The sequence below is a fragment of the Triticum urartu genome, chromosome 7A, assembly GCF_056163025.1.
Source record: "Triticum urartu cultivar PI428250 chromosome 7A, HENAU_Tu73, whole genome shotgun sequence".
NCBI classification, from domain to species: Eukaryota; Viridiplantae; Streptophyta; class Magnoliopsida; order Poales; family Poaceae; genus Triticum; species Triticum urartu.
This window is the reverse complement of record NC_141879.1, coordinates 722,235,327-722,306,446: the sequence shown is the minus strand read 5'-3', so window position 1 is coordinate 722,306,446 and position 71,120 is coordinate 722,235,327. Positions and strand designations below refer to the sequence as shown.

The 71,120-nt window shown below is 45.0% G+C and overlaps 4 protein-coding genes across 16 annotated transcripts; 2 read left to right on the top strand and 2 right to left on the bottom strand.

Moving 5' to 3' along the window:
- Positions 1-28,461: 28,461 nt before the first annotated feature.
- LOC125520469 (putative disease resistance protein RGA1) lies at positions 28,462-35,438 on the top strand. 11 transcript variants are annotated; one of them, XR_015610305.1, is made up of 5 exons: positions 28,462-28,741; positions 28,815-33,119; positions 33,581-34,327; positions 34,563-34,712; positions 35,096-35,438. XR_015610305.1 is itself a non-coding variant. In XM_087534617.1 (3 exons), the coding sequence occupies exons 1-2, from the start codon at positions 29,128-29,130 to the stop codon at positions 31,004-31,006; spliced, it is 1,500 nt and encodes a 499-aa protein (XP_087390743.1). In that variant the 5' UTR covers positions 28,462-29,127; the 3' UTR covers positions 31,007-31,021; positions 31,274-31,451. The 11 variants fall into 11 exon arrangements, 3 of the variants coding, with proteins under 3 accessions (XP_087390743.1, XP_048541360.2, XP_087390742.1); XR_015610309.1 differs by having other exon boundaries at positions 28,462-33,119; positions 33,581-33,649; positions 34,261-34,327; XR_015610311.1 differs by having other exon boundaries at positions 28,462-33,119; positions 33,581-33,649; positions 34,261-34,327; positions 34,532-34,712.
- LOC125520470 (disease resistance protein RGA2) lies at positions 35,415-41,738 on the bottom strand. Of its 3 annotated transcripts, none has more exons than XM_087534615.1 (5): positions 41,372-41,738; positions 37,194-41,180; positions 36,880-37,002; positions 36,691-36,787; positions 35,415-35,716 (listed from the first exon to the last, which is right to left on the bottom strand). In XM_087534615.1, exons 1-3 carry the CDS (start codon positions 41,724-41,726, stop codon positions 36,935-36,937), a joined length of 4,410 nt encoding a protein of 1,469 aa, XP_087390741.1. In that variant the 5' UTR covers positions 41,727-41,738; the 3' UTR covers positions 35,415-35,716; positions 36,691-36,787; positions 36,880-36,934. The 3 variants fall into 3 exon arrangements, with proteins under 3 accessions (XP_087390741.1, XP_087390740.1, XP_087390739.1); XM_087534614.1 differs by having other exon boundaries at positions 35,415-35,711; XM_087534613.1 differs by lacking the exon at positions 35,415-35,716 and having other exon boundaries at positions 36,409-36,787.
- A 6,598-nt stretch (positions 41,739-48,336) lies between these two features.
- On the bottom strand, positions 48,337-58,052 carry LOC147962242 (uncharacterized). The gene is made up of 4 exons (XM_087534108.1): positions 56,666-58,052; positions 50,476-50,684; positions 48,476-48,868; positions 48,337-48,366 (listed from the first exon to the last, which is right to left on the bottom strand). Exons 1-4 carry the CDS (start codon positions 58,050-58,052, stop codon positions 48,337-48,339), a joined length of 2,019 nt encoding a protein of 672 aa, XP_087390234.1.
- A 3,451-nt stretch (positions 58,053-61,503) lies between these two features.
- LOC147962241 (uncharacterized) lies at positions 61,504-63,239 on the top strand. Its single transcript, XM_087536592.1, has 3 exons — positions 61,504-61,583; positions 61,673-62,375; positions 62,472-63,239. Exons 1-3 carry the CDS (start codon positions 61,504-61,506, stop codon positions 63,237-63,239), a joined length of 1,551 nt encoding a protein of 516 aa, XP_087392718.1.
- The last annotated feature ends 7,881 nt before the right edge of the window (positions 63,240-71,120 follow it).

The window sequence follows — 71,120 nt, the reverse complement described above, 5'->3', positions numbered from 1 at the left end:
GCGCTCGTCCTCCGCTCGAACGAGGATGGGGCAGAAACAACGCAGGGACATGGCGACGGCTGGGCTCCGGCGACGACGAGGCAGAGCAGCGGCGAGGCGAGGTGGGGACCGGCCGGATCCGGCGGTGTTCGAGACTTGGGCTACGACGACGAGGCCGACGGCGGGCACCAGCGGCGGCGCCTTGCTGCGAGGGGGAGAGGAGAGCTGGTGAGGAGAAGGAGCAGAGAGGAATCGAGGGCCGGGCGGCGGCATTGATGACCTGGGGCGGCGGCGGTCGACGACTCCGACGACGGCCGCAGGCAGGCGGACTCGCCGGCGCGGCGGGGAAGAGCAGCGCTCCGGCTCCCTCCCGATCCAGGTGGGATCGAGGAGGAACAGCCTTGGCGGCTGCGAGCGAAGGGGCTCTGGCCCGGGCGGGCCTCGATTGGGCCAGGCGGGCCGTGGGGCTGGTGGAGGCGCTGGGCGTGACGTGGTAGCGCCTGATTGGCTGCGCGCGTTGCCGGCGGCGGGCTGGCCGATGGGGCGCGACAAGTGGCGGCGATGGAGAGGGTGGCTGCGGAAAAACGAGAAGGAGGGGCTAGGGTTTCAAAAATGGAAGGGTAGGGTGTCCATTTATAGGCAGGGGGCTAGGAGAGGGGGGTTTTAACCCGTTTCGGAGCCGTTCGATCGCAATCGGACGTTCCGGAGCGGAGGGGGTTAGGTAGATGTGCTAGAAGGGCTGTGTAGAGGGCCATGGACTGAGAGGAGAGAAAAGATCTGCAGCCTGACATGGGTTTCCGAAGACCGAAAACGTCCGACGAAAATACCGGCAACGGTGCCGCTATAGTTAATCGTTGGGCCGTCAAACGAACTCCGATTGCGATGAAACTTGGCAGGCGGTCTACCTACACCATAACCAGACCGCACGCCAATTCTCATCCCAATCCGAGAACATTTTCCGGCCACTTATAAAATACTATCTTGGACATGTCGCGGGCGCGTGCAAGTGTGGTTTGGCTCAGAACGGACAATGGAGAGAACTCGGAGAACCCGGACGAATGCAAGTTTTTGAAAAACATGATGATGCTATGCAAATGATGACATGACGAAATGCAACACGCAAGCAAATGACATGGCAACGCAGCGACTAACTAGAAGTCACCTGGCACATCGGTCTCGGGGCGTTACATCACCGAAAGGTCTTCAGGATGAGTCATCTCTCTTGATTCGGTGGTGACTTCAGGGGTGAGATACAAATTATGGACGAGGCTTGACGCAGAGGGATGGTTGTGCAGTGGCGATGGTCGCACCGCGTGTAGCTACTGAAAAGTCGCAGCAACAACAAATGAGTGATTTTGATGGTGGTGTTACTCGAGCACCTGGTCTCGAGCTTCGGGACGAAAGGCTAGGTCAAACCCGAGTGGTTATACCTGGCAATGGCGATGCTTTTTCTTACGCCGTTAGCTTGGTGAAGGCATTGCTCGAATATGCTCGGACTGATTCTTCAAGGTAAAACCCTAGATTCTGACCTTGTGGTTAGATCCGGTGACGGCGACACTTGATTGTTGCTCCCTCCTTTCCTGAAGGCGTTGATTTTGAAGAATCCCATCGTCCATGTGGTGTAATGAAATAATTGGTACGGATATTGTTGGGGATATTACTGCTGGGTGTAAACCGGCCTATCTGGGCTGGGTCAACTTCATCAGTAGTTTCAGAGTGATAAAGCCCAAGAAGGCAGATGAGGGCCTAAGGCCCGTAGCCGGTTCAAGACTTGTAGCTGTAAACCGGGAATTGTATATAAGCTTGTATTATAAGTTAGGAATAAGGAGAGACTAACCCGGATACGAATATCGACCGGTGTTGGGACTCTGTAAACCGACGGGTGTCACCCGTGTATATAAGGGGACGACCCGGCGGCGGTTTAAGGACAAGAGACAACAACTCGAGACATAGGCGAAGCTTGTTTGCTCCCTAGTCATCAAAACCCCATCAATTCCATCACAACTAGACGTAGGCTTTTACCTTCATCGAAGGGGCCGAACTAGTATAAACTCTCTTGCGTCCTTGTGTCCGCTTTAACCCCTTCAAGCTAAGCCGTCGCGATGGCTCCACGACTAAGTCCTTTCTCTAGGACGTCTGCCGTGACAAAACCACGATAGTTGGCGCCCACCGTGGGGCTATCGCACGATGGTTTCCGGTTCTTGGAGGGCCGCTTTGAAGGACTCGAGGGCTACGCTGTAGGACGGATGACTAAGAGTCGTCGCGGCAAGCTCTACATCGACGACGCGGGCTGGGGCCCCGAGGCCGGCTCAATTGAGTACGGGTACCGGGTCCCCTTTGGTGGCATTCACGTTTTCATTGGCAAGATCGGTGAACCGGGCCCTTAGCCAGACATCTGCACCGACCTCGTCGAGACGGCTCAGCGTGTGCGATCCGCCCGGGTTAAACCGGCCACGAAGCGTGCCTTCGTGGGAGTCATCCATGGAGGAAGTTATGAGGATGGATCGGAATCTCGCGGCGATACTGTCGTTTATTCTGATGATGAGTCATCGACCGGAGAAACCGAATCTCTTTATCAGCTACAAGACGGTCGGATTGGGGGCTGTTCCGATGGCGACAGTATTCCGGACCCCTCTGATCTGCCCAACCGGGTTGGAATATTCATGGCCGGAACACAAGCAGCACTTCATTCTTCAACAGCTGCGGCAATAATCTTTGGTTCAGTAGCGGCGATGGCTGCCGGGGCAGGAGGCCCTGTGCGCCCGCCGGCTCAGGTTCTATCAGAGCTATTTGATGCGTTGGCTGTGCTTATGGCGGAAGTTAATCCGCCGGATCAGGACGTTCACAACGCGGAGGTTGCAAAGGTAAAGGAACAGATCACCCAGGCCAAGGCGGATCTGGCGGCTGAGGACACCAGGATGGCCACAGAGCGGGCTGCTTTAGACGCACAAGCCTATAGGCTTATGTTGGACCAGAGCGCGTCGCATGAAGTCATGAGGAGGAAGCACCGATCCCGTTTACCTCCGGTTTTCGAGGCCAGAAACCTTTTCAACACTCCAGGACCAAGAACCAGCAATCCGCTGGAGGGAAACCGGACAGAAGCCCCTGGGACCGGTGCACCGGTTCAGCCTCGTTAGATGGACCCGCCTCGTCAAAACACCGTTATACCTCAGGCTGCTTTAACACCTCCGGGTCACTACTCCAACCCAATGGACAATCTTGTTGTCGCTGCTGCACGGCTGGAGGCCATTCCAATTGAAGGTGACTCGCCGCAGGCAGTAGAGACGCGACGGGTCAAGGAACTTCTGAGGACAGCTTTGGCCCAACAGGAAGCGTACTCGTACAGCCGCGACCGGATCCACTCGACCCCCCGTCCAAGCCGGAGCTATAGCAGACATATGGATGAACCGGCAGTGTCGAGTAATGAACGACGTGGAGCACCCCGTGACAACAACCCGGCAGGTGGTGCTGATAACGCTCGGGGAGTAGTGGACCAGGCCCGCGCGCGCAGGGAGGCCGAGTTAGCCGCACAGCATTAGGCTCGGCAGCTCACGCCGGTTCGTCCAACCACCTTGACTGAACCTGGTGTTACTTCTAGTTCTTTGCGGGTGCCTTGCCTTATCCCCGCTTTACGCAACGTGCGCCTGCCCAAGGATTTCAAAGGCCCACGCAAGGTACCAAATTACACGGCGGATCAACCTCCAGAGACATGGGTGGAGAGATATGAGATGGCCATGGAAATTCTTGATGTGGATGACGCGGCGTGTGCGAAATACTTCACCATGATGCTTGAAGGAACAGCCCATACTTGGTTAAAAAGCTTGCCGGCCAATTCTATCAGTTCATGGGCCCAGTTACGAGCCCGGTTTATCAGCAATTTCAAGGATACCTGTAAACAGCCTATGTCGATAGTGGACTTAGCTGCATGCGTCCAGGAGGAAGGAGAATCAACGACTCATTGGGTGCGTCGGGTTTCACAAGTGTTGCACTCCTCAGACCGCATCAACGCTGACACTGTAGTATTAACCCTAGAAGGTAACTGCCGGTTTGGGCCCCTGAAGCTGAAGTTGGGACGGATGAAGCTTCATTGCATCGACATGGGGACCCTCATGGCCGCTTTGGTGAAATATGCTGATTCTGATAGTACCAAGGATCCCGAATCTGATGATGACAAGGCAGGGAAAGGGAAGAAGAACAGCAGCTCCAAAGGTCAGCAGCATCACCGGGCAGGCAATGGTGGTGGAGGCAAGCATAAAGCGGATGGTAACATGGACTTTATGGCTAATACCAACGCACAGGACAATGGCCAGCGACGCAAGGGTAGACCGAAAAATCGTAATGGAGCACCCAACCCTAACCCAAACCGCCTAAACTATCTGCTAAGCCAGCCCTGTCCAAGACATGGGACGAAGGAGGCTCCAGCAAACCACCTTTGGAAGGATTGCTTTATTATGCAGGAGTTCAAGAATTCTAATAATTTCCGGTATGATCATGAATCTGGCGGTGGCTCAGGATCCGGGCCGGGTTACGGCGGAGGAAGTTCCGGTTCAGGATTCAATGGTAATCCGGGCGGACATAATGGTCAAAATAGTCAGAACAACCAGGGTGGTTACAACCAACAGCAGCAACAGTCAGGTTACCAGAGCAACCCAAAGCAGTTGAGTAATGGGCAGTACCATGTCTTCACCACTAGCTTGGACAAGCGAGACCGGAAGGTTCAGAGGTGGGCGGTCAACTCTGTTGAACCGGCCATACCCCGTTATCTACGTTGGTCTGAACAGCCAATCATATGGAGCAGAGAAGATCACCCTCCCCAGGTCGATAATCCAGGTCAGTTGGCTCTGGTGGTGGCGCCTCAGGTGGGAGGTTACAAGTTCACCAAGGTGCTCATGGATGGAGGGAGCAGCATTAACATCCTGTACTATGAGACCTTCCGTCGTATGGGATTAACAGATAAGAATCTCAAACCGTCTAATACAGTATTCCACGGTGTAGTACCTGGCAGATCAGCATATCCCGTTGGTAAGATAGCTCTGGAAGTGGCCTTTGGGGATGATCATGATTCCAGGTCGGAGACATTGACGTTTGAAGTGGTGAAAATCCAAAGTCCATATCATGCCCTGTTTGGGCGACCGGCCTACGCCAAGTTTATGGCTCGGCCCTGTTATGTGTATTTGCAGCTCAAGATGCCGGGTCACAAGGGGACAATAACGGTTCACGGAAGCCGCAAAATCTCTTTGGAGTGTGAGGAAGGAGATGCGGCCTATGCAGAGTCGGTCTGTGCCACCGAGGAGTTGAAGTATTATGAAGACAATGTTGATCCGGCGGACATGACTCCGTTGAAGAAGCCAACTACGGAGCATGATCCGGCCCTGAAGTTCAAATCGGCAGCAGAAACTAAGCTTGTTGACTTCGTACCCGGCGATTCGTCCAAACAGTTCAGCATCAGTGCCAACTTGGATCCGAAATAGGAAAGCGCGCTCATCGAGTTCATCCGTGAGAATCGGGACATTTTTTCATGGAAGCCCTCTGACATGCCAGGTGTACCGAGGGAACTCGCTGAGCACACACTTAATGTGGATCCTAAATATAAACCGGTGAAACAGTTCCTCCACCGGTTTAACGAAGAAAGACGCAAGGCGATTGGAGAAGAGGTAGCCAGGCTCTTAGCAGCTGGCTTTATTGTTGAATTTTTTCACCCTGAGTGGCTTGCCAATCCAGTGTTGGTCCTCAAGAAAAACGGCACCTGGCGCATGTGTGTGGATTACACAGATCTTAATAAAGCTTGTCCAGCGGATCCTTTTTCCCTCCCCCGTATTGATCAAATTATTGATGCTACGGCGGGTTGTGAGCGTTTAAGTTTTTTGGATGCATATTCTGGCTATCATCAGATCAAAATGGCAGTTAAGGACCAGGAGAAGACGGCATTTATAACTCCCTTTGGATCCTTCTGCTATGTGTCTATGCCCTTCAGGCTCAAGAGTGCCCAGGCAACTTATCAACGGTGTGTACAAAATTGTCTTCACAAGCAAATCGGCCGTAATGTACATGCTTACGTGGATGATATCGTGGTTAAGTCTAGGGAGAAGGAGACTTTGGTTGATGATTTGAAGGAAACCTTTGATAACCTGAGGACATACAAGATGATGCTTAATCCGGACAAGTGTCTTTGGTGTACCGGCGGGCAAGCTCTTGGGTTTTTTGGTGTCCAACAGGGGAATTGAGGCTAATCCAGAGAAGATCACGGCCATCACCTCCCTGGCTAAACCAAAGTGTATCAATGATGTTCAACGACTGGCCAGCCGGATTGCAGCATTAAGCTGGTTTATCAGTCGTCTTGGTGAGAAGGCAATCCCTTTGTATCAGATGTTGAAAAAGACAGATCAGTTTGTCTAGAGTTCCGCCGCTGATGCAGCGTTTGAGGACTTAAAGCGGCAATTGGCCAATCCGCCGGTGCTCGCCGCTCCCATTGACAAGGAGCCGTTGCTGCTATATGTTGCTGCCAATGCTCGGGCGGTCAGCGTGGCTATTGTGGTGGAGCGAAAAGAGGCAGGTAAGGAGCATCCGGTTCAACGACCGGTCTATTATATCAGCGAGGTACTAATCGAGTCCAAGCAAAGGTATCCGCATTGGCAGAAGCTAGTATATGGAGTTTTTATGGCAAGCTGGAAGCTTAAACAATACTTCCAAGGGCACCCAATTATGGTGGTCAGTTCTGCTCCTTTGGGAGATATCATCCAGAACCGGGAGGCAACTGGCCGGATTGCAAAATGGGCTATAGAGCTGGGGCTGTACGGTTTGAAGTATGTGCCTCGGATAGCGGTTAAGTCTCAAGCACTTGTTGATTTCATCAATGATTGGACGGAAATGCAAGCACCTGAAGAAAAGTCGGATCATACGTATTGGACCATCCATTTTGACGGCTCCAGGCAATTGGAAGGCTCGGGGGCTGGAGTCATATTAACTTCCCCATGAGGTGATAAGTTTTGTTATGTTCTCCGCTTAATGTTCCCTTGTACTAACAATGCAGCTGAGTATGAAGCCTTGCTCCATGGTCTCCGGATGGCTAAGGAGATTAATCTAAGTCGAGTTAAGTGCTTCGGTGACTCGGACCTTGTGGCTCAGCAGGTGTCTGGCACTTGGGACTCCAAGGACCCACTCATGGCAGCATATCATCGTGAGGTGGATATTGTTGCAGGTTATTTCAAAGGCTATCAAGTGGACCACGTGGACCGGCGGAAAAATGAATCGGCGGACGCTTTAAGCCGGCTGGGCTCTCAGCGCAAACCGGTCCCGCCCAATGTTTTTCTGGATATACTGCACAACCCGTCGGTCAGGATCCCTGGTGAAGAGGATTTGGCTATTCCTGATCCGGAGGCTCAATTGGTGGCAGCTCTTCATGTTATTCCGGATTGGACGCTTCCTTATCTGGCGTACAAGAACCGGGGCGAGTTGCGAGAGGATGAGATTCTGGCCCGGCAGATAATCCGGCGATCCAAGTCCATGGCTATCATCAACGGCGAGTTGCATCATTGCAGTGTATCAAGAGCTTTTCAACGCTGCGTGTCTCCTGAAGAAGGCCGCGAAATTTTGCGTGAGATCCATGAAGGAGATTGTGGTCACCACGCCGGTTCAAAGTCTCTGGTGGCTAAAGCGTTTCGCCATGGTTTCTATTGGTTAACTGCTCATGCTAATGCGGAGGATCTGGTTAGATGATGTGATGGTTGCCAAAGGTTTTCAAGACGTGCTCATGTACTGGCTCAAGAATTGAGAATGATTCCAATTACTTGGCCGTTTGCGACTTGGGGGCTGGATATGGTTGGGCCTTTCAAAAGGTCCAAAGATAAGAAGACCCACCTCCTGGTGGCGGTTGACAAGTTTACAAAGTGGGTGGAGGCAGAACCTGTTAGCAAGTGTGATGCGGCCACGGCGGTTCAGTTCATCAAAAAGGTGATTTTCCGATTTGGCTTTCCGCACAGTATCATTACAGATAATGGTACCAATTTGTCCAAAGGTGCCATGAAGGAGTTCTGCGAACGGGAGCACATCCGGCTCGACGTTTCATCAGTGGCACACCCATAGTCCAATGGTCAAGCAGAAAGAGCTAATCAAGAGATCTTGAGAGGCATCAAGCCTCGGCTCATGGTTCCTTTGCAGAGAACGTCGGGTTGTTGGGTAGATGAATTACCATCTGTGTTATGGAGCATCAATACAACACCCAACAGATCAACAGGATACACACCATTCTTCATGGTTTATGGAGCGGAGGCAGTTCTCCCTAGTGATATCCGTCATGATTCACCTCGTGTGACGGCTTATATTGAAGCGGACAACGAGACGGCACGGCAAAATGCTTTGGACCGGTTGGATGAAGAGCGTGACCTCGCAGCCGCCCGGTCGGCGATTTACCAGCAGGATCTTCGTCGTTATCACAGTCGCCGAGTCAAAACCAGAACCTTTCAGGAAGGAGATTTGGTGCTTCGGCTCATCCAAGATCAGACTGATATGCATAAGCTATCCCCACCTTGGGAGGGGCCTTTCGTGGTTAGCAAGAATCTGCACAACGGGTCGTACTATCTGATCGATATTCGAGAGCATAAAGACTCACGCACATCAGAGGAGGAGACCAACAGGCCGTGGAACATAGCTCATCTTCGGCCTTACTATACCTGAGCCATTGGCTATACTTATGTACATATTACGATAATGTATATATTATGATTAAATATAATAAACCGGAACCTCAGCTAAAGCGGGGTATCTGTTCTTTACATCATGTGAGGTTACACGGAGTTGCTCTAAAGCAGCCTCCGGTTTACCCCTTGAGTTCGCTTTTTAAAAAAAGCATCATGTTATATCACTTGGGGGTTTGGTCGTGTCCGAACCAATACCATACCTCTTGATAGGCGAGAGCCACCAGATCACTTGGGGACTTGGTCATGTCTGAACCGGTCATGCCTCTTGATCGGCCCAAGGCCACAGAATCACTTGGGGGCTTGGTCGAACCCGAACCATGACCATGCCATTTGGTCGGCATAAATGCCACGGTTTCATTTGGGGACCTGGCTGACTAGAACCATAGTTACACCTAACGGGAGCTTGGTCGTGTTTGGCCATGGTAACGCCATTTGATTAGCTCAAATAAACCTTTTTTGCAAACGGTTTTGTCATTGCTTTTGCTTTACACTTTTCTTTGAAGGGGGTTTTTTTGCTTTTTATTGCGTTTTTTAAACCGACAAAGTTTTTTAACCAATCAATTGACGGAACACAATTCACGTCAATCCGGAGACTATTTGCCCGGTTTGATCCTTGTTGTTAACATCCTCTTATGGAGTAACACGGTGTTTATTATAACCTGGCACGGTTTACCTGGTAAACCAGCGTCATATATATACAGGAGCTGTTATCTCCTCCAACAGTATGGGTTTGCAAAACTCCGCTTCAAGTTTGGCCAAGCCAACTTCATGCTCAATGATGGCAGGTATTATGTATCGCAAAAATTTGGTTATATACTTAAGAATTTTTTTTGGATGTTTTGACTTCATATATGCAGACATCATATTCCGTCGGACGGTACAACCGCGGTGGCACTTGAAGAGTTTTTTATTGCAGAAAGTGCTTTGGAAAGTTCATCACCACAGGAAGAACAAATTATGCACGAAGGCATATCAAACATCAAAAGTAACAGCTAATCTATTACAAGGCAACACGGTGCCCATAATAATATGATTGTTTTTCGCAAAGGAAAGGCAGTTTCAAAACCGGCTTCCGGTTCAAGCTTGGTCACCAGCCTTGCCTGATGGTTGTGGGTCATCATGCGCCGCTTCAGCCTCCGTTTCTCTACCCAGTGGCTGGAAATCAACAGTTGTCCAGTCGATTCCCATTAATGCTTGAAAAACAGCTTCATCATGGATCAGCAATGACGGATCAATATCGGGAGCGTATGTGTGCTTACGGATTGGAGGGATAAGATTTTCCGATTCATGAATTGGGGCAGCTATTCGCTTGTTCTGATTATCATATTGAGCTTGATAACGAGACAAGTCTGCTTCTTCAGCCAGTTGACAAGCTAGCGGACGCACCTCCCGGTTTATAGCTCGCTGATCCGCTTCACTAAATTCTGACCCGTCTTCTTTCAACCTGGGATAGCCCTGAGCCGCTTCAATAGGATCAAAATCCAGCACCCAGGCCTTTGCCCGCATTAAGGCATTGATCGCACCGGTTCGAGCAGCAGATTTCTTCAGCTCTTCAACCCGGGCAGGAAGCACCGACAGTTTCATCAGGGTATCTTGAATCAAAGTGGGCGCCGGTTTGTTGTGAGATGCGGTACAGATGATCCGCTGTGCACCAGTATACAGCTGTTCGACCAACGTGTAGACGGCTTTCAATTTTTTCCGCACATCTGACCCCAAGTGACCAGTGCGTGTCCCTGAAATATCATAAGGGTTAAACCGGCTGTTCTGTAAGAAGGCCGAGTCAATTCAGAAGTCGAACTGGCTTACCAAAGATAGCAGTGGTCATAGTATGCACGTGTCGTTTTATACTGGTCAGTTCATCCGCCACTAGTTTTAGTGCAGCCTCGGCATCCTCTGCTCGTTTGATTAAAGTGGACTTTTCAGTGGCCCAATCTGCCTGTTTCTTCTTGAAGCTCTCCTTAAGCTGCTCCATGGCGCTTAAAGCGCTGACTAATTCCTCTTTTGCTTTGGAGGTTTCAGCTTGTTGGGTTTTCAGGTTTTCTTGGAGGTCGGCGATTTGGTTTTCTTTCGTCTTCAGCTCAGCCTGCATGCAGACAGTTATATGCTTCAACAAAACGGTACAAGGATTGAAGTATCAACCACATAACAAGTTATGCACTCGGCACTTGGGGGCTAATGCATATTCGATCTTTATCTTTCAATTGCTTACAAAGTCCCAAGATCAATACAAGTATTCAACTTGGCACTTGGGGGCTAATGGATATTTGCTCGTATATATTCTGATGCGACAATTTCAATTACTTAAAGTACCGGTTTAACTACGCTAAGTTGAACCGGCCCTTGGGGGCTACGAGAGTCAGCAAGAATGGAAGCATACAAGCAGGAAGGAGCATATGGAAGTTACCTCATATTTATCTTTCATCATATTAACCAGACCGGCTTCATAGTCGCGACTGGTATACAACTGGTTCAGATAGCCGGAATGGATATCTTGGGCGTTCAGAGCAGCGTAAGTCGTCAGATCAGCGTTCCACTTGCCTTTGCCAAAGGCAGCAAATTCTTCCTTGGCAAAATGTTTGGACAAAGTGACAGGGTTGCTTGGCTCAGTATGGCCAGTACCGGTAATGACAACCTCATCATCCTTGGTACCGCCGGTTTGCACTAGAGCTGTTGGCTTGTCAGTAGGTTTTGCTGCACCGGTGGAGCTTTCAATCCGGATGGAGCCTGTGGGCTGATTGACAGGACCTGAGGCATTAGTAGGTCTCTCTTCAGCAATAAGATCGTCGTCTTGCTGCAGCGGATCGTTGGGTATATCCTCAGGAATAACCGTTCAAGATCGGGAGTCTTGCCTGGCTCAAGAACGGCATCTTCTTCGGCCGCTTTATCCAGGCGGGTCTTCTTGCTTGGCCTAGGTTTGGCCCTGAGAAGAATAACAAAATCAAATACAGCATATGTTCTAAGGCGATGTACTGCAAATATCACAATAAGTATAGCTTACCCAAGCACCGTTTTGAGCGGTGGCAGCTGAGTAGCCGATGACTCGCCAGAAGATGAGTGGGAAGTAACCTGGTAATCGGAGTCAGACGGATTAAGAGGTTGACGAAAGCAGCCCGCTTTAGGACAAGCATTGACAAGCAAATTAGAGACCTCTAAATGGCGTTTCCGAACCGGACTGTTCGATAAACCGGCGGAGGTAACTACCTGGCCGCTGTGCCGGGTTGTGCGACGAGCTTCGTGTTGTTGGGTCTTCATAAGAAATTTAGGATCCAAATAAGCAAGAGGATGAGAAAATTTAACTTTCCGGTTTGCCTGATGGATTTTTTGTGAATACAAAGGTTCTGAATCGGAAGAGAGAATAATTACCTCTACAGCATCCGCGTGGCTGGCTTCGGCATCATCCTGACAAATATCATCATCAATAAGACGCATGAAATATAAACCAAGTGAGTCAAGCTCTACCTCAAGGTCCGGATTATCCACATCATCATCAGGGGCCGGATTAGAAGATGTCGTGGTTCTTTTCCTGTGGGTAGTCTTCTTCACAGCTTTAGTCTTTTGCCGAGTTGCTATTTCCGGTTTGTCTGGTTTTTCTGGTTTCTCTTGCGGCAGTTTTTTGCTCCAAAACGGATCATTGCCCTGATTACATAGACACTGATATTAAACAATGACCAGACATATCAATAACAGATTCAGCAAAAAGAAAAATCAAAGTCTTACAGCTGGCGGTTTGTTGGTGGCACAGAACGGAAGCAAGCCGGTTCTAGCGCAGAGGTGTTCCGGTTCATTCAGCATCTTATTCACAGCCTCTGTGATTTCTTCATCGGAGAGCTGGATTTTTGAATGTCGCAGTGGGTCATCAACACTGTCAGTATACTCGCACATCAAACCGGAGCGCTGACTAAGGGGCAGTATGCTCCATGATATCCAGCAGCGAGCGAGATCAACCCCTGTTAAACCGTTGGCCATAAAGGCTCTGAGCTTTGACAGTTGGGGAGCATATTTGCTTCTCTCCTGGGCAGTCAATCTTTGAGGAAAAGGGTGTGTATTGATGAGCTGCTCCAGACGAAAGCCAGGCAAGGGATTCTCACCAGCAGGGGAGGTGTCTTTGCAGTAGAACCATGTCTGATTCCACTCTTTGGGGTGGCTGTGCAGCTTGGCGTGAGGGTATGTGACCTCTTTCCTTTTCTGAATCGCCACGCCACCCAACTCCGTATTAGAGCCATCAGTAAACTCAGTACGGCGGTTTAGATGGAAAAGGTCTCTGAACAATTCCACTGTGGGCTCCTCTTGAAAGAACACCTCACATAGCACTTGGAAGTGACACATATTTGTAACAGAGTTGGGGCCAGTGTCTTGTGGATGGAGTTGGAAATCGGCTAAAACATCCCGGTAAAATTTAGAACCAGGCGGCTTAAAGCTCCGGGCTAAGTGATCTACGAAAACAACAACCTCTCCTTCTCGAGGTGTGGGAGGGCATTCTTTGCCAGGAGCCCTCCAATGGATGGTATCTTTGCTGCCTAAAGCGCCAATTAGGACTAAATCGTCCAGTTGAGCCTCTGTGATGCGAGAAGGAACCCAATTGCACTCATATACTTGCTTGTCCATGATGGAATCTACAAGATAGAAGATCCCGGTTCAAAAATGCATTTAATCAAGGTGCGTTGGTATGTGTACTGTTAAACCGGAGACAGAACTATCTGAACCGGAGTTTCATGAAGCAACCAACATCTGGCGGTTCAACAAGGGGACTAATGGCATATACCGGTTTGAAAAAAATTCTATAAGGTTAAACCGCCTGATCTAAGCATTGAAAAGCTGAGGTTGCGGATGGACAAGTACGCAGAAATAGGTTTCACAAGATTTCTTTACAGCATTGGATCTGAAGAAAGTTCAGAAAAGAGATAAATACTTAGAGGTTCAAAAGGAGCAGTACCGAACCTATGAGAAAAACGTTCATATAGATCTATGGTTTTGGGAGGCATAAGTGAAGGCGAAGGTCAAACAACTGTCATTGCACAGAATAAAGATTTGCGGATTCATCTAAAGATCTATCGGGTGAGCAAGAAGCAGACGATGAATACTGAAGAACTGTGAAACCCTAAAACAGATCTGCGGGGGAAAGGATAGAAGGTTTACCGGAGCTGCGGAAGACGCGGAAGGTTGCCGCGATGCTCTGGTGCGCCCAGGTTGATGCAGCGGCCAAGGTTGAGGCAGAGGTCGACGGTGGCGGCGGAGCTCTGAAGTCGGGCGATGCGAGGAAGACGAAGCAGAAGGGGAAGAAGAGAAAAAGGAAATGACCCTTCGGTCCTATTTATAAGGCAAAGGGCATGTGTCAGGCATGGCGATTAAGGGGCTACGGAACGGAGCTGTCGCCTCGATTTCCGCATATCTATTAAACAAAGAAGCATAATGGATATCTTCGTTACGACAGGTGACGTCACTCCGGTTTACAGCAATCCGAGAAGATGACATCATGGCGGTTCACCAATTTGTGAGAAGATGTTGAAGATGAAGCTTTGGATAAAGGATTGACATGAACCTGTTCAAATCAATCTGGGGCCTAATGTTGGGGATATTACTACTGGGTGTAAACCGGCCTATCTGGGTCGGGTCAACTTCATCAGTAGTTTCAGAGTGATAAAGCCCAAGAAGGCAGATGAGGGCCTAAGGCCCATAGCCGGTTCAAGACTTGTAGCTATAAACCGGGAATTGTATATAAGCTTGTATTATAAGTTAGGAATAAGGAGAGACCAACCCGGATACGAATATCGACCGGTGTTGGGACTCTGTAAACCGACGGGTGTCACCCGTGTATATAAGGGGACGACCCGACGGCGGTTTAAGGACAAGAGACAACAACTCGAGACATAGGCGAAGCTTGTTTGCTCCCTAGTCATCGAAACCCCATCAATTCCATCACAACTAGACGTAGGCTTTTACCTTCATCGAAGGGGCCGAACTAGTATAAACTCTCTTGCGTCCTTGTGTCCGCTTTAACCCCTTCAAGCTAACCCGTCGCGATGGCTCCACGACTAAGTCCTTTCTCTAGGACATCTGCCGTGACAAAACCACGACAGATATGATCATTGTTGTAGTTTGCTGATCACAAATCTAAACACTTTGAAGCTTTTTTTTCGCTTGCGCTTAGTTTTGGTCTTATATGACTTTGTTAATTGCTGGCGTTTTTCGCGTGTGTGAGTTGATGTTGGCTATGCGCATCCTAGCTGTGCAGAAGCCTGGTGTGTGCTCACTATGTTATGTATCTTCTTGATGCTACATTTTAAGCCAATACGATTCACCCATTATCAGAAAAAGGAGCCCCCTGTGCTAATGCAAGATCAAACAAGCTATGTGTAACGAAGTCAAGCCGGCTTCGACAGTAGGGCGGTAGTGGCGGCGCACCACCGACTCATCTGGTGCCAGAAGACGATCGACTCTTCAAGGTTATATACAAATGCGATCTCTCATTTTCAGTATATAGAATACTCCCTCCGTCTGGTGAAGAGTGTACATCTAGAGATTTTAAGACAAACTATGGAGTTAAGTAAAAAAATGCATTGGAAAGGTGCAAGCCACTATCTCTTTTATCTTTAATTACCCAACCCCCAATGAGCTAAGTGCATGTAGAAATTAAAAAGACCATGTGTAGATTGATATTGATCTTGATTACCGTGTGATGAGGGAGAAATATTTTGTTTCTACTTTAAAGTGCATTGGGAAGATAGAAGTACACTTTTTTATGGACAAATTTTGAAGCTAGATGTACACTCTTCACCGGACGGAGAGAGTACACATTAGAGAATGTGCACGAAATGCAACAAAAAAATATTAAATTGTGACTATGAGATGCAGGTTAACATCACACTACATGTACCGCAGAATACAAAATTCAGGGTGCACAACACAGGTTAACATCAAAGACCATGAAGTGCAGGTTACCATTACATATACACATAATCACAAAACTAATTAACACCTTGAGAGAATTCCAACTTAATATAACAGATTTCAGAATGATTCGGATCACGTAATGAAAGGAAGTTTGTTTTCAGAATAATTGGAATCACGGATCTTTCTTGTTCAATCTTTGACATCTTCTGAAGGATTGGAAGTACATATGTTCCTTGTTTCTTCCTTGTTGAGAATTAGCATACACACATGGCCTACTGCAGCGGAAACAAAGTAATCTTAGCACCCCTTCAAAGATCGTTGCTTAGCACGGAAGAAAAATATGCAACAACACATATGCAAGAAATAACTCTGGCAACATAGTAGACGCTCCTCAAACGATGTCTGGACAGCAGCAGAACATCAACACACATATGACACCAGATTTTTTAACTTGGAAAACCCTCCAAATTGGGGTAAAAATTACGGGCCGAAGCCACCTAAATCTTCTTCCACTATTATCAAATATGGGATATAAAAAGTTCTTGACAACATTGTTTAAATTCGTGGAGGTCGGCTCGAGGTCTCTTGCCTCCTCCTCTCTTTTGACAGGCTATTGCCTCCTTGTTAATGTAATTCCGTGGGGTTCCTCCCTCTTGGACCAGTTTCTTAGATTAATGGTGTGTGGGATTCACTTCACAAGCAGCGGTGATAGCAGGTACCAACACCGCGATAAGGAGTTGATGAAACATGGCAACAATCTAGAGGAGGAAAACGATCGTGAATTAGGGGGCACCACGTTTGGGAGGAAAGGACATGATTGGCCCATAGGTTGGGCAAACAGAGACCACCTCAGGGCCTGAGCAGAGAAGGGTCCCATATTCTGAATTATAGAAACAACCATGATTGGCCGATAGGTCGGACATAATGTTTTCAACTTATTGTTGAGCTCAACTTGGAAGACATATTTGTCAATTGTTCAATTTACACTCCAGAAGTTTCCACAAATATGTTTACCTAATAATGAACTACAAGCCACTATTAAGATTTTTTTTTCACATCTTAGAGGTCTCTATCATGATATTTAAAGATATTAAAATATATACAAGCATATGTATACACACAAATAAATGAGTATACGATATATATTTGTCAGACATCTTATAGATCTCTCAGTGATACTTAAAGATATTATAATATATATGAGCACATGTATACACACACAAATATATGAGTATAGATCATATAATTTATACAATCATAAAAAATTAACTTAAAGAGAAACAATTACACATAGAACATGCAATTGAAATTTAGCATATCCGGGTTTTCTAGTACATTACAGTTGTATGACATAGAATTATGAGTATAGATTAAATAATTTATACAATCATCAAAAATTAACTCAAAGAGAAAAAAATACTCATAGAACATACAATTCAAATTTAGCAGATCCAGGTTTCCTAGTACGATACAGTTGTATGACATAGAATTGTATAGTTAATATTTAGTACTTTTTTACATGGTTAAACTTCGCAAGTAAATCAATAGATAATTGTACTTGTTAAGGTTATAATATGGTAAAAATAAGTTTTAAAAAGTATAAAATTTTAATATAATTTTTTTTATTTTAATTTATTCTAAACCATAAATTTATTTGGTTTGGCTTTAAGAGAGTAAGAAAGCAGCAAATCAACCCCAAGTGACACCACAAATAGGAGCGGAGGATTGGAAGAGAGAGGAAGTGGTGGAGGCACCCCGACCGATCTGAGGTGGAAACAACATGAAAAATGAGACGATCAGATAGGGTAATTGTCGCTGATGCCTCCAATATATTAGGCGATCAGATAGGGAGACGTGTGGCTGGGCTATGCCTAACTCGGCAACAACTCACAATCTGACGTCTCGCATTTGTAGCGCGTCTATTGATTACTTGTAATCCTATATCCTATATACCTAAGAGTATATTTATCTAAGCATGCAGGCTATCCACCTCAGTAAAGCTGGCAACTCAGCAAAAGAAGAACTAATCCATGTGCCATGTCATCCATTTTCCTGCAGCCGCCGGCATAATGGAGGAACCATCATCACTTGATCCTATCACTAGTAGAAAACAGGGCTTTGGTCCAGGCCGGGTCAGCCCATTAGTCCTGGTTCAGTCTAGAACCGGGACCAATGTGGGCATTGGTCCCGGTTCGTGAGCCCAGGGGGTCGGCCGGGCCACGTGGGCCATTGGTCCCGGTTCGTCTGGACCTTTTGGTCCCGGTTGGTGGGACGAACCGGGACCAATGGGCCTCGCTCCTGGCCCACCACCATTGGTCCCGGTTGGTGGCTTGAACCGGGACCAAAGGCTCCCCTTTAGTCTCGGTTCATGCCACCAACCGGGACCAATGAGGTGCCTATATATACCCCCTCGCGCAAGAGCAGAGCACAGTGCTCTGTTTTTTCTGGCCGAGGGGGAGAGGGCTTTGTGGTGCTCTAGCTCACCTCCTATGCACATGAGGTGTTCGATGGAATGCCCGAGCCACACTACTTAAGCTTTCTCCTCTCAAAGCTCGACCTCCAAGCTCCATTTTCCTCGAGATTTGTCTAGATTTAGCGGTCCGTCACGCCCCGTCCCCGTCTTCACCGCCGTCGATCACCCGCGCCGATCTCATCACTGACACCACCATGGTGAGCCTCTTGTTCTTATCTTCTTTCTGAAAGGAAAAATATTCGTACTTGTATGTTTAGATAGATACTTGTATCATTTTCTTACATTTATTATTGCATCTTATATAGTGCGATGGTTTTGGTATCCACCCCCGTCGGCCCTCGTCCTGTCTATGATTCGGATGTGGTATGTATATTATCTTTATAACTATTGGTTCATTTATTGTTTATGAAAATTATGCCGACCAACGTAACATAGATTTTATTTATCTAGGATGTATGTGAATCGGAAATGCCAACCGACCCTATTGTCGAGAGGTTAAATTTAGTTGAAGAAGAAAACAATTTGTTGAAGGAAAAAATAAAAAAAATTGAGGAGGAGAAGATGATATTGGAGTTGCATGTTGTGGATGTCGTCGATGATCACAAGATCAAGATGGATGCAATGCGCTTGAAGATTAGAAAGATTAGAAAATATGCCATTCATACCAAGGCTTGGTATCATTATGCCGTTGGATCAATTGTTACCTTGGTTGCGATTATGATCGCATTTGTTTTCGCATTGAAATGTTTTACATAGTTTCAATGTATGATTTAATTAATTAGATGCTCTGGAGAGCTATATGTTGTTAGATGAGAACTATGTATGCACTTTGGTTTTAATGTGATGATGAACTTCTATTAATTTGGACACTTAATTATATATAATGCACGCAGATGAACCGGCAATGGATGTACGGTGACAGACACACCCGCGAGTACATTAAGGGCGTGCATGAGTTTCTCGATGCGGCTGAGGCAAACAAGCAGAATGGTTTTATGTGTTGTCCATGCACTGAATGTGGGAATACGAGGTCTTACTCTAACCGGAAAACTCTTCACTCCCACCTGCTTCACAAGGGTTTCATGCCACACTATAATGTTTGGACGAGGCACGGAGAAATAGGGGTTATGATGGAAGACGGCGAAGAAGAAGAGTATGATGACAACTATGTGCCCCCTGAATACGGTGATGCTGCAATGGGGGGAGCTGGTGAAGATCAAGAGGAACCAGACGATGTGCCCAATGATGCTGCCATGGGTGAAGCTGCTGAAGATCAAGAGGAACCAGACGATGTGCCCGATGATGACGATGGTGAAGATCAAGAGGAACCAGACTATGTGAAGGACATGTCTACCAAACCGAGAAAAAGAAAAGATAAGGAAGCGAATACATCATACGATGAGCCAAAGCGCCACATAGTTCTTTCAGGAAAAAGGGACATCCTGGGAGTGGACGGCAAGACAGACATGTCTGAAGATTATGAAAAGTTTCATGAAATTCCTCCCTTCAATGTCAAGGCTGACCCAAGCATCCTGATAAATAATGAAGATTATCCATGGTTACGGCGCAATAAGCAAACGACACAAGCGAAGAAAAAGTGAAGACGTTCTCCCGCAACTATTATGATGATACCATGCCAAATTTGTAACAGACGAACATGCTACCATTGTCCGTTTTGTACATGCACATGCTATGTGGGTGAAATTATGATACCATCCCAACTTTCAACTTTTTCAGAGTTCATTTGAAATGCTTTCATGTCTTATGGTTCAAGGTTTTATGTGTTGAGGCAAATGGATCAATATGTCAGGAGGCGGGGTACAGGTAGACCCACAGTACGGTATGACAACAGTGGATCTAAACAATCTTGGGTACACAGACGAACCATTCGTCCTAGCCAATGATGTGGCGCAGTTATTGTCCGAAACTTTGATACTTCGAAAGTGATTGTCCATTCTGTACACGAAGTGCATCAAGTTTTTGTCGTAACCCTCTCTACTTTTTGGAACATGCTATGTGGGTGAAATGATGATACCATGCCAACTTTCAACCTTTTCGGAGTTCATTTTTAAATGCTTTCCAATTTCAGTCATTTAGCTCAAAGAATGAATTAATAGCAAACAGAATGAACTACAAAACTTTTATGAAAATAAAAACAATCAATTAAAATATTATGTTATGATCAACTAAAATAAAACTATAATATTCTTCAATAGCAAAAAGAATATAATTTTTGTGACCTAAAATCAAACTATAAGTATTTAATTGTAAGTATAAATAAAAAATAAATAGCAAAAAAGAAAAAAAATTCTATTTTTATAGTAAAGTTATTCATAAACTAGTGATTCACACAAATTTTAAAAAATACAAATTTAAACTATTCAAAATTTTAAAACTAATGGCACTAACAGAAAGTTTATAATTTTTGTGACCTAAAATCAAAAAGAAATCACTAAAAAACTATAAGTATTTAGTTGTAAGTATAAATAAAAAATAAATAAATAAAAATTCTATTTTTATAGTAAAGTTATTCATAAACTAGTGATTCACACAAATTTTTAAAAATTCAAATTTAAACTATTCAAAATTTAAAACTAATGGCACTAACAGAAAGTTTATAATTTTTGTGACCTAAAAGAAAAAAGAAATCACTAAAAAACTGTAAGTATTTAGTTTTAAGTAGAAATAAAAAAATAAAAAACCAAAAAAATTTAGAAATAAAAAAGAAAAAACCAAAAAATGCCACCTACTGGGCCTCCACGGCCTGAATACGACTAGAAACCCTCCATGGGCCAGGATTCAGGCCCGCAAAAGGCCCAATAGGCCCACAGGCAGTAGCAAGTTTAGGCCCGAAAGCCTGCATTAGAGAGGAGCTCGAATGGGGAGGCACACCGGTGCTTATAAACAAGTGCCGGCGCCCTTCAGCTAGCGATGTGGGACTAAACTTTTGGGCGCGGGGCAGCACAAGGCCATTGGTCCCGGTTGGTGGCACCAACCGGGACTAAAGGGGGCATTGGTCATGGTTCGTGGCACCAACCGGGACCAATGCCCACCTTTAGTCCCGGTTGGTGCCACCAACCGGGACCAAAGGCCGCCGCTTCCCGCCCTTTGGGCTGCTGAAAATTGGCCTTTGGTCCCGGTTCGTGGCACAAACCGGGACTAAAGGGAGCATTAGTCCCGGGTCGTAGCACGAACCGGGACCATTGCTCTGGCTATATAAGCCAACACTTGTGAAATTTTGGCCAACCGCTCCCATTCGCCCCGACGCCCCCAGGCCGTTCGTCGTCGTCGTCGCCGCCCCGAGCCCGTCGTCGCCCGCTCCCCGTCGCCGTCGCCCCGCGCCCGCCGCCCCTGCCGGCCCCGACACCATCGCCGTCGCCGCGCGCGCCGCCCCTGCCCCGACCCCGTCGCCATCGCCGTCGCCGCGCGCGCCACCCGTTCCCCGACCCCGTCGTCGTCGCCGCGCGCGCCGCCCCTTCCCCGACCCCATCGCCGTCGCCGCGCGCGCCGCCCCTTCCCCGACCCCGTCGCCGTCGCCGCGCGCGCCGCCCCTTCCCCAACCCCGTCGCCGTCGCCCCGACCACACGCCGCCACCTTCGGTCCGGCCGCCGGCGCCCTTTATCACTGATTTTAGGTTGATGATATGATGATGTTGATGATATGATGATTTTTTTTCTGTTGATGATATGATGATGTTTTTTTTCTATTGATGATATGATGATGTTTTTTTTTCTGTTGATGATATGATGATGTTTTTTTTCATATATGCATTTTTTCATATATGTATTAATTTTTTTAAGTTGTTAGTGGATATCGATTTTAGGTTAGTGCATTTTATCACTGATTTTAGGTTAGTTGATCGATTTAGTGCATTTTATGTTTGTTGCATTTTAGGTTAGTGCATTTTATGTTAGTGGAGAGGAAAAAGTAAAATAAGGAAAAGGAAAATAAGTAGAGAAAGAAGGAGAAGAAGAAGGAGAAGACGAGGAGAGGAAGAAGAGGAAGAAGAAGAAAAAAAGAGGAGAAGAAGAAGGAATAGAGGAGCTTCTTCTCCTTTTTTTTCTCCTCTTTTTTTTCTTCTTCTTCTTAATTTTTATCGGGAACGAGGGTATCGAGGATCGCCGAGGGGTCGAGGGTCGGGAACTAGGGTAGAGGGTCGAGGGTCGTTAAGGGGTCAAGGGTCGAGGGTTTCAGGGTCGAGGGTTCGAGGGTTCTATAGGATCGAGGGTCGAGGGTTCCAGGGTCGTCTAGGGGTCGAGGTTCCAGGGTTCGAGGGGTCAAGGATCTCCGAGGGGTCGAGAGAGGTTTCCTAGTGTCAAAGTATTGAAGAAATCCATGCCTTCATCATTAGCCGGAAGTAACCAGGGCATGTTGGTACGAAGTTCTGCAAAGTTGTTCTGGAATGAGTCCCGGATAGAATAATCCGCCTTTTGGTACGAATTCAGCAAAGGCCTTCCAAATAGCGATATTCGGAAGGCTCTTTCTGAACTTTCTACCAAAAAGTGAATTATCCTATCTGGGACTTCATTCCAGAACAACTTTGAAGAGCTTCGTACCATCATGCACATGTTACTTTCGCCTAATGATGAAGACATGGTTTTGTTGAATCCTTTGACACTAGGCAACCTCCCGACCCCTCGGCGATCCTCTCGAACATGAGAGGAAGAAGAGGATAAAAAACGAAGAGGAAGAAGAAAAAAAAGAGGAGAAGAAAGAATAGAGGAGTTCTTCTCCTCTATTCTTTCTTCTCCTCTTTTTTTCTTCTTCTTCCTATTTTTTTATCGGGAACGAGGGTCATCGAGGGACATAGATGTAGTGTTGTCGTTGTCGATATATACCCCCTCCCGATAGCTTACTATGATTAGGTAGCTAGTTCTACGTTTGGCACTAATATATCCATCTGTCATGTTTGAATAATAATTGCCATGTTGTAAATATTTGTAGAAACTATGGACACCGCCCTAGACGAAGCAAAAGAAGCGTTGTTGAGGGACATAATCGCAGAAGGAAGTGATGCCATCTCGTTTTTTTCTCAACGAAACCGATGGTATGGAAGGAGAGGGTGAACAAGCTGGCTACAGTGACCTAATGCCGGTGCAAGAAGAAGAACATGAGGACGGCTCCGGTGACCCAATGCCGGTGCAAGAAGGAGACCGTGATGACGGCTCCGGTGACCGAACCGAGTCCGGCCAGGTATATATATTAGTTAAGCCTATGCTGACTAGCTGATTGATGCATTCATTGTTTTGGTATGTACACATATTAATTAAGTCTTTGTTCTTTTTTCTAGCCCTCCGGATCGAGCACAACTTCGGTAAAGAGACGAGGCCCGAAGAAAAAGTTGAGCTCGGATGAAAAGTTTGAGATCATAGCAATCGCGCCCGACGGCCAACCTATTGAACCCCTCCGGACAAAGAGCACATTTGTTGCTCAGTGCGGGGTACTGGTTAGGGACAAGATCCCGATAAGCATCCAGCAATGGTTTAAGCCGGCTACAGAAGACCCTTAGGTGTCTTATGTCAATGATATGCAGAAAAATGATCTTTGGACTGAGCTGAAGTCAAATTTCACCCTACCGCCAGAGGATAATCCAGAGAACCCAGTTAAAGAGAAATTAATCAAGTCTTTTGCTCTGAAGAGGATGGCAGAACTATTCAGGAGGTGGAAGAAAGAGCTGAATAAGTTTGTCGAAAATAATGAGACACCAGAATTCAAGGGCAGATATGAGAAGATCAGAGATCACTGGCCCGCATTTGTGGCCCACAAGACATCGGAAAAGAGTAAGAAGATGTCGGCGACAAACAAGCAAAATGCTGCAAAGAAGAAGCTTCACCATCGCACGGGGTCAGGTGGCTACCTCGTAGCCCGGCCTAAGTGGTCCAAGACTGAGAATGATCTGGTTCATAAAGGGATCAAACCAGAGACAATTAACTGGCCAGACCGTTGTCGGACTTGGTTCTTCGGGGCTGGCGGAACCTTGGACCCTATAACAAGGAAGTGCATTTGGACGAACGATCAAATGGACATACCAGTCAGTAAGCTTAAGCAGTATATCAAAGCAGCGCAGGAAGGGACGTTCTTTCCAGACAGAGAGAATGACGAGCTCACAATGGCCCTCGGGAATCCTGAGCACCCTGGACGGACACGAGGCATGCCAGGATCCATTCCGTGGAAGGTTGGGTTTCCGGACGCAGGCGGTTACAAATCCCATGAGAGGAGGAAAAAAGTGCAGCAGACCCAAATGCAGGCGCTACAAGCAAGGGTAGACGCGATAGAGGAACGAGAAGCAAATCGCAGCAAACGTACTACCGAAGCCTCCCGCGAAGCTACCCCGCCATCTCAGCGCAGAAGGAGTGTGGCTTCCACCGAGCTGCTTCAGCCGGAGCATGCCTTGACGGCTCCTGCCAGCTATCCCGTGGATGCTATCACGGAGTCTCAAAATTGCCACCTTATGACGCAATGGATGAATTTGAAGGTCAAGGCGGCTGTTGGCTCTGTTTATCCTACTGAACCCGGCGCAACTTTTCACTGCCGGCCGATTCCAGAAGGATATGCTAGGGTGATGGTGGATGAAATAACGGAGGGATTTGAGGACCTCCAGCTTGACCACCCTACCGGTGAAGGGGAGACTCGGCTGGGGTCTGCTCTAAAGACTCCATGCCTATGGAGGAAGGAGCTCATCAACCTTCCGAACTGGACGCCTCCGCCTCCTCCTCCTCCTCCGGCGAGTCAGGGCACTCCGCCTCCTCCACCGCCTCCTCCTCCGGCGAGTCACGATCAGGGCCCTCGGCCGGCTCCTTCTCCGGCGCGTGGCGGCACTCCGCCTCCTTCTCCGCCTGCGCCGACGCGCCCGAGCAGCCAGCCTCCTCCTTCTCCGCCTCGTCAGCAAGGGCGGAAGAGACCTGCCGCCGCTCCAGCTGCTCCGGCGCGTCGTAGTCCTTCTCCTCCGCCTCGTAAGCAAGTAAAGAAGACAACCGCTCCGTCTGCTCGGTCGGCGTCTAGCAGTACAACCAGAGGTGGGAGGACATACAGATTCGGTCCTTCTCTGAAGACTCCAGAGAAGTTACCATATGAGAGGACGCCGGAGGAGAACGCCGAGATCGCGCGAACCGAAGTGGATGACTAGTTTCAAGGGTTGAGAGCAAAGAGACATCCACCTCCGGAGGAGAAGGTAGATCCGGTGAAAGTGAAGCGCACTCTGGCTGCCCTTACAAAACCACCGAAGTCTCCGCCGAAAGGAAACTATGAGCGCATTATTGGAAAGGAATTTGCCGAAGCGGAGCGGTCGGGAAGTACTGTCAGTGATCAAAGGCTGAAAGAACGACGAGCTGGGAAACAAATTGCGCAGCTCGGCGAACAAGCGAAGCAATCGTGCCCCCCGCTCAAGGTGCCTAGCCACAACGTCGCTAATGATCCGAGGATGGTTCCCGGTTATAGCAATCTTGCAGATTACCTGCCCGACGAAGTACATTATGAACCCATGGACATGCAGATACAAAGATACAAGTACGTGAAGCCTCTCGTCAAAGATGAAAGATCTCTATCAACGATGATGCCAAGATTGCATGATTGGTACTTGAAAATCCGCAGAGACTCTGGGGGGAGGAGTACTTTGTATGTGAAAGTTAAAAAGGAGCATGACCTCGTTGGAATTGATCTGTTGCCTGTTCCATTTGAGGAGTTCTATCAGTTTTTCAATCAATTGGCCCTCGATAAAACAACGGTCGCCTGCTACTGTCTGTAAGTAGTACTACTTCTGTCATTAAGTTTCTCTATATAGCTTAGCTCTTTCATTGCATGTATTTATAATCATCCTCACTATATTATGCAGATTGAAGATCGCCGAATTGAAGAAAAGACAAGTCGGTGATATTGGGTTCATTAACACATATCTCATAGATGCAACTCAGGTTAAATTTCATGCCGCAGCTACCGAGGCCAACTTGCTACGATCGTTTGTAATAAATGAAAACAAAGATATAATACTCTTTCCTTACAACTTCAAGTGAGTGTTACTGTCTTGTGCGTATTCGGTTCCCTTATATATTAGTCAAGGTTATAGTAATGTAATTGATGAGTTATGCATGCGTGTGCAGTTTCCACTATATTCTCCTAGAGATTAAGCTTGAGCAGGGACTAGTAACTGTCTTAGACTCAAGACGAAAAGATCCCCAGGACTATGCAGACATGACTCAAATACTCGAGAAGTAAGTTAAATCGATCATTATCCACCATATCAGCAACTTTGTTCATTTCCTGATATATCAAGTAATTATTTTCTTTGTCCGGCAGGGTTTGGAGAAAATTCACCAGAAAAGCTCCGGGACTGCCGAAGGAGCTGCAATTTAGACACCCGAAAGTAAGTACTATAGTAGCATTTTAAGCGCATCTACTAGTCATTCAAGCGCTAGTTTCATCAATACCATTTGGCATTCTTGCTTATCAGTTTGATTAACCTCTATTTCTTGTAAAGTGGTTGTGGCAGGAACAAGGGAATGATTTATGTGGATACTATGTTTGCGAGTCCATCCGCCACACGACCTGTGAGCGGGGCTACACTGACGAACAATATGAAGTACGTAAATAACAACATTCACAATTTTATTTTATTACCATCATTTGTGTTGAGTTTCATTCATTCATATATATATGTATTGACCCCCTTCTTTAAATTAGATGTTTCGGAAGCGGGATGAACTCCTAGCACCAGCTCGCATGCGAGCAATTCAAGAGGAATTGGCGACATTCTTTCTTGACCACGTGATCCCTGAAGACGGAGAATTCTATGTGAACCCTGAGTCTGTATGATTATATTGTAAGAGATAATTATTGTATATATGTAGCCGGTAGTGTCAGATAGATATACGAGAACTTGTTGTTCGACCAATCTCTCGGAGAAGGAGAGGTGGTCGATATCACTTCTCTCTGTATGCATATATGTTCATGACGATCTTCTGTTTCCTTCTTTTGCTTACTAGCTAGCCAGCGTGTCTAGTCCTCTCTATACGTATGTATAGTACGTAGCGTCGACCAAGCACGGACATAAGAGAGGACACTTCTCTCTATTAATTATAGCTAGCTAACACAATATATGAAACACCTAAATTAACCCCCCAACCCCCCCTTTCAAAAAAAAACAAAAACCCCAGCCATAGAAATGCTGATGCGTGGATGCCTATTGGTCCCGGTTGGTGCCACCAACCGGGACCAAAGGGTCTCCTGCCTGGGCTCTGCGCACTGCCCACGTGGAGGCCCATCAGTCCCAGTTCTAGATTGAACCGGGACTAAAGGGTCGGGGCATTAGTACCGACACTTTAGTCAGGAACCGGGACTAAAGACCCTTACGAACCGGAATTATAGGCCCTTTTTCTACCAGTGTATTCATCTTCTCCACCGAACTAATGAAGCCTTATTTAATTTCTCTTTCGTACGCGTTGGTTCGTGTTCGTCTTCTGTTATCTGCATCGACAAAGCCATCCATCTGTCATCATAAATAGAGTACATATCAAGCCACTGGGGAATGAACGGTGGAGTCCCATCTCGCCTCCAGTACGTTCTCAAGCACCCTCCGTCTCTTCTTGACAGTTGACACACGATCTACGTCCGTTCCTCCAAAGAGATCTCGCACTTCCTTTTATGGAGACCTCGCCCAGCGACCACAAACGATACAAGGAGGCAGGAGGAGCGCGTCCAAGGCACAGACTCTCCGCTCTCCGCAGTCACCGAGCGAGATAGGCGACGACAGGCCAACGAATACTCCTCTACTGGTAGAGTATGGTCAATCATTAGAAATTGCTAAATCCACACCATCTCGTTATTATATATATATATAAATGATGGCTGTTAGATTAAAATTTATGAGCCTAATCGTGCGATGCTGATTGGTTCGTGCGGTGTTGTGAGACTAATTGCGGAGTGCACGTAAGGAAGTTTCTGTTTGATTGTTTAAATAGTAGTAGAGAAGATTGTGGGTTGCGGCATCTATAGGCCAACGAATACTCCTCTGCTGATGGATTATGGTCAGTCATTGGAAATTGCTAAATCCACACCATCTCGTTATTAGATAAATGACAGGTGTTAGATTAAAATTTGTGAGACTAATCGTGTGATGATGATTGGTTTGTGCGGTGTTGTGGGAGTAATTGCGGGATGCACGTAAGAAAATTCTTTAACTGTTCAAATAATAGTGGAAAAGATTGTGGGTTGCGGCATTTATAGGCCAACCAATACTCCTTTGCTGGTGGAGTATGGTCTGTCATTGGTAATTGCTAAATCTACACCATCCCGTTATTACATAAATGATGGTTGTTAGATTAAAAGTTGTGAGTCTAATCGTGCGATGCTGATTGGTTTGTGTGGTATTGTGGGACTAATTGCAGGGTGCACGTAAGAAAATTCATGTTTAATTGTTTAAATAGTAGTGGAGATGGAGACGGAGATTGCAAAGCGAAACAGAATTACACAAGTCAACAGCCGCTGGGTGCCGGAGGGAGGGAGGGGATCAGACGAGGAGTTGACCAGGTGCGCATCAGAAGGCGGAGCGGCGAGGGTGAGCACGCCGCCGGGGAGGTGCCAGGTCCGGTGGGTGCCGCCGCGCCGGAGGGGATCAGACGAGGAGCTTAGCGCTGAGCGGGTGGTGCATCCCCTTGCGTTCGTCCACCACCCGCCCGCGTCGCGCGCCCCCACCACCCCGCCCGCATCGGTACGCCGCCATCTCCCGTCCATCCACGAGCGCTGCTAGCTCCTCTGACTACGGCCACCGCCGCCGCCTGCAGGCTGCGCCGCCCGCCGGCATATCCACCGGCACCGAGCGTCTCCGGCCACCACACCTGCTCTGCCCTCGTCCGGAAGTTCTCCGATCTGAGCGGAGCTCGGCTCGCACGCCGTCTCTGCGATTGGACTGGGCCCCGGCCGCCCGCATCGGTTCATCCACGAGTGCCGCCAGCTCCTCCGCCATCGCCACCTCAAAGCTGCGCCGTTCGTCCGCCAGCATCTTCCTCGAGCGGCGCCCATATCGTCCGCCCGCTGCGGTGTGCTCGCCTCTGCAGCCTCTCCTTCACCGGCCGTGGGTCCCCCAATAACCCAGCCATGGCCTCCGCCGCCGCGGTTTTCGCCGGCAAAGCCATTGCAACGTCAATCATCACCAACATTGTCAACAAGGCCTTTGACTATCTCAAGGACAGCCACAAAGCCGGAGGGCTCAAGAGTGCCAGAGAGAGGCTAGAGAGGCTGCTTCCACAGATCCAGGTCGTCTTTGATGCCGTTGACACGGAGGAAATCAGGGGTCAGAGCAACGCGCTGGATGGATGGTTGTGGCAGCTCAGAGATGCCGTGGAGGAAGCCGAAGACGCCGTCGATGAGCTCGAGTACTACAGGCTCGAGGAGGAGGGGGTGAAAAGGCAAGAGAATAACAAGGTGCGTGGCTCTGTCAGTAAGTACAAGCGCAAGGTCATCCAAGGGCTCAATCGTGCATTCAACACAGGGTCACTAGAGAGGCTGAGAAATTCAGTCACCACCCTAGATGGTGTCGCGGCTGGCGTAGAGCGTTTCTTGCAGGTTCTCAGCCACTTGAACAACGATACGATGAAGAAACATAAACAGGATGTGGAGTTCAGAAACTCGCGCCAGACAAGCTCGCTGTCTCGTGGCCCTCTGCTTGGCAGAGAGGAAGAGACGAAGGTTATAGTCCAGTGGTTGACCAAGCCTGAAAGTGGTGCCGGCGATAACATTGCCGTGTTTTCAGTGGTTGGTATAGGTGGAATAGGGAAGACAGCACTTGCTCAAGATGTATGCAATGCTAGAGATGTCAAAGACCGCTTCGATTTCATCATCTGGGTTTGTGTTTCTCACGATTTCGACATTCAGGCACTAACAAGAAAGATCCTTGAGGACATGACCGGAGGAGAGGCACCCATGGTTAGTCTAAATGCACTCCAGAAAGAACTCAAGGAGAGGTTGAGTTCCAAGACCTTTCTCCTTGTGCTGGATGATGTATGGAATGATGAGAGGTATCAGGATTGGGCGAATTTTTTGTGTCCATTGAGATGTGGGAAGAAAGGAAGCAAGATCCTGCTGACAACCCGAATGCAGTTGGTAGCTGATGTTGCTGCAAGAGCAGTGCAGGGGGAAAGAACACTACAGGTGGAATGCCACTCTCTAGCATTGTCTGGCTTGGAAGAAACTGACCTCCTGCTTCTTTTGAACAGGCATGCATTTTTCGGTGTCAATCCTGATGATTATAGGAACCTACAACAGATCAGCAAGAAAATGGTAAACAAACTCAGTGGTTCTCCATTGGCAGGAAAAGTTCTCGGTGGATTGTTGAACGGCAACAAGGATAGTAGCACGTGGAACAGAATTTTGGACTCGGGTGTTCATAATGCACAACAGGGCAGTGAAGGGATTATGACGGTGTTGAGGCTAAGTTATCAACATTTAGCAACACATTTGCAGGTTTGTTTCAGGTATTGCAGCTTATTTCACAAAGGCTATGAGTTCACAAAGAAAGAATTGGTGTACTTGTGGATGGGTTCAGGACTGATCCAGCCATTGGTGGATGACACAATACAGCTAGAGGATATTGGAATGGAGTATTTAGACACATTATCTAGAAAGTCCTTTTTTGATATCAAAACAGAGCCTCATGATAGTCGCATTATAAAATGCTGTTTATATGATGAATATTATGAAGAAAAATTTGCCATGCATGATCTCTTGCATGAGTTGGCCCGGTCTGTGTCAGCGAGTGAATGCACAAGAGTGGACTTAAATTTCTCTGGTTGTATTCCGAAGACTGTCCGTCATATATGCATTCACATGATAAATCCTACTGTTGTTGAACAGATCTCTCATGCAAAGAGACTGCGCACACTTCTTATGCATTTTGAAGACCAACACGAGGCAGATCAAGTGCACATGCTCAGTGAAGTGTTGGGTGTGGCCAGAAGCTTACGAGTGTTATCCATAATAACAAACTCACAGTGTAAGCTTCCTGATTCGATGCGTGGTTTAATGCACCTTCGCTATTTGTCTCTTAAGTGGGGCCGGAAAAAAATGACGCATTTCTGTTGGTTTCCCAAGCCTGTGTACAAGCTTTATCACTTACAAGTAATGAAGTATGATGATCCCCAACTCACAGCTCCTCAGAAAAAGGAAATGGACAGAGTGTGCAACCTAGTTAACTTACGTCATCTACAACTATCTTACGGGATAATACCAACAATTCCTTTTGTAGGAAAGCTTACTTCCCTCCATGAGCTATATGGTTTCTGCATCAAACAAGAAGGTGGTTACACTATTGGTGAACTAAAGAATCTGACAAACATCCGTCATTTATATGTTTCTGGTCTTGACAAGGTAAACAGCGCAGAAGAAGCTGCTGAAGCTATGTTGAACCAGAAAAAGTGTCTGTCAGCAGTAACATTAAGTTGGTCTCCAGGCTCTTCAAATTCATGCACGCCAAGCCAAGCTGAGTTGGTTCTCGACAAACTTGAACCACACCGCAATTCCCATAAATTGAGGATTGAAGGATATCCTGGTTCTCGATCTCCATGTTGGCTGCAAAATCCCACACTCATTAATTTGACATATGTTCACATACGTGACTGTGAAAGATTGGAGCGTCTTCCACCTCTTGGGCAGTTACATTCTCTACAGTATATTTACATAATTAACATGAAATTAGTAGAGGGTGTGGATTCTTCATTTTATGGAAGTGAAAATCCCTGTGGATTGCACTGTCTGAAGGTGCTAGAGATTGAAAGCATGCCAAAATGCCTGGAATGGGTTGGATTGGAGGGTAAGAATGTATTCCCTAGGCTTGAGATGCTGAAAGTGCGTGACTGTGAGGCGCTGAGAACATTGCCAAGTGTACCTACCAGTATTCGCCATGTTGAAATCCATAATGCTGGCCTATTGGCTATGCCAACATTTTTTGGGAGTTCTGATACAAACTCGTCACCATCATTGGACCTGGCTCTCTCTAAGCTCATGATTTCCCACTGCCAAAGTTTAGAAACTTTATGGCAGGGGTGTTCTCTATCTGCACTCGTGGAGTTGTCCATCCAACAATGCGCAAGCTTGTCATGTCTACCGGAGGATTCATTTGGTTCACTTGCCTCCCTGGAAACCTTTGAAGTAGTGAAATGCTCAAATTTGGTGACAGGAGAAATCAGGTTGCCCCCTACCGTGAGAACCATCATTTTCGGATTGTGCGGTGAAGCTGAACAGCCACTAGTTCATTCAATGAAAGGTCTTAATTCATTGACAATGCTATTTTTAGATGGTTGTGCACTGTCAGTTTTCCCTTCAGAAGTGTTTGCATGTTTGGCAGGGTTAACTAATATGGTGTTTGGTAATTGTGCAATTACATCTCTTCCCTTGGCTGAAGCCTTTGCAAGATTGACAAATCTTGAAAACTTGTCCATATGGGATTGCCAAGAGCTAGTTTCAATCAGTGGGATCCATGGGAGTCCATCACTAATGTCAATGCAAATCCAGGGATGCAAAAAGATCACTGCAGATCTATCCGTTGAGAGGGTGGATGACCCTGCTAGTTTGTCTAGCCTGACTGAGCTTGATATTGACAATCCGTCACTCTTGCTAAGTGAGCCATTACGAAGCATGTCGTGTGTCAAGAAACTTATAATTGCTGGTGGTCCTGAACTGAGACACTTGCCTGAGGAGTGGTTACTGCAAAATGAGGCACTTAAAGAACTAGTAGTGTCTGATGCTTCTCATCTGATATGCCTGCCCCCACAAGTAGCACGACTGAGCTCTATTGAATCCTTCGATATATCCAATGTGAAGTTGATACGGAGTTTGCCTGACATGCCTGCTTCTCTGAGGACTCTACGAATAAACAATTGCCACTCTGAGCTCAAACAGCGATGCCAAAAGAATAAGGGACTTGATTGGGTTAAGATTGCACATATCTGTAATGTAGATATTAGCTAAGAGGTACCAAAAGGTTATGATGCATGAGCTAAACTCATGCCAGTATATCCTGCCTTCCATGGTGTTTCTGTAAATAGCCATGTGCGTGTCAGCGTGTGTCCACTCTCCAAAGGTTGCACTATTTGGTATGTCTAAACTTCTGGTTCTTGTATTTTTATTTTAATATGATCTGCCAAAACCTAGGAGCTTTAATATGATCTGCCAACACCTAGTCGCACTTCTGTAAAAAAAATTCAGCACACCTGGGAGTGCATAGTTTTTATTAATAAGTGTTAAGATAGTGCGAATGGGCAAATGTACAGGTATTTTTTCTAAAAGGAGGGAAGAAAGTCTCCGTATTGCCTTGTCTTACTATCACATTCAGGCTGACAATGCATCAACCATATCACTATGGGGCATTTGGTTCTGTGGTCTCACTAACTATATTTGTACTGAGTAGTGAACCATCATATTATTTATTTTTCTTTAAAGTTGAAAAGTAAATGATTTAATTGCAATGCTATGGCAGTGCTTTTCTTGTTAAACATTTGTTTTTCTTCTATATCTAGCTGAATGAACTGGAGAAATAATCCATTGACCTTATCAGGTACTTCCAGTGTTGAATCTGCGGCTTATGGAACATGAAAGTGACCCAGACGTTGATCAGCTACCGTTGGTAGATTACTTTTAATAATGCAATTGTAATTTGTTAACAGAAATTTGTTCTGATGGGGATTATTCTGCACCCACGTGATATAATCCTCAACAGTGTAATGTTCTAAATATATATCTGGCAATATTTTTTCCCTGAGATTCCAGCATTCAACCCTTTCCAGTTTTCTTCAGTGAAATACTTGAATCTGAAGCAAGTTGCATGTTAGTGCATATCTGTGTGGCAGTTTACTAGCTACTGCTGGAGATAATATATCCATGTGAAGCTTAGTTAATCAAGTGACTCAACGCATCTCCTGCTGCTCTTTGCTTTTGTTTGGTACTAATATCTGTACATACCCTATTATTGCTATGCTCATGAGGAAATGGATGCGTTCTATCTGTTTGGATTTTCCATTTGAGCTTGGATACAACAGTTCTACCTAAGTACGTACATGCTAGTCTACATGCCCTGATGCTTCTTCACAATAAGTGTTTTCTTGTCGTAACTGATGGTCACCATGTTTGTTACTGTTTCCCTGCTGTTTAGTCTTTACAGTTTCAGTCATGCAATCTACTAGTGCATTATATATTTCTGGTCACTTGTCTGAAGCATGCATTCCTGGTCACTTGCAGGGAATGGCACATAAAAAAACTCTGCATACCAAAGAGGATTTTTGCTTGGGCCCTAGCTGAAACTAAAGTGAGTACAGGCCCTCGATTATTTCAATCATTATTCGGTTGTATGTTCTCCAGTGTTTTCTGAATCCTTTCCGATCAATTGCATGTACAGAATCCAAATGTCAAGGCTCGTGTTGTTTAATGCCTTTTCCCTAGTATTACTGATGCTCTTTCTAGTTGATGCTCCTTGTGCATTCCTTACCGCAAGCTTCCATCCCATGTACAGGATCATTACCACCAGCTTAACTTGCTTGCAGGGAACAACAACACCTGCATCTTCCGTTTGCATTCAGCTTCAGCACCAACACCTCAAACGGCAACACAGCTTCATAACCGGCGCTGGTGCTGGTGCCGTATGGGTGCCTTGGTCTATTTACAGTCTACGCACAACATTACATGTTAACATAGTAAGCCCTTCCAAGTTCAGTTTCTCAAATTATCTAGCAGCAGTAGAGTTGGTGTCTACATATAACATGATTAACAGAACATACAGTTGGACATGGTTTTGTTTTCTCAAATTATCTCTCTGATTAAGCATATGCTTCTACTTAATATACACAGGTATAAGCATATCTGAGCCTTTATCAACTCCCATAAACCTCTCTTCTTAACCGGGCTACGGCTAATTGATCGTCGTGTTCATTGCATTCTACCCTGTAATTATTCAGACATTTTGCTTATTCTGTTGTAGTCAGTAGTCAGTACCTCATTGGTTGTTTAGAGTAATGTAAATGTTTTTCTAAACTTCTTGCATGTTTTTTTTTCTGAACTTTCTGGTTGTCGTTCTCAGCATTTCCAGATCAGGGAGAAGGTGCAGAGCTTGCTGGATTTGCTGGCTGATCAAGCTCACCTGCTCATTGTTCAGGAGGAGGTTCTAGATCATCACCCTCCTCGACGACGATCAACGATGACGACGAACAACTGTCTGCTGCTATGTCTGTTGATGTTGCTGCTGCTGCTAGGAGGCTGACATATCTATAGAACAAACCCTAAATTTAAAGAGCTCCTTCTGTATAACGTTTTGTTTTTGCTTTTGATTTTTTATCTCCCTCCTGATTGATGTAATTTAGTACTGTATGTACTACTACTGAGAAATGACAACAACAAAAAAAAGCACCGGACCAGTTTACGAACGTTGTCCAGACTAATGAACTCACCTCATCAAGTAATGTTATACGTATATGTTATTACACTGCTATTGTACAATATACATCTTGCGTGTATGAGCTGCGAAGTTGCTGATTTACTGGACGATCGGTAGCAGGGCAATATTAGCGATGAACATCATATCTTGAAAATTTGAAGTCCCAGCTCTCTAGGTAGTACTGATAATTTGAAGCAGTTCATGGCTATGCATTTTGTATACCAAAGTTCCTAGCCTCATTTTGAGAACAATATTCCAGCAGCTGTTCTTGAGAAACAAACAAAAGCAGAGTATGAGGTGTGTAATAAACAGATTCAAATGCATAAGATGGTCAATAACCAAAGGAGCATGTATGCACAAGTCAAGGATGGATTCGGGTGAACGCCGTATCTTGAGAAACTGAAATCTTATATCTCTAGCTTAGATTGTACTGAAAATAAAAAAAAATAAAAAACTGATCAAAAGGCGCACGCCCAGTTCCATTTTCATTGAAAATGAATCGCATAGTAACAGGCGCCAAAAGGCTCCAGGTAGATGCATATCGCTGCTAAGGCAGCCGAGGAAACACTGCAAGAAACATCGGAAACTGAAATAAAAAACAGAGCAGCCTAATTCTTCAGAGAACAGTCTTTAACAGCTGCCTGGCCACCGCGACAAGGTCTGAGGCTGAAGTTCTTCTCTTCCCCAGCAGTAGGTTAACATTGGGGTTTCCAGATGTGCCAGACAACCTGTAAACCAGACCACGTGCATCGCCCAAAGAGAAATGTCATTCCTCTGTTTCGACACCATTGCAGCGGTAGCCATGTTGATCACAGCATTTTTCCTCTTGCTAATCCACAGGCAAGCTATATCTTCACAATCAGCACCTGTCGTTTGCCCAATCTGGGATAATCACCTTACTAAAACGCGGTGCAGAGTATGAGGGGAAATCAACAGCTTTGTAAATAACACTGCCGATATACACGGTAAACGGGATACTGACTGTAAATGGCAGTACTCTGTTTATACAGGCCCATAGATATTACTGGGAAATTGCAACATGATTTTGATAGAAAAATTGACACTGCCCAGGGCAGACTACCACCATACTTGTTGGAAATAAAATACAGTGACATGACAGTAGGTAAACAGAGGCGGGGAAATACAAGTACTTATTATTCAAACAAGATCTTTTTTCGGAAACAGAACGAAATCATTGATAGCCAATAGTGTTAGAAGCACTTTCTGATTACGGATCTTACAGTTCAGCATGACAACAACTTCTTGTGGGCGTCTCGCAAGAGAATAGCTCCACCCCCAAGTGATCTCTCTTCCCCGTATGTATGTGCTGGAAGAATTCTGCAAACAATTCCACCAGCTTAATTCTTTTTGCAAGAAATAAGAAGACCAATCAAAGGGTTCTGGCAGCATAGGCATATTTCATCACAAACCTGTGGAATAACTTAAATATTGGCATTCTCGTCCTGCGATTCTGTTTATAGCTCTCTAATCTCTACGGATGGAGCATTTCCATGTATTTGGTTTGAGCAGGATAGGGACAGGCCTTGGCTTATCTGCACAGGTTAATAATGCAAAAAATTACACTCAAGGAACATCAATAAATTAAGTAATGACGAATTTAGGTTTGAAGAACATTTACTTTGCTTCATTTTTCTCTCATACTACTAGTGATGCTATTATAGTGATCCAACTAGCACAATTAGCTCACTAGTAAGGAGTAACAAAGAAATTGCTGCATGCTTACTTCCGTAATAATGAGCATCTACATGTTCCTCCTGGATGGTGCCCAGGCGTTGCTGCAGGCTTCTAGGGAGCGTCTTTATAACAGTGCAGTTCATAATGTAGAGACATTGGAGATATGAGTATGCTTGTGGCCAATCCGGTAGGGATAACAGGTTATTGCAACTCCAAAGATAGAGGCACTCCAATAATGGAAGCTCTCCTGAGCTAGATTCAAGAGATGTCAACCCACTGCAACTATCAATGTCTAGAGCCTTCAGGGACGAGGGAAGATGGAGGACCCCTGTTAAGCCATGACACTCGACTAATTTCAGTTTTTCCAAATTCTCTGCCCAATCTCCAGATGATGATGGTGACACCTCTGCTATACTAGATGGCCCTTGATGAATCGACGATGCTGACTGTCCCTGCAGCAGCCTCCTGCCAGATATAGACTCAAGCTTCTTGCAATAAAGAATTTCCATTACCCTGAGAGATGCAGGGACATTGAAGACCTCAACCAAACTTTCACATTTCCTTAACACTAGTAATTCTAGACGTGGAAGGAGCGGACTCTTTTCTGATGATGTTGATGGCTCGGTAGAAACTTGTGCATATCCAGTCAGATTCTCACATTGGTGAATCGCAAGCTTCCTCAAGGATACCAATCCTTCAAACTCCTTTTCTGGCCAGTGGAGGAGCGCATGGCACCTCCAAACTGACAAATCTTGCAGGTGTACAAAACATGAACACAGCTCTGTTATACCTGGCTTGAAGTTTTGTAGCACCAAAACTGTCAGAGGAAAATCATGATCATTCCCTTTTTCCTTGCAATACAGAACTTCCCTCAAACCATGCTCAGCCGCCGCCGAGGTTGTTTCTGTACTGTCTACAAGGCTATGCAGTTCCAGATTGGTCAATGAAGTCATATGCCTGGCTACCCACTGGAACAACTGTACGTCACGTCCTTCCATCTTTAATACACCGAGGTTTGGTGATTCAACTCTAGTTGTCAACTCTGGACATCTCTCAATACGAGTGTTCTGGAGGTTTGGGAAGGTCGGTTGCCCTGGCAATGCTGTCAACTTTTCACACTGACTAATGCGCAACTTCTCAAGCCGAGGAAACATCACCACTTCTCCTTGCGTTCCATTATCCATTTCCCACCATCTCTCAAAGCAGACAAGCTCTTGCAACGTAAGCTCCTTCAGATTTGGAAATGCAAAGGATGTGTTAATGTCACCGCTAAAGAACCATTGCAGTTTGTTACAATGAGAAATATGGATCACGACAATGTTTTGCAACATAGTTGTCCATGTTGGAAAGGTGGTGCCTCCATAGGTGTGTATCCTTATAGCATGCAGCCCATCATGAGGTTTAAGTTCCTCGAGCACTTTTGCATCATCCCGACTGCTAGATTCATCAACAACTTTATCCGATCCAACAGTCCATTTTAATGTCAGTTCTGTTACTTCCTTCTTCATCACGAGGTTTGCAGCTTTTGCAGCTTCTTCTGTCACGTTCTCTAGATGATGTAACTCTAGTTGACCACCGAGGTTTAAATTCCCGAGCTCTCCAACATTGCTGCAATTAGAGCCACTACCTGCTACAAAACATGTAAGTGTCTGTAGGGATGTGAGTTTTCTTAGGTCTCTAGGCATGCCTTTCAGCTCTGGACAACCATGAGTGTAAAGGTGGCGGAGGGCAGCCATATACTTCATTTGTCTTGGAAGTTCACGAAGAGATACGCAGCCAGAGAGGTTCAACGTTTGCAGGTTGTATAGAATGCTCATATCTTCAGGAAGTGCTTTTATTAAACTTCTTGAGAGATCTAGGTACCTCAGGTGATGCAGATGTTTTGGTTTCAGCGGAAATGATCCCAACAAACGGAGCTGTAATGCTTGCAAGGAGCTGTATTTTGCCAAATGATGCAATGATCTGCTCATAAAGCTATCACACAGAAGTGTTTGGATGGCTGAAGAACTGTTCTTGAGAGAACTATTCAATTTTCTTCCTGGTTCCTTGCATGACAAAAATAAATGCCGAGCCGTGTCTGGAAGCCACTCACTCTGACTTGGTTCCTCAGTTGCAACAACATATCCAATCTTGCCTGGGTCCTCAGTTGTCAAGGCACATTCATTCTCCATTACAGACAGTGCAACATCATGCATAAGATCATGGATTTTACATGTACTTCTGACAGAACACGCCCCGTCCTGTTCAATTTCACCGATTGTGGTCTGGACTTGTTTCACATCCTGAAAGAATGACCTTGAGACTAGTTCATTGAAAATCTGTTTGCCAATGTTTTCAAGACGAACTTGCTTTTCTTGGATAATAAAGCCATGTGCAATCCATAGTTGGATCAGCTTGTCCACATTAATCTCGTAATCTTTGGGAAATATAGCACAAAAAGCAAAGCATTGCTTCATTTGTGGCGGCAAGTCATTGTAACTGAGCTTGAGTATCGGTAAGATTCCAGACTCCACTGTGCAAATGTTGCTTCTGCTTGATACATCTTTCCATTCTTCTTCACTGGTCTTGTTACGCAGTACAGAGCCCAGAGCCATTGCAGCTAAAGGAGAGCCAGCACATCGCTCCACAATCTCATCAACCATATTCATCAACACGGCTGGCCTTTCCTCTCCCTTCTTCAAACAACTGAATGACATTGTCTCGATAATTTCCTTTATGTATTGTCCATCCAAAGCTCCGAGAGTATAAGCTTCAACAGTCCCCACTATTTTCGCAACTCCTTTATCACGAGTTGTTGTCAGGACCACACTCCCCATGCCACCACGTTCAAGGCAGGCCTTGAGCTGCTCCCATTTATGAACCTCTCGTGTCCAGACATCATCCAATACAAGGAGGTACCTTTGCCCGCTCAATACATTCTGAAGGCCATCCAGCGGTGTCTTCGTCCTCATGGAAGTAGCTGCTTCTGTACCACTTTTCTCGAGAGCTGCTTCAACTATACTTTTAGCCAGAGAATCCACATCAAAGTTGTCAGAGACACACACCCATAGCAGCAAATTGAAATGCTTCTGAATTTCAGTGTCATTGTAGACAAGTTGAGCTAACGTGGTCTTTCCCAGACCCCCTATTCCAACGATGGGAACAACCGTGAGATCTGCATTGTTAGCTTGACCAACCAGTATATCAACAAGTTTCTTCTTATCTTTGGCTCTCGATCTGCTAGTGATTTTCCCTGGATCAAAGATATCATGATCCTTCTGTCGCCATTGGCTGTATGCCTGCAGTGGTTGCTGATGCTTAAAGTCAAAGTCCTTCATTTCAGCCACAAGGACCTCAATGGCCCGCACAATCTTGCGGAGCTTTCTCCCCATCCTGTTACGGAATATGAAGCGGTTGTGGGTGGGAAAGAGCTTTACCACACTGAAGCCAAGCTCCTTGTAGTGTCCCTCCTTTTTGGCCTTGCGACGAAGCGCCTCGTACTTGAACTCGTCGAAGACCTCATTCGCCTGGTAGGTCACCTTCTTGATGGCCTGGAGCCAGGCCGCGGCCCCTTCCCTGTGGGCTGCCGCCTGCTCGGCGTCGGCGATGACGTCGAGGATGGCAGGCAGCCTGCGCTTGAGGATCTCATGCTGCTGCTCCATGCCCTTCATCACCTTGTACTTGTCGAGGAGGTAGTTGGACGCCTTCTCCAGCACGATCTTGACCAGCGGCCCGACCACGATGTTGACCACCACCGTCGCCGCCATTGGAGCGCCTCGCAAGGTGGAGAGGGCAACAATGGTGTGAGCAAAAATGTTTTTGTTTTCTTGTGAGGAGCATGGAAGGAAACAATGCCCCGTATATGTGGAAGCAAGCAATTTTTCACTTAACCTGTGGCTTGAGCGCTGTTCATCTTGTGAGCAGAGGTACCGAAGTGCAGAGAGCATGCAGAGGTGGGCACCGGCAATGATGGCCTGAGCTGAGAAAGATGGTGGGGCTTCTTGAATGGCTTCTCCACGGATCGGATGCGCATAGGACGAAGTGTTCTTCCCCAAATCTGACCACCACTGTCGCCGCCATTATTAGAACTTTGCAGGGGTGGGGTGGAGAGTAGAGTACGCCCTGCTCTAGGACCAATCTGGCGCATACGACGAATCTAGCAGCTTTGTTTCAAGCGCAATAATGGCCTGGGCTGGGCAGGACGTGCTTGATTGCTCGTGAGGAAAATGGAAGCAAGAAGACGCTTACTGTTCTTGACTTCCGGGAAGACGCACGCACATGTGGATTTGGATGCGCTTTGTCTCCAGGATGCTCGCACACTCCCTCTACTCGCCGCGGCCTCCTCCCCTTGGCGCTCCGCCGCCGGCCTCGAAAAGTCCCGGCTTGGTCCCTCGATCCTCCACCCCGACGGCCGCCGGGGTCCGGCGCGAGAGCGCTTCAGCGATGTACGGTGTAGGAAGAGGGGCAGGTGGGGCGGGGGGCGGGGGGGGGGGGGGGGGGCATGGTTTTTTGCGGTGCTCGCTTGAATCAAGGAAACACGGCGCAGGCGGCGGCGGCGGCGGATTCCGGCCGGCGTCCCGTGGGATTGGGGGATATCGACCATTGTAGACGACGAGGACGGAGTGTCATTATTTTTAGTGGAACTTTTTTTTTGCTCTTCTTTTTCCAAGTGGAACAACGTGGACAAAAATGTCCAGGCCCACTAGGCCCAGGTCCATCACTCTAATTATTTTTTTCCTGAACGCTAGGTCCACCCTGACCCTGTCCTTTGTGGTCTCAAAATTAGAATTTTTTAAAAATATATTATTTTGTTTATAACAAATTCGGAATATGTACGCCCTAGATTAAAATTTTCAAAACTATGACCCCGTTGGCCCAGCTGAAGCCGAAGAGACACTCTTGGGTCGTACGTAGGCCGAAAACAACACTTTGGCGTACTGTAGACCAAAGAGATATGGAAACGAGCCGAAAAGAACTCTCCGGTTCGGTTTACACCAGGTCAAAGAGTTCGCTAGAGCCCACCTCTTCGCGTGAACTACAGACCGAAGTTGCATGGCACCACTCTTCGGTTTACACCAGGTCGAAGAGTGCTCCCGCCAAGCATTTCCCGCCATCATTCACGTCTTATTTTCCCGCCAACCATTTTCCGCATGCATGTGCACCGAACCTATAAAACCAGGCGTTGAACCTCGCTTCATTCTTCATCGAGCAACCTCTGAAATAGCCATTGTGGTGTGTGTACTCCAATATTTTTAGCCGACATGCTTATACCTTCGGCGTGTGGGTCCGCTGCTTCTTGATCCTCTCTTCAACTCAGCGCCACCAGCCACCTCCCGGAGTTCTTGCCCACCATCTCCCCCTCGGCTCCTGGAGGTTGGACTCCGGCTACCTCCCACCAAGGTTCATCACCACCAGCGCCTCCTCCCCTCCCCTAAACCGCACCACTTCCCCACCACCACCTCCTCCCCAGCTACACCTCGAACCCACCATGGCTCCTCCTCACCTATGCTCATGGATAGATAGGACCCTAGGCCATCGGGGATAGCTATGCTCTACTATTTTCTGTGGGTTGGATGCGAGATTGGCCAGAAAATGGAGGAGATCAACAGAAAATCGCGAGAGAAAGGAGAGAAAAATCAGAGAAGAAACAACCGGCTGGAGGAAGAAGACGCTCGACCTTATCTCGACCTCTTTGGTCATGGGTAGGCCGAAGAGAACTCTTCACTAGCTGGTAGGCCAAAGTCCACCTCTTCAGTCGAAGCCAGGCTGAAGTTAATTTCTTCGGTCAATGGGCCACCGAAAGCCACTTTTTGGCCCCTATCCACACCTCTTTGGCCCACAGTAGACCGAAAAGCGCTTTTTGACCTAGGGAAGACCGAAATTTCCTACATCGGATTCAGCCAGGCCGACGAGGTCATAGTTTTGAAATTTTAAATCTAAGAGATACATTATCCGAATTTGTTATAAAAAATAATATTTTTTTAAAAATCTCAAAACAAGACCCTCTTAAAAACTCTTCAAAATATAAGAGATCCCTTATGAAATACTATGATACTACTAAACAAAAACAAAGTGTATAACAACTAAATATTAAGAGTTTATCAATATATGCGCCAGTGAAGAAATTATCCATGGATACAGGTATCCCTTGATATCATGTTCGGTGGGCAAGGGTTTGCTGACATTTTATACATGTGGATTTTCGCTGCTGGATACCTCAGGTTGGACATGGATTTAGAACTTTCTCCATTGATACCCACTAGATACCAAACAAGAATTCCCCTAAGAATATATACCAAACAAGAATTCCCCTAAGAATAATATATTTTTAGACATCTTAGAAGACATATTTGTCAATTTTTTAATTTATAATCTAGAATTTCTACAAATGTGCTTACTAGACATCTTAGAGATCTTTGCCATAATATTTAAAAATATTCAAATATATACAAGCACATTTATAAACACACGAATAGATAAGTTTAAGATATATATTTGGCACACATCTTAGAGATCTCTACCATGCTAATTAAATATATATGAGCACATGTATACACACACAAACATATGAGTATAAATTATATAATCTATATTATCATCAAAAATTAACTCAAAAGAGAATTTTTGTTACAACATAGAACATACAAATGAAATTTAGCAGATCCAATTTTTATAGTACACTATAGTTGTATGACATAGAATTTTATAGTTAATATTTAGTAGTATTTTTACGTGGTTAACCTTGACAACTAAGCAATAGATAATTATGCATCTATCTAATATGATAAAGATAAGTTTAAAAGGTATAAAATTTTAATATAAAAATGTGTATTCTAATTTATTCTGGACCATAAATCTATTTGGGGTGGCCTTGAGAGGGTAACAGAATAACAAATCAAATCCAACACCACAAGTTGGGAGCTCCTATAGGGCGCCTTGGGTTAGAACAGGTGGCTGACGCCCACGCGGGATGGAATTTGGGCTGGCCCATTATACATGACCGCTTTGCTCGATTTCAGGCGGGTCACTTGTTCGTTGGATTTTTTTTAGTTCAAATCGTTGGATGTGTTGTTTAAAAAAAGTATTTGGTCTTTGTTGACTGTTGACTTTTGCATAAAGTTCACAAAAAACCATCAAAAATAATTAAAAAAAGATCATCAAAATGGGAAAAAGTTCATCAAATTTGAAAAAATCATTGAATCTGTAAAAAGTTCATCAAATTTGAAAAAAAAAGTTCATCGAATTCTAAAAAAGTTCATCGAATTTGATGAAAACAATTCGCACATTTCCAAAAAACAAAAATGGAAAATGAAAAATAAAAAAATAAAAATGAAAAGAAGAGAGAAGAAAAGAAAAAACAAATAGGGAAAATGCTGCTTTCTGTAGCGTTATATATAAAGAAGAAAAAAGAAGTAACCTAATCGCAACAAATAATGTGGCTAGTTTTTTGAAACACCTGTAATTTTATTAATAGTCATAATAATTACATGTACACTGATATGGACCTAAGATCCAAGAAAATACAAAGTAACTCCTATGATTAAGAATTACAATGAAATCTCTTATAAACACCTTTTTCGCAGTATCAATCTCTGCTCGAAGAAATACTAAGACTTCGGTAGTAAGCGAAGGGGTCGGGAGTTCAGAACTCATCAGACGCATCTTCCTGACGTATTTACAGAAAAAAAAGAGTCTACAATGGGCCGGCCCAGCGTGCCGCGGGGGCGTGCGCCCGTTTGCTTAAACAGAAGAAACGGGCGCCTTACACGCCGTTTAGGATTTGCCCCACAAGTGGAAGGAGGAGAGTGGAAGAGGGAGAAAGTGGTGGAGGGACCTCAACCCGTTGAAAGTGCGTTATATCGACTAGAGGGGGGGTGAATAGGCGATTTTTATGAAATTCTTCACTGAGGAATTTGCTAGTGAGGAAATTCCTTAGTGAAGAACTACTAGCAGCGGAATAAGTACTCAGAAGTAAACATAGCAGAATACATGCATGGTCATCATGATGAAATGAAGACAAACACAGAGTACAGAAAGCGTAAACACAGGATAGCACAAGATGAAGACAAACAAACTGAAGAAATTGAACTGAGAAAATAGAGAAAATCTTCAGTCAAAGTCTTCAAACACAGATATGAACAAACACACAACACAGTAATGAGGAAATGAAAGTGTTGAGGAAATAGAGCCAGTTGGCTTGGAGAAGACAATGATTTGGTAGACCAGTTCCAACTGCTGTCTCAGTTGTACATCTGGATGGAGCGGCTGAGTATTTAAACTCGAGGACATCCAGTCCCGGACACACAGTCCTCACCGTATTCTCCTTGAGCTAAGGACACACAGTCCTCGCCCAATCACTCGTGGTAAGTCTTCAGGTGACTTCCGAACCTTCACAAACTCGGGCACTCAGCGATCCACAATTCCTCTTGGATGCTCTAGACCATGACGCCTAACCGTCTGGAAGAAGCACAGTCTTCAAAGGTAACAAGCGTCGGATCCACTCAGGATCAATCTCTTCAGTGATGTTCAATCACTTTGGGTTTGGGTTTTGAATTTTCCTCACTTGATGATTTTCACTCAAAGTCCTCGGAGGATGGGATGCTCTCAAATGACAAGTGTCAGTTTCTCGCGGAGCAGCCAACCAGCTAGTGGTTGTAGGGGGTGGCTATTTATAGCCTAGGGAGCAGTCCGACATGATAAGAAATAAATGCCCTTCAATGATATGACCGTTAGGTGGATAAGATATTTTGGGACAGCTGGCGCGTAGCACAGCAACGGTCGGAAATTTGAGGTACAAATTCCTCAGGGCTATCATGTTCCTCACTGTGTAGGCAATTCGCACTGGCGAATTCCTAACTCCTCAGTCAGAACAAAGTCCTCAGTGACCAGAAGAACTGCGTCTCTGTCACTGAAGAAATTGACTGAACTGAATGAGATTTCCAATGGCTTCACTCGAAGGGATTGGTATGTGTAGGATTTTGAGTTGAGCATCACATGGAAATTTTCTCCTTAGTATTTCCTCGACCCCCTTTAACAGTACAGTGTTTCCTATGACTCAAGAAAGAGAAAATGAAACAACGAAAACAAAAGTCTTCACGCTTCATGTTCCTCGAATGAATTCCAAGTCTTCAGGGTTACACCAATCTCTTCACTTTCAAAGTCTTCAGAAGGTCTTCGGAATATCAAAGTCTTCAGTTGAAGAACTTCATTTTTAGGGGTCGACTTTCTCTGTAAATATCAAACTCCTCATAGACTTATAGACATGTGTACACTCATAAACACATTAGATCCTTAACCTATAAGTCTTCAATACACCAAAATCACTAAGGGGCACTAGATGCACTTACAATCTCCCCCTTTTTGGTGATTGATGACAATATAGGTTAAGTTTTCAACGGGGATAAATATATGAAGTGTAAATACTGATATTGAGGAATTTGATTGCAAGATATAGAAGAACTCCCCCTGAAGATGTGCATAGTGAGGAATTTGCTTTTGAAGCAATGCACACTTGAAGAGTTGAATCATGAAGATCTCCCCCTATATCTTGTAATTCATACACGCATTTGATATATAATATGAAGAATTTGAAATGCGATGAAGAAAGATGGTGACTGACGAATTTCAGCATGCGTGCAATAATATTAATGAGGAATAAGCATGCAGAATAAAGTAGCAGAAGTATCAGACCACCATCGGGTTTAAGTTTACAACTCGATCCAATAAAAGTTTCAGAAGAACGAGAGTTGTAACTTATCAAAAAAACGCCCTTATAATAGACCCGCTTGAAGACTAACTCAGATTTCTCCCCCTTTGTCATCAAATGACCAAAAGGATCGAACCTGAGGACTAACGCCCCTGAAGATAATCAAGTTGATGAAGGAGCGCCAGCGTTGTCGGGGTCGTTTGTCGTAGTAGGGCCTGCCGCAGTGTCATCCAAGTCTTCATTTTCATCAGTCTCTCGCGATGAAGAATAGGAGCTGGCCACCAAAGAAGGAACCTTGACCTTCTTGTATTTCTTCGGAGGAGGTGCAGACCAGTCAAACTCTTCTTTGAGACCATTTTCTTTAGATCTTCAGCGCTGTAGACTTGAGACAGAACAGCCCAGGTGCGGTTGAGGGTTTCATGGAGGTAGTAGTGGTTTTTCTTCACTGCATTGTGTGTTGAAGTCATGTTGTGAAGAATTGAACCAAACTGACGCTTGACCCATTTGTGATTGCGATCAACCTTCTGATGAAGACTGAGGAGTAACTCACGATCAGTCATCACCCTAGGTGCTGTGGCTTGAGGATTTGTCTTGGCATTGTTGGCGGCAGAGTCATGTGTGGCAGAGTCATCATTGGTGGAATAAGATGCAGCTTTGCGAAATTGACCATCCAATGGACGAATGCCTTCATCGATCACAGCAGTTGCCTTGCCCTTTTCTTCAGCTGAGGAAAGTGTCCTTTTGAGGACTTCAATTGGAGGCAAGTAGCTGCAGTGGTTCAGAGTGTCAGCTTTGTAATTGAGTGAAGACCTTGTCCTGATGAATCTCATAATCCATGGCGCATAAGGCTTCAGCTCAAATGGTGACATAGCAATATTTGCCATAGTCCTCATGAAGAAATCATGGAAGTTGACGGGAACGCCATGAATGATGTTGAAAAGCATATTATTCATGATGCCAACAACTTCTTCATCATTAGAGTCGTGGCCTTTGATAGGACTCATTGTCTTCGACAGAATGCGATAGACAGTCCGAGGCACATACAACAATTCCTTGACGAGGAATTTGGTTCGAGGGGCCTGCCCTGGCTTCAAAGGCTTCATCAGCACTTGCATATAGTGATTTGAAAGCTCAGGTTCGTTGTACACACAACGTGCATCTTCAAGGGGAGGACTGAGTGGTAGGGCACGAAGCAATTCAGACGCTGGTGCCTTATAATGAGTGTTCTCTGTCATCCAGTCCAGAACCCATGAATTTACATCTTCAGAGTTGCCGGTGATGTGCAGCGTTGCGTAGAACTGAAGAATGAGTTCTTCATTCCAATCACAGATGTCAGTGCAGAAATTGAGTAGCCCAGCGTCATAAAGAACACTGAGGACTGGCGTGAAGCACGACAGAGACTCCATGTCTACATGAGGAATATGTGCATGGTCGAAGACTTTGTGTTTGTTGAACAGCACTGAGGAATAAAAGTTGGCTTGACTAGCAGTCCAGAAACGCCTCTTCCTTATGCGAGCAGAGTCATAGGGGTTGTAATCTGTGAAGAATACATACTCGCCAAAGAAGTCTTCAGCCTTGAACTTTTGCTTGCGTGAGAACGGATCCTTTGGCTTGGGCAGAGGAGTGTCAGTGAGTTGCATCACTACCTCAGGAATCGCGAGCTCGGGTTCTTCAGGCTGAGGAATTTCAGGTTCTTCCTTAGGTGCAGTCTGAGTTGTCACATTTTCAGCAGCAGCAGGTTCTTCAGCACTAGTGGCTGGAATTTCTTCACGGACAGATGAGTTAGGATGAGTTTCTTCAGAGCCCAATTGAACTGTTGGTGCAGGGGAGTGAGGGATTTGCTGCAGCGGGGTGAAGAGGGGAGAATTGGGATGCTGACTTTCCCAAAAGTCGTCATTCATCACTGGAGTTGTGCTTCCAATGTCCACATCTTCATCATCAATTTCTTCAACACCAGCCTCTTCAGCAGTAAACTGAGGCATTGGTGATGATACCACTGGGGTTGAAGGGATCGCATCCACTTCAATTTCTTCATCAATCTGCTCTGATGAAGCAGTAGATTGAGTTTCTTCATCAGATCCGCTTGGGATCACATATTCTTCATCAAATGGAACAAGGTCCTTTGATGGCATGGTGGAAATCGGAACAGCATCGATCGGATTTTCATATGAGCTGGTCAAAGGCTTGATCTTCTTTGAAGCTGAAGATTCTGAAGCACTTGATGCTTTCCTTTTCTTCACTGCAGCTCGCTCTGCAGCCTTGGTCTTCTTCACATCTGATGCAGATGGAAGGATAGGAGTTGGTGTAGGCGCAGGTGGAGCTGAGGAATCTGTTTGAATTTCTTCAGGCGCAACTGATGCAGTTGCCCTGACATCTTCAGTTTCTTCAGGCGCACCACTAGTGGATGCCCTGGCAATTTCTTCAGCGACTGGAATGGAGTCATCAGCCCTGGAACTAGCATTTTCTTCGGCAGCCTGAAAATCATCAGCGGTGCTGGCGTGTTCTTCAGTCGGCTGAGCAGAAGCTTCGGCTTGAGGAACTTCTTGTTGCGATGGGCTGCAACATTGGTGAACTTTTCAGTCAGTTTCACGAACCTGACTTTAGCTCCTTGCCAGTCTGCATAGTATGAGTTGAATTTGTCGCTGAGGGTTTTGATTTCAGACTGAATCTTTATGAGTTCATCAGTCGTCATTTTGACCACGTTGGCCTTCAGATACTTTTCTTTCTTGTATTGGGCCTTCTTGATCTGCCTGGCCTAGTCATATTTCCACTTCTCCTCTTGAATGAAGTGAGTCAACATGTGATTTTGACCAGGCGTCAACTTGAAGTCAGGCATAGGTGAATTTGGATCCTTATGCCAGAGATCAATATAATTGAGGATCGCCCTTGGATCCAAAAGCAGTGGCACAGGTGTGCCTTTGGCTCTAGCGGCCCTGACTTGTCGGTCCCTGATGATTTCTGCAAGTTCATCATCATCAGCCTCATCATCTTCAGGTGGCTCTTGAAAGGCGACCTGTTTCTTCTTAGGACTTGGTCGAGGACCTTGTCCAGCAGTTGCTTTAGTCTTCAGCAGAGTGGGGCCAGATAAAGAATTTGGTGCAGCCGAGGAACTTGCTGAGACACCAGAGGCAATAGAGATGCCAGCAGTCCTTTGGCACGTAGCCAGATGCACAGGTGTTGAGGACTTTGTCAGAACAGCTGAGGACTTTGGAGGAGGTGCTGAGGATTTTGAAGGAGCAGGAGCAGCATGAGGAATTGGTCTTGAAGATTTTGAAGTTCCTGGCCGAGAGGGCGCAGCTGAGGAACTTGGCCGTGAGGGCATTGTTGGTGAAGCACTTGGCTTATGAGCAGGCTTCTTAGCCATTGATTTCCTCGGCTTGACAGAGGCCTCAGTAGCAGCAGAATCTTCATTGAATTTCCTCACTGCTTCTCTGGCTTGTCTTGCCAACTTGGCTTGACGCCTGGCCCATTCTTCAGGAAAGTCCTCACCGCGTTTGAGGCTAGTGGGATCAGCAACTTGGCCAGGTGCCAGTGGATGTCTTGGGCATGGAGGGTTGAGAGCGAATTTCTTCATGTACTTTGGAGTGACATATCTGTACTCCCTCCATTCACGTGCCCATCTCCATTCTATCCTTCGAATGCGCACCTTGCGCTGATTTTTGTTTTCTTTGCCAAACTTGGCTTCATCAGGTGTGCAGTACTCAGCATATATATCCTCAGGGATTTCAAACGCAGTCATAACCTCAGGTTTCTTTCCTCCTTTCTGCGGCTTCTTACCATCTGCCATATTCTTCAGCTGAGGAATTTGAATAATCGAATTCTCTGAAGAAGTATGCAGTTTCTCTTCAAGGAACGCTGCAAATGAGTTAAGTTGATGAGAACCTAGTGATTCAGCAGCGGACATGAGTACCTGTGAACAGAATGTAGTTGCGAGGAATTTGGAGAGGTCACATGCGTTCTCAGAAGGTTTTTCAAAAAGAACAAGTTTGAGGAATTTGACCAGATGCGTCTTGAAGAATTTCACTAAGCGTACTTTGTCTTAGGTTCTAGAGTTGTATAGATCGAGGATCCACACAATTGACGAATCTTGAAGAAAAATGATGCTTAGAGAAATGAATCAAGAACAGAAGATTTGTGAGGTGTTTTGTGTGTGAAGATTTGGAGAATAAAACACCTTTTGAAGATTTTGTAGAAAAGTTCCGAATCAAAGAGGGCAGTAAAAGTAACTTTTAATTACCCTGAATGAAGAACACGACGAACAGTGAGGTCAAACAGTGAAGTTCGTCGGTGTAGATCTTCCACGCCCTAACTCGGCGGAGGAAGACGTCTACGGCGGCGGCGGAGGTGAAGATTTCCGCGGTCGGCGCGAGTACGACGGTGACGAGGTTAAGGCAGTGAAGCTCTTCCTCACCGGCGATGATGGAGTAGCGGCGGCGCTAGGGTTTGGGAAGCTCGAGCGGGAGAGAGAGATCGAGCGGAGTAAAAGAAGTGAGGAAGGGGTGAGGGGGTATTTATAGTGGCAGTGAAAAACTGTTCGCCCGAAGATTTAGGACGAACGTGCCCCTGACCTTTCTCCTTCTCACGACATGTGTCACCCACGTACTGTGTAGTGGAGATCGTGTAAGATCGTGGGTGAATAGAATAATGCATCGTGGGATGCGGAACGGTTTGAGCGGCAAAACCGAAAATTTTGGATAAAATTAGTTTTAACGTTCCGTTCGCAATTTCTTCAGCTGACAAGGACACAGTGAAGATTTTGAACGAGTTTCAAATAGAATGCACATGAATAATTTGTGAATAGATTGGATTGAGTATAGCATAGAGGGGAAGGGTCCGATCACATTCACTTAGCAGAAAAAACCAACTTGAAGAGATAGCTATAAGTGAATGCTGTAGAGGACATAAACTCACATATATATATATAGCCAATGAAGAAAAACGACGAAATAAGTGAAGATTTTGCAAAGTTGAAGAATTTGAACAAACTAAGGAATTTCAAAAGCTGAGGAAAAACTCAAATTGAAGATTTTCAACTTTTGTGGTGGCGTGACCCACCGTATAAGAACGATGATTTCAGACACCGCGTACAATTGTCGTAGGGTTCTGAGAATCAAATTATTCATTAATTTCTTCACACTTAGAGTGTTATTCTTCATTGATTGAAGAAAAACGTTTCTTCATGTGTTGCACATCTAAGTCATCAATTTTGCATAAGTGTTAGGATGAGTGCCTTTTCAAAGTACATTCGAAGACTCTAAGATATTTAGCTCACACCGCAACTTGCTAAATCTCTTCTCATCCAAGGGCTTTGTGAAGATATCGGCTAGTTGTTCTTCAGTCTTCACATGCTCAATAGAAATGTCGCCCTTCAACACATGATCGCGAAGAAAATGATGACGAATCTGAATGTGCTTTGTCTTCGAGTGCTGAACTGGGTTGTGAGCAATCTTGATGGCACTCTCATTGTCACAGAGGAGAGGCACATTCTTCACGTTGACGCCATAGTCCTTGAGTGTTTGCTTCATCCATAGCAGTTGAGCACAGCAAGAACCAGCAGCAATGTACTCAGCTTCAACAGTAGACAGTGATACGCAGTTCTGTTTCTTCGAGGACCAACAGACCAAGGATCGTCCGAGGAAATGACAAGTACCAGATGTTGACTTGCGGTCCACACGATCACCAGCATAGTCAGAGTCAGAATATCCAATGAGATCAAAATCCGAGCCCTTGGGATACCATAATCCTAGTGTTGGTGTGTGAGCTAGATATCGAAGAATATACTTCACAACCTTATGGTGTGATTCCTTCGGTGCAGCTTGAAATCGGGCACACATGCAAACACTAAGCATTATATCTGGCCTAGATGCACATAAGTACAATAAAGAGCCAATCATGGAGCGGTATACCTTATGATTGAAGTCAATACCATTTTCATCAGTGCATAGATGACCATTTGTGAGCATAGGAATTTTGATGCCTTTGCAATCTTGCATGCCAAATTTCTTCAGGACATCCTTGAGGTATTTCTCCTGAGATATGAATATGCCATTGCGCTGTTGATGAATTTGAAGACCTAAGAAGAATTTCAACTCTCCCATCATAGACATTTGATATTCTTCACTCATCATATAGGCAAATTCATCACTATAACGTTGGTCAGTACAGCCAAAGATGATATCATCAACATATATTTGGCAGACAAACAGTTCACCATCATAAGATTTAGTAAAGAGAGTGGGATCAAGTGAACCGGGTGTGAAGCCTTTCTTCATGAAGAATTCATTCAATGTATCATACCACGCCCGTGGGGCCTGCTTGAGGCCATAGAGGGCCTTATTTAGTCTGAAGACTTTGTCAGGATGTTTCGGATCTTCAAAACCTGGGGGTTGAGCAACATATACTTCTTCCTCAAGCTTACCATTGAGAAATGCACTTTTCACATCCAATTGATATAAGATGATATCATGATGGTTAGCATAAGCAAGTAATATGCGGATAGCCTCAAGTCTAGCAACAGGTGCAAAAGTTTCATCGAAATCAACTCCTTCAACCTGTGTGTAGCCTTGAGCTACTAGTCGTGCCTTATTCCTCACCACAACACCATTTTCATCTTGCTTGTTGCGGTAGATCCACTTTGTGCCAATGATGTTATGCTTGCGAGGATCGGGACGATTGACCAGTTCCCAGACGTTGTTGAGCTTGAACTGATGTAATTCTTCTTGCATGGCCTGAATCCACTCAGGCTCCAAAAATGCTTCATCTACCTTAGTGGGCTCTGTGATAGAGACAAAGGCAAAGTGGCCACACAAGTTAGATAGATGTGAAGCTTTTGAGCGTGTCAGAGGACCTGGTGCTCTAATGTCATCGATGATCTTCTCCACTTGCACTTCTTTTGCAACGCGAGGATGAGCTGGTTGTCGTTGAGGAATTTGATCAGCATTTTCTTCAGCATCAATTTCCTCAGCATTTTCTTCAGGTACATCAGCTCGATGTTCTTCACGTTCTGGAATGAATTCTTCAGCAGATTCTTCAGTAGGAATGACATCTTCGGTAGCCTTGTGCTTGATAGAATCCTCAGGTGCTGGTTCATCTAACACAGAAGGTAGGTGCTCTCTTTGCGAGCCATTAGTTTCATCGAACCGCACAACTACAGTTTCAACAATCTTGTGAAGAACATTGTTGAAGACTCTGTAGGTGTGCGAGTCCTTTCCGTAACCAAGCATAAAACCTTCATGTGCTTTTGGGGCAAATTTAGAGTTGTGATGAGGATCTCTAATCCAGCATTTAGCACCGAAGACTTTGAAATAACTCACATTGGGTTTCTTGTCAGTGAGGAGTTCAAAGGCAGTCTTCTTGAAGAATTTGTGAAGATATACTCTGTTGCTGATGTGGCACGCAGTATCAATTGCATCAACCCAGAAACGACGAGGGGTTTTGTACTCATCGAGCATAGTGCGAGCCATCTCAGCAAGAGTCCTGTTCTTGCACTCCACGACGCCATTCTGTTGAGTATAAGGAGCAGATAACTCATGAGTAATACCAAGTTCATCAAGATAGTCATCGAGACCTGAATTCTTGAACTCAGTGCCATTGTCACTTCTGATGTGCTTGATCTTCACACCAAAGTTGGTTGAAGCCCTCGAGGAAAATCGTTTGAAGACTTCCTGCACTTCATGTTTGTAAGAAACAAGGTGTACCCATGTGTAGCGAGAGTAATCATCAACAATAACAAATCCATATTGAGATGCTTCATTTGAAACAGAGGAATAGTGATTAGGACCGAAGAGATCCATGTGAAGCAATTCGAATGGACGAGTAGTGGTCATGATAGTCTTCGCTGGATGCTTGGCCTTGGTCATCTTTCCAGCTTCACAGGCACCGCATAAGTGATCCTTGAGGAATTTGACATTCTCAATGCCAATAACATGCTTCTTCTTTACAAGCGTGTGCAAATTCCTCATGCCTGCATGACCAAGTCGTCGATGCCATAGCCATCCTTCTGAAGCTTTTGCAAGTAGGCACACAACTGGTTGTGAATCTGCAAAGAAATCAACAATATACAAGTCTCCTCTCGTAAAGCCTTCGAAGACTTTGGATTTGTCAGCTTCCATAATCACAACACAACGATACTTGCCAAAGACAACCACGATATCAAGATCACAAAGCATTGAGACAGACATAAGGTTGTATCCTAAGGACTCAACAAGCATGACTTTGTCCATGTGTCGATCCTTTGTGATAGCAACCTTACCTAGACCCAATACCTGACTTTTGCTCTTGTCAGCGAAGATGATATGCTTCAGATGTGATGACGATAAGGGAGCATCCATCAACAGATTCCTGTCGCCAGTCATGTGATTTGTACATCCACTATCAAGGACCCACTCAGTGGCTTTGGGTTGATCATCCTGCAGATGAATTAGTGCAACTTACGAACCTCATATACTTCAGCAGTGAACAATATGATATCACAATTCATCAGATCAATTTCATCAAGTGGTAAGACAGATAAAGCAGTGTGAGGACGTGAGAAATGAAAATTCATTTCTTCATGATTAGCCTGCATCCGTTCAGGCAATTTGTCAGGTCCCCAGCAAATTCTTCAGACGTTACCGTACGTCTGGAGACCTGACATTGCATAAGAGATTAGTTCTTTTTCTTCACCACCCACATATGAAGGGGTGGCAAAGAGTTCATCACTCTGCGAGCTCCATATGAGAATGGTGGCATAGCGGCCAAACCTTTTCGTTTCACATAAGACGGGTTAGGGTAAGCATATGAATAAGCAGAGAAATTCTTTGAGGACTTATGAACATAATGATTAGAAGAATAATGCTCATATTCATAGCCCTTGGCTCTTTCCTGCGAAATAGAGTTGTTAGCACGATGATGTTCATATGAGGACTTTGATCCTTTTGAGGAATTTGATCCACGTGAGGAACTTGGTCCGTATGAGGACTTGGATCCATATGAAGAATTTGGTCCATATGAAGAGTTTGATCTAGGGTTCCTTTTCTTCACAGGTGGTGTCATGAGGACATTCACCTGAAGACTTTAAAGGCACTTTTTGGGAACCCAGATTTTCTTCATAGGTGAACCGTTCCTGCAGTTAGTGCCAACATATCTAGCAAATACTTCACCATTCTGATTTTTGAATAGTTTATAGTTGGAGTCAAATGACTCATCAGAAGAATGAGAAGATTCACATGTATAGCCAGATAAATTAGATGGATAACCTGGAGGTCCCTTTGCAGCAACCCATGAGGTTTTGGGGTACTGCTCAGGCTTCCAATATGTACCATCAGCATTGAGTTTCCTCTCAAAGGCAATACCCTCTTTCCTAGGGTTCCTGTTGAGGATCTGCTTTTTCAGCACATCACAAAGAGCCTGATGCCCTTTGAGGCTTTTGTACATGCCTGTCATGTACAATTCCTTCAGCCCTGCATCGTTAGTGATACTAGTAATGTCCTCAGATGAGGAATTAGTGATAGCAGAGGCAGGTGAAGACTTTGTAACATTAGAAGCATTTGAACATTCAAGTGAAGAATTAGCAGTTTCTTGTTCAATGCATTTTAAACATGGAGGAATGAATTCTTCCTGAGCAGCGCTGATTTGTTGAGCAAGTAATGAATCGCGCTCCTTCTGAAGATCTTCATAACTCACTCTCAGCTTCTCAAGATCTTGCTTTCTTTGAAGAAATTCATAAGAAAGCTTCTCATGATCAGACAAGAGAGTGTTATGATCACCTTGAAGGTTGTCAAACCTGGTCTGAAGTCTCTGAAGATTTTCAGTCAAGGCTTTAGTGCGATCCATTTCTTCACCCAACATATCATCACTTTTGTCTAGCATGTTTTGAACCTTTTCAAAAGCCTTTTGTTGTTTCACAGCAATCTTAGCAAGTTTAGAATAGCTAGGCTTAAGACTGTCATCAGATTCATCTTCACTCGACTCAGAGGAGGTATATCTGGGTACCTTGGCACCCTTTGCCATGAAGCAATAGGTGGGAGCGTAGTCATCGTTGCCTTCATCAGCCTTGTTGGTGAGATCATTTTCTTCAGAGTTGAAGATAGACTTGCTGACGAATGCGGTAGCGAGAGCTAGGCTCGCCACACCTGATTCAGAGTCCTCAGAAGCCTCCTCTTCCTCTTGTTCCTCAGATTCAGCTTCAGAGTCCATTTCCTTGCCAATGAATGCCCGAGCCTTCTTGGAGCTGCTCTTCTTGTGAGATGAAGACTTTGAGGATTTTGACGATGAAGATTTTGAAGACTTCTTCTTTTTCTTTGCATCATCAGAACTGTAATCCTTGTATTTCTTCTTCTTTGATTCCTTTTCCCACTGAGGATAATCTTGAATGTAATGTCCTGGTTTCTTGCACTTGTGACAAAGCCTCTTCTTGTAGTCACTGGATGAGGAATCATTGCTCCTTGAGGGTTTTCCAAAACGACCACGTCTTGAGAACTTCTGGAATTTCTTCACAAGCAGTGCTAGATCATGACTCAGTTCTTCAGGGTCACCAAGGCTGCTACCAGAGTCTTCATCTTCGGATTCTGATACTGCCTTGGCCTTCAGTGCACGTGATCTGCCATAGCTCGAACCATAGAGGTCTCTCTTTTCAGCAAGCTGGAACTCATGAGTGTTTAGTCTCTCGAGGATATCAGCGGGGTCAAGTGACTTGTAATCAGCACGCTCTTGTATCATCAGTGCCAGAGTATCAAATGAGGAATCAAGCAATCTCAGCAATTTCTTCACCACTTCATGGTCGGTGATGTCAGTGGCACCAAGTGCTTGAAGCTCATTTGAGATGTCAGTGAGGCGATCGAAGGTTTGCTGAACATTTTCATTGTCGAGTCTTTTGAAGCGGTTGGAGAGATTGCGAAGAACATCAACTCGAGAGTCACGCTGAGTTGAAAGTCCTTCATTGACCTTAGACAGCCTATCCCAGATAAGCTTAGCAGTTTCCAAAGCACTCACTCTACCATACTGTTCTTTACTCAGATGGCCACATATGATATTCTTCGCTTGGGAATCGAGTTGCTTGAATCTCTTCACATCGGTAGCGTTCAGTGAGGGTGAGACGGAGGGAACACCATTTTCTACAACGTACCAGAGATCGTTATCAATTGCCTCAAGATGCATGCGCATCTTGTTCTTCCAGTAGGGGTAGTCCGTCCCATCAAAGGTAGGACACCCAGCAGAGACCTTGATCATACCTGCGGTCGACATAACTGAAACTCCAGGCGGTTAAACCAAAATCACACAGAACAAGGGAGTACCTTACTCTGATACCAATTGAAAGTGCGTTATATCGACTAGAGGGGGGTGAATAGGCGATTTTTATGAAATTCTTCACTGAGGAATTTGCTAGTGAGGAAATTCCTTAGTGAAGAACTACTAGCAGCGGAATAAGTACTCAGAAGTAAACATAGCAGAATACATGCATGGTCATCATGATGAAATGAAGACAAACACAGAGTACAGAAAGCGTAAACACATGATAGCACAAGATGAAGACAAACAGACTGAAGAAATTGAACTGAGGAAATAGAGAAAGTCTTCAGTTAAAGTCTTCAAACACAGATATGAACAAACACACAACACAGTAATGAGGAAATGAAAGTGTTGAGGAAATAGAACCAGTTGGCTTGGAGAAGACAATGATTTGGTAGACCAGTTCCAACTGCTGTCTCAGTTGTACATCTGGATGGAGCGGCTGAGTATTTAAACTCGAGGACACCCAGTCCCGGACACACAGTCCTCACCGTATTCTCCTTGAGCTAAGGACACACAGTCCTCGCCCAATCACTCATGGTAAGTCTTCAGGTGACTTCCGAACCTTCACAAACTCGGTCACTCAGCGATCCACAATTCCTCTTGGATGCTCTAGACCATGACACCTAACCGTCTGGAAGAAGCACAGTCTTCAAAGGTAACAAGCGTCGGATCCACTCAGGATCAATCTCTTCAGTGATGTTCAATCACTTTGGGTTTGTAGGTGTTTGGGTTTGGGTTTTGGATTTTCCTCACTTGATGATTTTCACTCAAAGTCCTCGGAGGATGGGATGCTCTCAAATGACAAGTATTAGTTTCTCGCGGAACAGCCAACCAGCTAGTGGTTGTAGGGGGTGGCTATTTATAGCCTAGGGAGCAGCCCGGCATGATAAGACATAAATTCCCTTCAATGGTATGACCGTTAGGTGGATAAGATATTTTGGGACAGCTGGCGCGTAGCACAGCAACGGTCGGAAATTTGAGGTACAAATTCCTCAGGGCTATCATGTTCCTCACTGTGTAGGCAATTCACACTGGCGAATTCCTAACTCCTCAGTCAGAACAAAGTCCTCAGTGACCAGAAGAACTGTGTCTCTGTCACTGAAGAAATTGACTGAACTGAATGAGATTTCCAATGGCTTCACTCGAAGGGATTGGTATGTGTAGGATTTTGAGTTGAGCATCACATGGAAATTTTCTCCTTAGTATTTTCTCAACCCCCTTTAACAGTACGGTGTTTCCTATGACTCAAGAAATAGAAAATGAAACAACGAAAACAAAAGTCTTCACGCTTCATGTTCCTCGAATGAATTCCAAGTCTTCAGGGTTACACCAATCTCTTCACTTTCAAAGTCTTCAAAAGGTCTTCGGAATATCAAAGTCTTCAGTTGAAGAACTTCATTTTTAGGGGTCGACTTTCTCTGTAAATATCAAACTCCTCATAGACTTATAGACCTGTGTACACTCATAAACACATTAGATCCTTAACCTATAAGTCTTCAATACACCAAAATCACTAAGGGGCACTAGATGCACTTACACCCGTTGAAGATGTAAACACTGGCAGAGCTCCCCGGTGGGCAGGGTATGGCGCCTGCCATACCTTGATTTTGAGCAAAAAAATAATTAATACTAGTATGCATCGATGATCGATCTGGCTGTCGCTGTTAACGGGCTAGCGACCTGATGGGCCAACAGGCAACAGAGGCCCGAGGCATCGAGCGAGCGAGCGGCGGCCACGAGCAGAACGCACACGCAGTCGACCAGACCAGAGGCGACCGCTCTGTTCTATCCCCACCCCACGAGGCCACGCACACCCTAACCCTAAGCTAGCGCGGCGGCGGCGGCGACGGCTGGCCAGGTCGCCAGGAGCGGGCGGGGCAGGCAACGGCGGGTAGGGAAGGCAACGGCGGCGGCTGTCTAGGGGGCTAGAGGAGGGCGGCACCGCGGCAGCAAGCGGCAGCGGCGCTCTGGGCACAAGCGGTAGCGGCGCTCCGGGGCTCTGTGTGCAAGCGGCGTCTCCAGCCGGGGTGAAAAAGATTCAAGTACGAGAAAGTCAAGTGCCAAGCTAAGCTTAACATTCAAATCATTGTGAATTTCTTTTCCACTGAAGCTGGATACTCCTTTAATCCTTTTAGTCCTCTATATTCTAGAAGAGAAAAGTGCCTGCTGCAGAGTGCAGATGCCGAGCACCTAGCAGCAGCGGCAGGCCAACAGCAGTCCGGTTGTCCGACCGTCCGACCACTTCTTAGTCCAGCACAGTCCCGGCCAGATTGCCCGAAGATGGAAAGGAAGAGGAAGGGAACAGGAAACCCAAATGAAAGGGGAGGAGGTGATTTCTCAACTTTCCTGAAATTTTGTAGCAAATTTTAACAGTAGCTTGACGCCTCAAATTCAAGCAGATTGTAGTGACATATTAATGTTGTGAACATTCTTGTTGTGAATTGCAGATTTGAAAAGATATTTTGAAGTGCTTGGTAGTGGCAGCAGCTCGAAATCGAACCCAAGTACCCGTGAAAGTGTCAATGTTTTGGCACATGCCACTCATCAAGATCAAGTGAGTTCGGTGGAAGTAGAGCATGAGAATTTGATGCAAACTGAACAAGTGGAAGAAACTACAGACTCTCTTGAAGCTATAGTGGAAGAGAATGTTGAAGTTCATGGAGTTGAAGGTATATCTGTTTTTAGTGAAGATTACATAAATGGTGATCCTGGACTTCGCATTCCACTTGATAGATTTGCCCCCAACATTAGAGATGATGTTAGATTTGCTTATATACGAATGGGTGCAACTCGACCAACTAGTTGCACTTTCCCCCCAAATAAGGATGGAAGATGCTTCCGGTCACAATGGTATAAGAACTTTGATTGGTTGGAATATAGTGTAACAAAGCATAAGGCCTATTGCTTCTATTGTTATCTTTTTAAGCATGACCGAATGGATGATAAATTTGGGCATGACGTTTTCTCCAAATTGGGTTTTGACTGTTGGAAAAATGCGGTTGCGGCATTCCGTAAACATGTTGGTGGGCCATGTAGCATCCACAATATTTCAAAAACAGCATGTGATGATTTTAAAAATCAAAGGTCAAGTGTGAAAAGTAAAGTTACAACTTACAGCAAAGGTTCACTAGTCAAGTATGAAACTCGTGTGGATACATCTTTGGGCATTGTAAGTTATCTAGCATTGCAAGGTGAACCATTTCGTGGGCATGATGAATCCAGTACTTCTTTGAACAAGGGGAATTTTTTAGAGTTACTTGATTGGGTGAAAGAAAGAATTCCAGAAGTGAAGGTTGCATTTGATGAGTTATGCCCTAAGAATGCCAAAATGACTTCCGGAAAAATTCAAAAAATCCTTACTTCTCATTGTGCACAAGCAGTCACCAAAGCAATCAAAGAAGAGATGGGTGATTGTCTTTTCTCCGTTCTAATTGATGAGTGCCGTGATATATCGGTGAAAGAACAAATGGCCGTGGTAATCAGGTACGTGTTTAAGTTTTTGAAATGTCTATGTGCTTTTTGATCATTTTGTTCCATGTAGAGTGGTCAACTAATTATATGATTTTCTGTAGGTATTTGAGCAAACAAGGAGAGACTATTGAACGCTTTTTAGCTATTAAGCATGTTCCGGACACAACATCCGCTTCTTTAAAGAAGGCATTGTTGGAGGTTTTTGCTAAAAATGGTCTAGTTGTTGCACGACTACGAGGGCAAGGGTATGACGGGGCATCTAATATGAGAGGAGAATTCAATGGCCTTCAGAAGTTAATTCGAGATGAGAACCCATATGCTTTCTATATCCATTGCTTTGCCCATCAACTACAGTTGGTAGTTGTTGCTGTTTCGAGATGCTGCAAGGGTGTTGAGGATTTTTTTGAATATGTGACCATGATTGCTAATCTCAGTACTTCATCTTGCAAGAGGAAGGATAAATTGCTTGACAAGCAAAAAGAGGTTCTTTTGGATAAGATTCAGAGTGGTGAGATGCCGACGGGAAGAGGGAAAAATCAAGAAACATCCTTGGTCAGACCTGGAGATACAAGATGGGGCTCTCATTACACAACCTTATCTCGCATTGAATCAATGTGGGATGCAGTCATAGAGGTTTTGGGCATTGTTGAGGATGATGTGCGTGTTCCATGTAGGGCTGGAGGTTTGGTTCATCAAATGGAGACTTTTAGCTTTGTGTTCATCCTGAAGATGATGCTAAAAATCCTTCGCATGACAAATGATTTGTCTCTTCTATTGCAAAAGAAGGATCAAAATGTTGTTCAGGTATGTGATGGAACATGCTATATGTATCTAGTCTGCTTGATATCTTTTGTTCATGTAAACATACATGCATCTAAAATTGTAATTGTCTCATTTCAGGCAATGTCATTGGTTACGGATGTGAGAACACGTTTGATCAACTGGAGAAATAATGGTTGGGAGCCACTCTTGGAAGATGTCAAAGCCTTTTGCGCCAAAAACGACATTCCCATACCAAATATGGATGACATCTTTACAAAGTGGGGGAAATCAAGAAAAGGTGGACGAAACAATGTCACAGCTGACCATTTTTTCCGCGTGGACACCTTCTATGCTGCCATAGACTCCATCATCACAGAGTTTGATCATCGTTTTAATGAGGTATCTTCAGAGCTGCTCCAGAACTTCGCTTGTCTTGACCCTAGAAACTCCTTTTCTAGGTTCAATGTGAATAAGCTTGCTAGACTTACAGAGATTTATCATGAGGATTTCTCAGATTATGAACGTGAACATATAGTTGATAACCTAGAGCTATTCATTATCCATATGAGAAGAATTGAAGACTTTAGAGCTTGTCATGATATTGCAAGTCTAGCAAAAAAGATGGTTGAACTTGAAAGGCATGTCATGTTTCCTGCTGTTTATCGCCTCATTGAGTTGGCATTGCTACTACCGGTAGCGACGGCAACAGTTGAAAGAGCCTTCTCATCAATGAAAATCATCAAGACTGAGTTGCGCAGCAAGATGTGTGATGGCTGGCTAAATGACTTGATGGTGTGTTACATTGAGCGAGAGATCTTCAAAAGTATTGATCTCAATAAAATTAAGGAAGATTTTCAGAAGGAGGGTAGGGCACTGCCATTGCCTGGGTCTTCTACACGCCACTAAATGCTTCATTATCGGTATGTTTTAGGTTGTTTTTTATTGAAACATGTCTGCAATTTCGTTGTATTTGGTTATTCGTTTGTAGTGTGCCCTGTTAGTGTGTATTGACTTCTTTGATTTGCATAAAGAAAAATCTTAGTAAGACTTCGCCCCACCTTAAATTTTTTTCGTGGTCCGCCTCTGGATGTAAACAAGATAGGACGTGTGTTACAAATAGTGGGATAGGAAGATGAAGATTTTTGATCTCTAGAGAGCGAAGAGACTGTGGTGTAACCCTTACGAGTTCATTCAGTACACAAATTTGGATTGCACTCGTGATTTTCCAGAACGTGGCATTTTCAGCTTCCGCTTCAAACCCAAAGCAGATGATCTAGAATCCTTACAAATACTAAGCTCCCAAAGGATAGAGAGTTATGAGCCCTTTGAGTTTTTTTTCTTGTCTTGGTGGATTGTTCATCAACTGGAGAAAAACATATTTTTCTTTTTCTTTTTTAGTTCATCTGATAAGCTCCCAAGGAATGGAGAGATAAGAGAGTTTTGAGCTTTTTTCGCTGGTGGACCATGTTTGTCAGCTGGTGAAAAACATTTTTTATTTTCTTTTTAGTTCAGATGAGTTGCTTTGGGTTTCACTGGCTTTGGGTTGTGTACTTGCTTTCTCGCTGTTGTGCTAACAAGGAACCGAAGACAATTCCATCATGTTGGCAAAGGTCAACTCCATGGGGATGCTCGCTTCCGGCCACGCTTGGTGTTGGGGAACGTAGTAATTTCAAAAAAATTCCTACGCACATGCAAGATCATGGTGATTCACAGCAACGAGAGGGGAGAGTGTTGTCTACGTACCCACGCAGACCGACTGCGGAAGCGATCACACAACGTAGAGGAAGTAGTCGTACGTCTTCCCGATCCGACCGATCCAAGCACCGTTACTCCGGCACCTCCGAGTTCTTAGCACACGTACAGCTCGATGACGATCCCCGGGCTCCGATCCAGCAAAGCATCGGGGAAGAGTTCCGTCAGCACGACGGCGTGGTGACGATCTTGATGTTCTACCGACGCAAGGCTTCGCCTAAGCACTACAACGATATGATCGAGGTGGAATATGGTGGCAGGGGGCACCGCACACGGCTAAGGAACGATCTCAAGGATCAACTTGTGTGTCTAGGGGTGTCCCCTGCCTCAGTATATAAAGGATCCAAGGGGAGGGGCTGGCCGGCCATGGTTGGTGCGCCAGGAGAGTCCTACTCCCTCTGGGAGTAGGATTCCCCCCCCCCCCCCAATCCTAGTTGGAATAGGAATCCTCGAGTGGGGAGAGAGAGAAGGGGGGCCGGCCACCTCTCCTAGTCCTAATAGGACTAGGGAAGGGGGAGGCGCATAGCCCACCTTGGGCTGCCCCTTTCACCTTTCCACTAAAGCCCACTAAGGCCCATATGGCTCCCGGGGGGTTCCGGTAACCTCCCGGTACTCCGGTAAAATCCCGATTTCACCCGGAACACTTCCGATATCCAAACATAGGCTTCCAATATATCAATCTTTATGTCTCGACCATTTCCAGACTCCTCGTCATGTCCGTGATCACATCCGGGACTCCGAACAACCTTCGGTACATCAAAATGCATAAACTCATAATAACTGTCATCGTAACTTTAAGCGTGCGGACCCTATGGTTCGAGAACAATGTAGACATGACCGAGACACGTCTCCGGTCAATAACCAATAGCGGGACCTGGATGCCCATATTGGCTCCTACATATTCTACAAAGATCTTTATCGGTCAAACCGCATAACAACATACGTTGTTCCCTTTGTCATCAGTATGCTACTTGCCCGAGATTCGATCGTCGGTATCCAATACCTAGTTCAATCTCGTTACCGGCAAGTCTATTTACTCGTTCCGTAATACATCATCCCGCAACTAATTCATTAGTTGCAATGCTTGCAAGGCTTAAGTGATGTGCATTACCGAGAGGGCCCAGAGATACCTCTCCGACATTCGGAGTGACAAATCCTAATCTCGAAATACGCCAACCCAACATCTACCCTTGGAGACACCTGTAGAGCTCCTTTATAATCACCCATTTACGTTGTGACGTTTGGTAGCACACAAAGTGTTCCTCCGGCAAACGGGAGTTGCATAATCTCATAGTCATAGGAACATGTATAAGTCATGAAGAAAGCAATAGCAACATACTAAACGATCGGGTGCTAAGCTAATGGAATGGGTCATGTCAATCAGATCATTCAACTAATGATGTGATCCCGTTAATCAAATAACAACTCTTTGTCCATGGTTAGGAAACATAACCATCTTTGATTAACGAGCTAGTCAAGTAGAGGCATACTAGTGACACTCTGTTTGTCTATGTATTCACACATGTATTATGTTTCCGATTAATACAATTCTAGCATGAATAATAAACATTTATCATGATATAAGGAAATAAATAATAACTTTATTATTGCCTCTAGGGCATATTTCCTTCAGTCTCCCACTTGCACTAGAGTCAATAATCTAGTTCACATCGCCATGTGATTTAACATCAATAGTTTACATCACCATGCGATTAACACCCATAGTTCACATCGTCATGTGACCAACACTCAAAGGGTTTACTAGAGTCAGTAATCTAGTTCACATCGCTATGTGATTAACACCCAAAAAGTGATCATGTTTTTCTTGTGAGAGAATTTTAGTCAACGGGTCTGCCACATTTAGATCCACATGTATTTTGCAAGTTTCTATGTCAACAATGCTCTGCATGGAGCTACTATAGCTAATTGCTCCCACTTTCAATATGTATCTAGACCGAGACTTGGAGTCATCTAGATTAGTGTCAAAAAACTTGCATCAACGTAACCCTTTACGACGAACCTTTTTGTCACGTCCATAATCGAGAAACATACCCTTATTTCACTAAGGATAATTCTGACCGCTGTCTAGTGATCTACTCCTAGATCACTATTGTACTCCCTTGCCAAATCAGTGCAGGGTATATAATAGATCCGGTATACAGCATGACATACTTTATAGAACCTATGGCCAAGTCATAGGGAATGACTTTCATTCTCTTTCTATCTTCTGCCATGGTCGGGCTTTGAGTCTTACTCAACTTCACACCTTGTAATACAGGCAAGAACTCTTTCTTTGACTGCTCCATTTTGAACTACTTCAAAATCTTGTCAAGGTATGTACTCATTGAAAAAACTTATCAAGCGTCTTGATCTATCTCTATAGATCTTGAAGCTCAATATGTAAGCAGCTTCACCGAAGTCTTTCTTTGAAAAACTCCTTTCAAACACTCCTTTATGCTTTACAGAATAATTCTACATTATTTCCGATCAACAATATGTCATTCACATATACTTATCAGAAATGCTGTAGTGCTCCCACTCACTTTCTTGTAAATACAGGCTTCACCGCAAGTCTGTATAAAACTATATGCTTTGATCAACTCATCAAAGCGTATATTCCAACTCCGAGATGCTTGCACCAGTCCACAGATGGATCGCTAGAGCTTGCACATTTTGTTAGCACCTTTCGGATTGACAAAACCTTCTGATTGCATCATATACAACTCTTCTTTAATAAATCCATTAAGGAATGCAGTTTTGTTTATCCATTTGCCAGATTTCATAAAATGCGACAATTACTAACATGATTCTGACAGACTCTAGCATAGATACGAGTGAGAAACTCTCATCGTAGTCAACACCTTGAACTTGTCGAAAACCTTTTGCGACAATTCTAGCTTTGTAGATAGTAACACTACTATCAGCGTCCGTCTTCCTCTTGAAGATCCATTTATTCTCAATTGCTTGCTGATCATCGGGCAAGTCAACCAAAGTCCAAACTTTGTTCTCATACATGGATCATATCTCAGATTTCATGGCCTCAAACCATTTTGCGGAATCTGGGCTCATCATCGCTTCCTCATAGTTCGCAAGTTCGTCATGGTCTAGTAACATGACTTCCAGAACAGGATTACCGTACCACTCTGGTGCGGATCTCACTCTGGATTACCTACGAGATTCGGTAGTAACTTGATGATCATCATCATTAGCTTCCTCACTAATTGGTGTAGTAGTCACAAGAACAGGTTTTGTGATGAACTACTTTCCAATAAGGGAGAAGGTACAATTACCTTATCAAGTTTTCTACTTTCCTCCCACTCACTTCTTTCGAGAGAAACTCCTTCTCTGGAAAGGATCCATTCTTAACAACGAATGTCTTGCCTTCGGATCTGTGATAGAAGGTGTACCCAACAGTTTCCTTTGGGTATCCTATGAAGACATATTTCTCCGATTTGGGTTTGAGCTTATTAGGATGAAACTTTTTCATATAAGCATCACCACCCCAAATTTTAAGAAACGGCAACTTTGGTTTCTTGCCAAACCATAGTTCATAAGGCGTCGTCTCAACGGATTTTGATGGTGCCCTATTTAACGTGAATGCTGCTGTCTCTAATGCATAACCCCAAAACGATAGTGGTAGATCGGTAAGATACATCATAGATTGCACTATATCCAATAAAGTACGGTTATGACGTTCGGACACACCATTATGCTGTGGTGTTCCAGGTGGCGTGAGTAGTGAAACTATTTCACATTGTTTTAACTGAAGACCAAACTCGTAACTCAAATATTTTACCTCTGCGATCATATCGTAGAAACTTTTATTTTCTTGTCACGATGATTTTCCACTTCACTCTAAAATTCTTTGAACTATTCAAGTGTTTCAGACTTATGTTTCATCAAGTAGATATCCCCATATCTGCTCAAATCATCTTGTGAAGGTCAGAAAATAATGATACCTGCTGTAAGCCTTAATATTCATCGGACCACATACATCAGTATGTATGATTTCCAACAAATCTGTTGTTTGCTTCATTGTTCCGGAGAACGGCGTTTTAGTCATCTTGCCCATAAGGCATGGTTCGCAAGCATCAAGTGATTCATAATCAAGTGATTCCAAAATCCCATCAGCATGGAGTTTCTTCATGCGCTTTACACCAATATGACCTAAACGGCAGTGCCACAAATAAGTTGCACTATCATTATTAACTTCGCATCTTTTGGTTTCAATATTATGAATATGTGTATTATTAAGATCGAGATCCAATGAACTATTTTCATTGGGTGTGTAACCATATAAGGTTTTATTCATGTAAACAGAACAACAATTTATTATTTTACTTAAATGAATAACCGTATTACAATAAACATGATCAAATCATATTCATGCTCAACGCAAACACCAAATAACACTTATTTAGGTTCAACACTAATCCCGAAAGTATAGGGAGTGTGCGATGATGATTATATCAATCTTGGAACCACTTCCAACACACATCGTCACTTCACCCTTAACTAGTCTCTGTTCATTCTGCAACTCCCGTTTCGAGTTACTACTCTTAGCAACTGAACTAGCATCAAATACTGAGGGGTTGCTATAAACACTAGTAAAGTACACATCAATAACATGTATATCAAATATACTTATGTTCACTTTGCCATCCTTCTTATCCACCAATCACTTGGGGTAGTTCCGCTTCCAGTGACCAGTCCCTTTGCAGTAGAAGCACTTAGTCTCAGGCTTAGCATCAGACTTGGGCTTCTTCACTTGAGCAGCAACTTGCTTGCCGTTCTTCTTGAAGTTCCCCTTCTTCCCTTTGCCCTTTTCTTGAAACTAGTGGTCTTGTCAACCATCAACACTTGATGTTTTTCTTGATTTCTACCTTCGTTGATTTCATCATCACGAAGAGCTTGGGAGTTGTATCCGTTATCCCTTGCATATTATAGTTCATCACGAAGTTCTACTAACTTGGTGATGGTGATTAGAGAATTCTGTCAATCACTATCTTATCTGGAAGATTAACTCCCACTTGATTCAAGCGATTGTAGTACCCAGACAATCTGAGCACATGCTCTCTAGTTGAGCGATTCTCCTCCATCTTTTAGCTATAGAACTTGTTGGAGACTTCATATCTCTCAACTCGGGTATTTGCTTGAAATATTAACTTCAACTCCTGGAACATCTCATATGGTCCATGACGTTCAAAACGTCTTTGAAGTCCCGATTCTAAGCCATTAAGCATGGTGCACTAAACTATCAAGTAGCCATCATATTGAGCTAGCCAAACGTTCATAACGTCTGCATCTGCTCCTGCAATAGGTCTGTCACTTAGCGGTGCATCAAGGACATAATTCTTCTGTGCAGCAATGAGGATAAACCTCAGATCACGGATCCAATCCGCATCATTGCTACTAACATTTTTCAACACAATTTTTCTCTAGGAACATATCAAAATAAACACAGGGAAGCAACAACGCGAGCTATTGATCTACAACATAGATATGCTAATACTACCAGGACTAAGTTCATGATAAATTTAAGTTCAATTAATCAAATTACTTAAAGAACTCTCACTTAGATAGACATCCCTCTAATCCTCTAAGTGATCACGTGATCCAAATCAACTAAACCATGTCCGATCATCACGTGAGATGGAGTAGTTTCATTGGTGAACATCACTATGTTGATCATATCTACTATATGATTCACGCTCGACCTTTCGGTCTCCGTGTTCCGAGACCATATCTGTATATGCTTGGCTCGTCAAGTATAACCTGAGTATTCCGCGTGTGCAACTGTTTTGCACCCATTGTATTTGAACGTAGAGCCTATCACACCCGATCATCACGTGGTGTCTCAGCACGAAGAACTTTCGCAACGGTGCATACTCAGGGAGAACACTTCTTGATAATTTAGTGAGAGATCGTCTTATAATGCTACCGTCAATCAAAGCAAGATAAGATGCATAAAAGATAAACATCACATGCAATCAATATAAGTGATATGATATGGCCATCATCATCTTGTGCCTGTGATCTCCATCTCCGAAGCACCGTCATGATCACCATCGTCACCGGCGCGACACCTTGATCTCCATCGTAGCATCGTTGTCGTCTCGCCAATCTTATGCTTCCACGACTATCGCTACCGCTTAGTGATAAAGTAAAGCATTACAGCGCGATTGCATTGCATACAATAAAGCGACAACCATATGGCTCCTGCCAGTTGCCGATAACCCGGTTACAAAACATGATCATCTCATACAATAAAATCAGCATCATGCCTTGACCATATCACATCACAACATGCCCTGCAAAAACAAGTTAGACGTCCTCTACTTTGTTGTTGCAAGTTTTACGTGGCTGCTACGGGCTTAAGCAAGAACCAATCTCACCTACGCATCAAAACCACAACGATAGTTTGTCAAATAGACTCCGTTTTAACCTTCGCAAGGACCGGGCGTAGCCACACTTGGTTCAACTAAAGTTGGAGAGACAGTCGCCCGCAAGTCACCTGTGTGCAAAGCACGTCGGGGAAACCGGTCTCGCGTAAGCGTACGCGTAAGGTTGGTCCGGGTCGTCTCGTCCAACAATACCGCCGAACCAAAGTATGACATGCTGGTAGGTAGTATGACTTATATCGCCCACAACTCACTTGTGTTCTACTCGAGCATATAACATCAAACCATAAAACCTAGGCTCGGATGCCACTGTTGGGGAACGTAGTAATTTCAAAAAAATTCCTACGCACACGCAAGATCATGGTGATGCATAGCAATGAGAGGGGAGAGTGTTGTCTACATACCCACGCAGACCGACTGTGGAAGCGATCACACAACGTAGAGGAAGTAGTCGTACGTCTTCCCGATCTGACCGATCCAAGCACCGTTACTCCGGCACCTCCGAGTTCTTAGCACACGTACAGCTCGATGACGATCCCCGGGCTCCGATCCAGCAAAGCGTCGGGGAAGAGTTCCGTCAGCACGACGGCGTGGTGACGATCTTGATGTTCTACCGACGCAGGGCTTCGCCTAA

Bases quoted from the DNA above. Each gene is read 5' to 3' on its own strand.
- LOC125520470 (XM_087534615.1), bottom strand. From the start codon at position 41,726: ATGGTCGATATCCCCCAATCCCACGGGACGCCGGCCGGAATCCGCCGC. The intron at 41,181-41,371 runs GTAAGCGTCTTC...AGTGGTGGTCAG, and splicing joins CTTCCCGGAAGTCAAGAACA to ATTTGGGGAAGAACACTTCG. The intron at 37,003-37,193 runs GTAAGCATGCAG...TAACCTGTGCAG, and splicing joins AGATGCTCATTATTACGGAA to ATAAGCCAAGGCCTGTCCCT.
- LOC147962241 (XM_087536592.1), top strand. From the start codon at position 61,504: ATGGGTGATTGTCTTTTCTCCGTTCTAATTGATGAGTGCCGTGATATA. The intron at 61,584-61,672 runs GTACGTGTTTAA...GATTTTCTGTAG, and splicing joins CAAATGGCCGTGGTAATCAG to GTATTTGAGCAAACAAGGAG. The intron at 62,376-62,471 runs GTATGTGATGGA...GTCTCATTTCAG, and splicing joins AGGATCAAAATGTTGTTCAG to GCAATGTCATTGGTTACGGA.
- LOC147962242 (XM_087534108.1), bottom strand. From the start codon at position 58,052: ATGTCGACCGCAGGTATGATCAAGGTCTCTGCTGGGTGTCCTACCTTT. The intron at 48,869-50,475 runs GTGCGCATTCGA...TCATCAGAGCAG, and splicing joins AAAACAAAAATCAGCGCAAG to ATTGATGAAGAAATTGAAGT. The intron at 48,367-48,475 runs GTAGTGATGCAA...TATTCTTCACAG, and splicing joins CCGAGCTCGCGATTCCTGAG to ATTACAACCCCTATGACTCT.
- LOC125520469 (XM_048685403.2), top strand. From the start codon at position 29,128: ATGGCCTCCGCCGCCGCGGTTTTCGCCGGCAAAGCCATTGCAACGTCA.